Genomic DNA, 72089 nt, shown 5'->3' with positions numbered 1-72089 from the left:
ATTTTGATCTCAATGTGTTGTGACAAATTATGTATCATTGGATGGTTTCCATGGAGTCTGGCAGATCTAATGATATCAAAACCTGTATGTATCAATTTTCAGCAACTGTATTGAGGTTTTCATGGTGGGAAGCAGTGTTATAATTGGGGTTAGAATGTAGCCTTAGGTTAAGGATAAGTCCAGCCTCATGTGCCACGAATTAATGTATTACCGAAGATGCACTTTAGTTGAGGAAGTGGCGATTCAGCTGAATATCAGGCTACTTTGAAGTGTATGAAAGGAAAGTGTTTGATGGCAATGTGTGTGTATGTATGTGCATGTGTGCATGCATGTGTGTCTGTGTCTCTGTCAGTGTCTGTGTCTGTGTCTGTGTCTGTGTTTGTGTCTGTGTTTGTGTTTGCGCCTGATTTTCTGCAATGTCTGTGTTTAAGATTTTTTCTGATATTATCATTGTGGGAAAGTTGCCAGAAATCAACATGTCTACAAATTGTATAAAACCAACCATTTTTTTTTTTCAACTTTCACGTAATGATGTTTGTGATGGTTTTTCTGGATCAGTGGTGATGGGTGTTTACTAATGTAATGTATTCCACAGTAATATGTTAAATTCAATGTGAGGATTTTGACCAGGTGATCTCTTATGGACTGTAGAACCATGCCAGCTCTTTACACCTCTGATGTTTTCCCTGAAAGTATTACTTTTGTTAGATAAACAAGATAGAATGTTACAACATGAATAACATTGGGTGAAGATCGAACTGTTCTTTTGTATTCATTTTCATGCCTCCGCCAACGAAGTGGCCGCAGGCATCTGATCCATCTGATCCAGCACCTTACAATGCAGCACATCTATATGAAGGTCTTGGTTTCACTTTATTCAGACTTCGGGAATTTGTGATGATGCATGCAAAGGAAACAAGCCAAATAGCTCTATCACACACACACACACACACACACACACACACACACGCACAAATCCAACTCAATAAATTGTTGATGGTTTTGCAAGCTCTGTTTGATCGCCAACTGTATGTTTTCCATCTGAAGAGGGCTGCATACCTCTACAGAGTTCATAATAACAAGCATTGAGTCATTGAACTGTACATGTCTTTCAAGTATTGTTCAATGGTGTGATCTTTCTCCATTGGCTGGTTCAATCAAGTAGCATACTGTACATATGAATGTATGCCATTTATACATGCATAAAATTTACTATATATGAATGACTGCAGATGTGACACTGTAACAGAATGGCTGATCACATTTATATATGAAGGGTTTGTTTGCAAAAACCGATAAGTCCATTTTTGAAGATTTTGAAATACGGTATCTGTCATAAAGTACAAAATGATACCTTTTAAAGGTAGGGGATACCTTTTACAGACCTCCCAAAATGCAGCAAAACATTGAATATGAACCTCAGGGGACTTGTTTAGGCCACTGCTGAGAAATTTGGAAGTCAACAGTTATCTACAATTTGAATAATGCACAAAACTCAACTACTCAGTAGTTCTGTGTGTCAGCCACACTTAAGCATTTTTGTTGCAGTCTTCTGTATTTTTTTATCTATAAACACAAATCTAAAAGTATAAGAGCTGATGTAATAACATATAGAGTGTGTGGCGAGAATGTATATAGAAATGTTTGTAAGTTTTGATGAACTTTCTTCACAAAATATACATGATGGACGCACATGCAGTGCATGGGTCTGCAAAGGTAGCCTAATAATGTACTGGAATTTACGGTGAGCCCCGAAAAAAATTCAATTCAAAATCTAACGGTCAATAAAAATGCACTAAATGTTACCTTCCACTTTCAACACTCTATGGGAGTTTCTAAAATGATACTCTCTTCAACATACCACTGTATTTATACAACTCTTCATTTAAGGCATGCAAATGGGATTCCCTACCTTTAAATGATATATTGGTCACTACATATAAAGGTATATTTTTGAAGTTATGGTCAAAAGAAGCAATAATTTTCTTATTATTCTCTTTATTTTTCTTGACCTTTAATCGCAAATATCTCCATTTGGCAAATATGGACTTATCGGTTTTTGCACACAAACTCTTCGTATTCATATATAATAATATATATTCACATACATTGCATATATTCATATAATCATATATTCATATATTCATATAATCATATATTCATATAATCATATAATCATATATTCATATAGTCCTATATGTAGTATGGACCTGTTGATCATTTGTGATTATTTGTAATTATTTGTAATTATACAGTTACAGACAAGCCTGATTTCACATAGACCATGTACAAAGTACAGCCGGGCCAAAGGCGGGGCCTAAGGCCGGACCCAAGGCCACGGCCCTTAGCCCGGAACCAGGGGCCCAGAGCCCAAGTGGGCCCAGGCCCAGGGGCCTGTCGCAATTTATACAGCGACTGGGCTGTGTATACGTGTAGTTAGTGTACAGCTAGTGTATTTACATATGTGTATGCACAGCCCTGTACAGTGTATTTACATATGCACAGCCCTGTACTGTGTATTTACATAATTATGCACAGCCCTGTCACATCATTATCAGAGCAAGTCAAGACTGGTACTCTTTGTGGTCTCAGTCTGGTGGCCCCTGGCATCCTGTACCCTGCCTTGGGCTTGCACTTAGGCTCCTGGCTTCGGCCCAGCCTTGGGCCCCTGGGCCACTGGGCCCGGGCCCACTTGGGCTATGGGCCCCTGGGCCTGGGCCCACTTGGGCACTGGGCCCCTGGTTCCGGGCTAAGGCCCGTGGCCTTGGGTCCGGCCTTAGGCCCCGCCTTTGGCCCGGCTGTACTTTGTACATGGTCTATGGGAAATCAGGCTTGTCTGTAACTGTATAATTATGAATAATTACAAATAATCACAAATGATCAACAGGTCCATACTACATATAGGATTATATGAATATATGAATATATGATTACATGAATATATGAATATATGAATATATGAATACATACATAAATACACTGTACACTAGCTATACACAGCCCTGTACCTGAGCAGCCCACAACACAGAGCAAACACAAAGCAAATTTTACGATTGCATTTAGTTTTGATACTTGACATTTTTTTGTCACCTCAAACGCATCAAAGACAATCTTTATTAATGAGACTTCATACCGTACCTGCTTTCCTGGGGTTATTTGTGGGAATTCTGCGATCTGGGTACTATTCGCAAATCTAACAACATGTGAAAATATCAACTCCTGATCATGTAACGTGCATGTGTACATTTCTGTGTTCACTGCTGTATTCCATGAACATGAATTCAGCAACTACTGTTATATCCTGTAATATGAGCTGCCAGGACAAAACTCACATACGCTCTGATTCTGTATAGCAATCACTTTCAAAGCAATGTATTGATACATTTCTGCAAGCTAAAAACGGGTTCACCCATGTGAACGGGTACAGAAACTGAAGCCTAGGTGGTGGGTTAAGCAGAATTGCTGCTGTCCTTGCAGTCCCACTCATATGTTTTCATGTTAGTCTAATGCTAGTTTGTGGCAATAAGAGAGTATGCCAAGCAGTTTGCCAAGCAGGGATTCAGCTGGATGTCGAAAGTGATTAGCCATTCTGATACTTGAATTTAACAGTACCATTTAACAATTCCATACCACCTAAAACCCCAACCCTATCAAATTCTTTAGAATTTCTGCTATCAAAACAATGATTGGATAATCTGCAGACAAAGTAGATTTTTTCTGTCACAAATCTGCTGTTACTGTGTTACCTCCGCAAAGGGGGAAGGTTATGTTTTCGTGACCGTTGGTTTGTTTGTTTGTTTGTTTGTTTGTTAGGTAGTTAGTTAGTTTGTCTGAGTGCAAAATAACTCAAAAAGTAGGTAACGAATTTGGATGAAACTTGCAGGAAAGGTTAAGATTGATACAAGTAACAGATGATCACATTTTGGTAGTGATCTAAGAATTTTGGAGGAATTTATGAAGGATTTTTGATACTTTGGCAGGTAGGGTCAATGAACTTAGGAGTTCAGGCTGCGCGTATTTGAGGTTTGCATGCGCGCACTAAAGTGCGTGCTCTAGTTTCTGCTAGGGCGAGGCGCGCCGTGCAGCTGAGGGTTTATGACGTAACAAAGGCTTCTATATTGGGAAATTGGGCGACTTTCAGCACACAATGCTATAAGTATGTATGGGTGGAAATCACTTCTATGGAAGAACAAGATCAGTGGTGGAAATGAGCTGCATGCTTGGCAGAGGTCTGCGCTCTCAGAGTGCTTCTGTAGTTTTGAATGTCTTCCTCTGTGAAAAATGTGAAATCAATGAAAGGAAAAAATATGGTACCTGGTAAATATTAATAGCTGTGCACATTATTCACACATGTACTATACAATGTATGACAGTAGCATATAAATATTCACTCACAAAAAAAAAAAACACTGATACATGTAAAGGAGTTAAAGAATCAGCAGACATAGTTTTACAAGATGTATTGCAGAGTTCAGTTAGTATTAGTATTAGTAGTAGTAGTAGTAGTAGAAGAAGTAGCAATGATAATAATAATGATAATAGTGGCTACTTGTATAGCGCACAGGTCCGCTTTTTAGTGCTCATGGCGCTTCATAAATGAAAAGATAGATATAACACATGTTCAAACATGACAACAGGGAAGAAAATGGCAAACAACAATAAACACATACCAGATAAAGAATACAATTGCTCCGAACATTATAGACTGCAATTATAGTCCTCAGTGTGAGAGGAATAGGTAAAGTTTTGAAGTTTTGGATTTGAATGTTTCTGTAGATGACAATAATAGCTGTACACACAGAGAAAATGTTCCATTTAAAGAGGAACGCAGTCATACAAAGTGTATGTATTTCACATTTTTCAGTATTTTCAATCTTTCATATCCATATGCAATGGGCATAATGGACTCATTTGCATATCATGCTATCATGGGGTGTGAAAGTATGCTGAGTGTTGACATATAGGTCATCCACTCATTGTATCCCCCGAACAGAGTTCGGAGGATACTATGGATTTGGCCTCGTTGCGCCACGTCCGCCGCAGAGATTTCTTGTGAGCACTCTACTGGCTGCAGTTCTTCTTAGATCATCTTCAAATTTGGCATGAAGGTGTGTTATGGTAAAACGAAGACGCCTATTGTTTTTGGTGATGGTGCCCTTGCTTGTTCCGTCTTTATACATGAAAAAGTAAATTTAACAGGGTCTGTTTGTGTGTGCGACGCTGGCCTTGCTTCGTGACCAATTTTTTTTTTTGCCTCCGCCAACGAAGTGGCCGGAGGCATTATGTTTTCGGGTCGTCCGTCCGTCCGTACGTACATCAGTCCCATTTTGTTTTTGTCGATATCTCAAGAGCCGTGTGGTGGTTTTACATCAAACTTGGTATGAGGGTATATCCTGGGGGGATAACACTTTATTTGGATTTTAGGGTCACGGGGTCGAAGGTCGAGGTCAAAGGTCACAGGTTATTTTGTGAAAAAAGTTGAAAATTCATGTTTTTCTCCATATCTCGCAAATGTTTCAAGGTATCTTCATGGAACTTAGTATGTATGCTTGTTCCAATGGGCAGTGATTATCTAGGGAAGTTGGGGGTCATGGTTCAAAGGTCGGGGTCAAAGGTCAAGGTCAACTCCTCAAAATATCACTACTTTGCTTATATTTATGCAATGCCTGAAGGTTTTTTTTTTTTTTTAACATGATGTATGCATGTATTACCCGATATATATTCTGTGGGAAGTTTCTTGCCAAAAGGTCAAAGGTCAAAAGGTCAAAGGTCAAGTGAAAGTGTTGAATTACACTTTTTCCTCCATATCTCAAAAGTAACTCAAGGTATCATCATGAAACATACATATTTATGCATGTTCAACCTAACAGTGATTCTCTTTGGAACTGTGAGGTCAAAGGTCAAAGGCCAGGTTTAGATAATGCTATTTTCCCATTTGATACTGAAATTATACTTTTTCTCAATACCTTGAAAACTACTCAATGCATAAACTTATAAAAGGGTCAAAAGTCAAGTAAAAATCATCAGTTCCCCAAATACCTGCACTCTGACATTTTTAATCATTCATCCAATTGAACCTAGTTCTAGGAAAGTGAACATTCAGCACATTTGTGGCAAACCTGTCATTTTAATATTTTGGCAATTACAGTTGAACCTCTCGTATCCGGACAAGTCGGGACCGGGGCTCATCCGGATAAGGGATTTGGCCGGATACGGGAGACTCAATGCTTTTTTATGTACATATACATACACATGTACTGATGTAGCCCATTGTAGTACCACATGTAGTAATGTGTATACTGCAACCTTTTCATTGTTACATTTGGGGATGTTTCGGGATGTTGAAATGTCTGAAGGTAAGCAATTTGGAAGGAAATTTGATGCAATGTATGTTAATCATATTGGAAGTAAAAAAATCACGGCGAGATTGCGTCCAGATAATAGAGAGATCCGGATAAAGGGAGGCCGGATAATAGAGGTTCAACTGTATGTGAAACTGTCATCACACATTGTCAAGACATTGTACTATACACCTATTAGGAGAACCATGCATTATGGCGGAGGCATATCAGTCGCCGTAGCGATATATCTAGTTTTTTTCTTGCAGACTGGCACATAATATGTTGGGGTGCTTTCTTTGCCAATTGGCACAAATGTCTGGATACTAATTGTCTGTGAATACAGTTGTACAGATTTCCTAATTCCTACATGTATAATGTCAGTGCAACACCTGATTGTCTTGTTAGTATTACAAGTGGGCCAAGTTTTGATGGTTTAATGCTGATAGGATTAAGAAACCCTCGAGGGCCTGGGCACACAAAGGATTGAACATACCATTCAGTTTTGCATTATACCTTCTGTTCCTGATTAACAAATTACCCTACAACGACATAAATAAGCACTGAATTGATCAGTGTGTTAGTCATAGACATGACAAAAGACCTCCTGATCACCAGACAGGTGTCTAATCCACTAGACCACCGAGATTCTGCCTGACAGCCAGTGCTAGTTCTAATCCTTACAGTATGTAACAGTACTGCGTAAACATTCAAATTGATGAAATCAATTTTTATGGTGATGTAGGGCAATTTGTCAATTAGTTGCAATAAAAACAGGATGACACAAGAATTTCATCAACCTTCTGCTGTTCCCATACAAGGATGTCAAAACAAAAATCTGTTTGTTGTAGCAGTGGTAAGCAAATGATTTTTTTTTTTTTTAAAAAACAAGACCATTGAGGTTCTTTAAGCCAATTTCTCATTTTATACTGCCACTTGTCCTCTGTAGGTTACTTACAAGAGCACTTATAAACCAAGTTATTTTTTTAAGCATATTCAGTCATATTACACCACAAGTTGCAGGATGTTGGAAGAGGTGAAGTAATGTTAACTACAGAAAGTGGATAAATCACTATTAAAAAGAATTAAGTCAATATGATAACAATGAACAACAGGGAAAAACAGCCACACCTTTACAATGTGGAACAACTTTTATATCAGTACTAAGTAATTTGGAATAATCAATGCAATATATTGTCATATTATCACATCTGTAATATGAAAATTTTGTGCAGAGAAACAAAAACCCATCCTAAAGTGGAGATAGCATTGTTAAAACTGGTATAAAGGGTCTATCTGACTGAGGGAGATGTTGCAGCAACTGAAAAAAAAAAAATGGTGTACGCTGGCGCTAAGAAGGGTACTCCAAGGCAATATTCAAGATGCATCCAAAGAAAGTGACAACTTGTTAGCTTGGCAGTCACAGAGTCCTGGCCACAGCAGTCATGATGACTACTCCAAAATGTCTACTTGGTTGTGGAGATGTATTTCCCAGACGCCTCCACATTGGTGGTAGGTCTCCATGGATCTCAGCAAGGTTGCGGAGACATCTCAGAATCATCTCAAAATTAGTTTCTGCCACGTGGCTGCAATCAGAAATTCCATAAGGGGGGGGGGGTGGGGCGCAAAAAATAATTCTGGTTTCACTTCCAGGTTTGATCAGCTGACAAGCAGAAAAAAAGGCTCCTGTGCAATTTTTCCTGCCACTTCCGGGTTTCATCGACTGACAAGCAAAAAAGAAAAAAAGGCTTACAGCGCAATTTCCTGGTACCACTATAATAAAATAGAATTAAAGGGGGTGCATGCGCCCCCTTCCATTTTTTCTTTTTATTTCTTTTATTGTAAGAAAATTAAAGGGAGACTTGCGCTTGGTCTTCCTCAGATCCGCCACTGACAACTGATAGAGATACCTCCAAGACTAACAGAAATGTCTCTGACAAAATCAAACATTCTTCCAGGAGATCCATCTAGTCTCGAGGAGACATTATGGAGATGTTGCAAAGACATCTCCACAACCGAGTCGCCACCATGGTCGCCACGTAGTCTCCAGGCCAATGAAATACCCACTTAAAGACAGGGATGAAATGAACATGCTAATGTTTTCAGTGCCTGCATGAAAGTCACATGTACCATGATGATAAGAACACTACGGCAGTCTATATCTTTTGCACATGGTTGTTTCTCATGTGTTGTCTACAAAGCAGGATGAGTGGCTTTTCCAGTCAGAAAATTAAAAGAATGCTTTCCAAAAGGGGTAGGACTGCAAAAGACATTTGAATTATGTGTGTTCCATCAATTTGCAAGGAAGAAAAAAAGTTCACACATACTATGACACTGCTTATGTGTTAAAACCAGAAGTTGCAATCTTTTAGCATGCACTTTGAATTCTCCCATTTGAGATAAGAACAGTGCACATATGTCAAATCGTTTTATATTCCTGGCTATTTCATACACAGATTTTTACACAGCTCAAGCCATTTTGCTAATTTTAATGTAACCTTTGGAATGCATTATTTTTTTTTACATGCACAAATACTTGTCATGGTCTAAGATAGAGCATGTAGAACATTAACACAGGCTGGTGCATGATTTGAACATTGTGATGTCATGGTATTGAACATTTTTTCGTTCACTTCCCTAGGGTTTATTAAAGGCATCATACTTGGTCTTTTGTTTTTCTTAAATGTTCTGGATTTACTAAGTTTTTCCCTTGGTTACCTTTACTTTATAAATCTTTTTTTCATTTCTTACTTTCTTTGAAATGCTCTTAAGACCTAATGCCGTGTTTCTTTTGGGTATTTTTACCTAACATAGACCCTTTTAGGATTACCTAACCCAAGAACTCCAAGAAATTATTTTGGTGTGGTTTTGTGCAAAATCTTTTTATCAGATTTTTAAAAATCTATTCTGTTGATGTTTCATAGTGTAGAATAAGGAAAGCTCTCGTCTAAGCATTTGTTATTCATATATAATTGTTTATTTCCATTGCATACTCTCCAGAAGCCTCAAAATTAATATTAAAAGTGATACCTGATCCTTGTAATGGCAGCACGTTTTGTGAGATTTACAAGATTGAATTGGATTGGCAAATCTTTGTAACTTTTTTTTTGCTGACTTTGAGAATTTTTGTCTCATGCTATGCAGGAAGCCTTTTAAGTCCAGTCTAGGAATATCTTAAGAAGATATTGTTGAATTTGTCATTTGCTTCGTTTTTTGCCAAAGTAGAGAAGTAATCTAAGGAAATAAAGGTTTCCTGGAAAAGGCTATTTACAGAGTTCTCCTGACTAAAATAATAACACTCCAGGCCATACTGTAATGAGGTTATTACTACAGCAAATTGCAATGATTGGAGATACAATGGCAGCAAGCAGAAATTGGTTTTCTTGAAGATTGTTGGTTTCTTACAATCATTTTCTTGGGCATTTACTCACATTATCAGTTGCTGATGTAAATTTCTGGAGCAATTATTCTCTGGTGTTGTTGATAAATGCTGGTTCAATTAGGTTTGACCTAGTTTGTACAGCTGAAAATGAGAAACACAGGGAAAGTATTCAAAATTTTCTACAGGAATGACTCTACTCCAATGGAAATTGTGAAAAATCAGTGTGTTTTACATACACACTGTGCATGTTTTTGTACTGTGCTATGCATCATTTTTTTGGAAGTAGAATCCCCAAACTGAATCTATAGTCCCTGATACTCTTCCACCCTTCTTAAACAAAAGTTAATTATATTGTATTGTAAGTCAAATTTAATGTACTGTAAGCAAAGCAAGTAGTGATGCATTGTGTGACATTTGATAATAGTTTCTAGATTCAGAGCCTCCAAGAGTGCTGGTTCCACCTGCCACTCTACCTTACACCTGGTCCTTCCATCCATTAGCCATGACCGATGTACCCATGAGTGCTCAAGATGTACAACCATTGTAGGGATGACAGGTGACTCGTAGGAGTGTGTGAGAGAGGACCAGTCCATTTATCTCACTGCACCTGATCGCATCAATTATCAGGCAGTGTCCGTGGCAATTTACCGTGACCATGCCTGGGCACCATTTCATGAAAGTTGTCAGCCCTGACAAGTTGTCACTCTTTGACCATTACCATGGTAACAGTAATTAGTGAGCAGTGCTTCTCAGCCAATCAAAACCAAGGATTTTACTGAAATTGTCAGAGACTGACAACTTTCATGAAATAGTGCCCAGATTTCAGGATGGAATACGGATGGATAGATCGAATAGATTAACAAAAATTATACCGATGGATGGATTGGGAGAGAGGAAGAATTGAAGAGTTTGTTTGCAAAAACCGATAAGTCCATATTTGTCAAATGGAGATATTTGCGATTAAAGGTCAAGAAAAATAAAGAGAATAATAAGAAAATTTTTGCTTCTTTTGACCATAACTTCAAAAATATACCTTTATATGTAGTGACCAATATATCATTTAAAAGGTATTATTTTGTACTTTATGACAGAGACCGTACTTCCAAATCTTCAAAAATGGACTTATCGGTTTTTGCAAACAAACTCTTCCAATTGGAAAAGAGAGAGATATAGAGTGGGGCACAGATATATTCATGTCTTTACACAACATTTGCTCCTGCGACAATTGCTCCAGTCTTATTTTCTCCAATTGTAAGGACTTAAGGTAGCCTTTGTGACAGGGTGTTAGGTTTTGTTTGATATCAGGATTAGGGTTAGAGTCAGGGTTATGTTTGTGGATAGAATTTATGTTTGGCTTACGTGTGCAGATATTTCATGGGAGCAATTGTTGCAGGAGCAAATGTCATGGAACCATGCATAAAGGAGGGGGGGGGGGTAAGAAAAAAGTTTAGAATGTAGGAAAGAGGCAAAGCTATTAATACAGGAGAGAGAGATGTGAGATGTAAAAAATTATCTAGACGAACTAAGAAGATGGAAAGATAGAAAGAGAGATGGAGGGAATAGGATTGATATAAGAATGGATACATGCATCCAGTAGCAGCGCTGATGACACCAGAGAGACTTTTTCCCTGCTCACCAGGATTGCCAGTAGCACCTATATCACACATTCATTCCAGTGTAATTAAAGCCAGCCTTTCCCATCAATGTATCAAAGTGGAGTAAAAGCAGCGATTTGCTGATGTCTAGTCTTGCCCTCAGACCCAATGTGATCATTTTCTTTTTCTCATATTCATATAAGCCAGTTCGGAGTTAGCTCATGGGCACATTGGTCCGAATGACCTTTCTTTTTTTCTCAGTCGGTTAGGGGCACTTCACTCATTTTCAGAGCAACATAATGCATAAGCTTTACATAACAATTTATGGGATTCATTAGTTTTAAAATTCATCAAATTTAAAAACTACAAATGTAACATGCCTGTTGGTACGAATGACCTATTTTTCTGCTCAAACAAAGAACGAACTTGCGTACAGACCAGATGACCAGAACAATCCGTCAAATAACACTTCTGAAAGCATCCATTTTATCATTTTGCATTGTACGTATGATTAACAGTCTCTTTCCATTGATAATGCCAAATACCAATGAATACCACTTTTGCTGTCAGGTGAATGTGTTGGCAAGCAGCATTTATAAGGATCACATGAATAATCATTACATCACATATGCTTACCCCAGTGAATTTAAAAACTAACATGCCTGTTGGTCCAAATGACCTTTTTTCTGCTCATGCACAAAGTGGAACTGCGAACTGGCTTATTCAGATATCAAAAACATTTACAGTCCTGTTATATCAGAGAGTTTCCCTTTCTGTGAATCTGGAAGATTTGGAAGATGAAATCAACAGGGAAGGGGTAGCATTAAGAATGGGAGACAAATGCTAATTTCTGTAATGTTTAATATATATCTATATCATATTGAGTGGGATGGTATACATTGCAAGCATTAAACACACACACACACACACACACACACACACACCTACCTGCAGAGTCCAAGGTTCTAAATGAGATATGCGGAATATAATTTATTATTCACATTCCTGGCTCGTAATTAGTTAAAGTTCACCCTCATTTTGTTTCATCTCATTAGCCTTCATTTTAGTCACATTTCTGGGCAAGAACTCTTTGCGTGTTTTATATTTGTGTCTTTGGTAGAGATGACAGTCCTATTTCTTTGTAAATATAAGACATATACTTCATCATTTTAGGTCAGTGGCCTAGCAGACTGTTTTATTTTTGCAATTAATGGAATTTCAACTCATTTGCTAAATGCAGAGCTCTAGCGTTTGCCTTCTGTATCAGACTAAATTAGCTCACCCTTCGCCTCTAGCCGAATTTGTTGTCGGCCTTCTTTCAAGCTGCTGCGTGGTTGTATCTGCAAATGAAAGAGCAGACTTCGTTAAATTTAGATGTCTTACTTTGAATAAATTTGATTATGGTGACAAAATTCAGATCATGCTTGGCTTTAAGAAAATGACTTGATCATATTCTATTCTCATTCTACAAGGAAAATATGGAGCTTCTCTCCATGGAAATATTTGAGCCAACTTCAGCTGACATAATTCACCTTAAAACTACTGATAAACTGGATTTTCATTTCGTATATTTGTTAAATACAAGGGTTATGAGTGGTACACTTTGTGTTTTCTCTTCGGTCTTTTCTTTCTTCAAACTTTCTTTCGTACTTTGATTCTGTTGACCTTTTTACAAGGGCAATTCCCTTCAGTATTTGGTTTTTGTACTTCCAAAAGAAGATATATTACTTTTGTATCATTTCATTATCATCCCCTTCCCAGACTGATTTAGCTCTTTTTTTTCCTTTTGTTTCCTTCTTTCTTCTATCATTTTTTTTTCAAACTGTAGATTTAATACTTTGAATAAGGTATGCAAATTCACACCCAATCACGCAATGGGAGTCATGTAATAAGGGTTGAAAACATAGACTACAGTGAAATTAGTAATCCTCATGTCCATGTAAGATATATTGTGCCCATCCTGACGGGATGTGTGATTAAATTAGTGCACTCTAGGCTTCTCTTGGTTCATCATAATTGAAATGCGCCACAAATTATGAGCTCTGGAATGAAAGGTGTTGTGGATGGGTGTCGACCTGTAGCTAGATCATTGCTGCTTTTTTTCCTTTCCCTCTTCCTTTTGTGCGTGTATGTGTGTGGTTATTGAACAAAACGTCAACTGCGGCAATTGCGGCCGCTTGGTTGCATTCGATCAATCAGCATTTTGAAGGTGAAACACAAATGCGATGGAAGAGGAGCCGATAATAATAAGTGAGGAAATGTCGCACCTCTGGCCGAGATGAATGATTATAGGGTGCTACAGATATCAAATTTATTGCGGTGATGAAACGGAGCATTTTTGCTCATATTGCAGGGATACAAGAGGATACAGAGCACTACCTGAGCACACCTTCATGCCAGTCTGCCATTAACCCATTGAGGACTGGCTAATTTTGCTACAACACGCATATCCCATAGACACCTGCCCAAGTATGCCTGGGACTTGTCTCCAATGGGTTAAATAATGCAGTTATCACACAAATACACACACACAAATACACACACAAGTCTTGTACACCTTAGCATACCATATATATCTACATTCATGGTTGTAAACATACATAATATGTACCTGAATTCCTACATATAGACAAGCATATACTATATACAGTACATACAAACATACAGACATGCATATATCTGTGTACGTGCCATTGTTATGAAGAGACATCTAAATATGTCTGCTGCTGCAAATGTCTACTTAAGTTCTGACCAGCAATTTTCTGATGTTGGTTTTTATTTTCTAATCTTTGTATAGATAAGGAGACTTCTCACATTTGGCTTATGGTCATCATAATTTTCATTCCAAACATCATGACCTCACTACCTATGGCACACAGACTGAAAACAGCATATCTCTATTTACATTTGTTTGATCTACTTTGCCCAAGAACTCATGTTTCCATCTTTTTTGGATTCTTTAACTCACTTTTCAATTTCCAATGTTTCAAAAATTATCAGTGCACACATAAGTTTGCAGTTTTATTAAATAAAGAATGAGGACCTTGAGAAGTTATTTATTTGGCACTGCAGACTGTCAACTCTACATTTTCCATTATTCCATGAGTTCAACTACTTAGATTAATTTTTTAGACTTTGTCAACCGAAGGCATATGTTTCTGTAGTGGGACATGTAGATCTACCTTTACATTGTACCTGTGTTGCCTGTGTGTATGTTGCCTGAGTGTGTGTGGGTGTTTGTATTTGTGTATCTGTATTGTATTTGCTCATCTATATTTGTATATATGTGTGTTTGTGTGTGTATGTGTGTTTGTGTGTGCCTTTTGTGTGTGTGTCATATCTTCAGTAGATCTAAACACATCTGAGGCATTTTTGGGTGATAGATAAGACACAACCATGCTTTCAAACACGTTTAGAGATGCTGATTTGAAACGCCATTCAAAGGGCAATTTGAAATGCATTTGAGGCCATGATTGTCTTTCTGCGAGTAGATAAACACAATGCTGTTTTGAAACACTTTTACATTTTTGGACCGAAAAGTCAACTTCCAGTATAGGCTACATGCTGTCCGTAACAAAAAAGTGCATGCCTCAGTTGACCTCTACTTTCCAAGTTAACAGCACAAAGCAGCTCCACAGTGACAGTATCTGAATTGCAATTATATGATGTTTAGATAAACATGGCACTCTGAGAACAATTCAAACCATGTTCGTGAATGCCGTTTGAAATGCGTTTTGAAACATGATTTTCTTTCTCGAGTTAGATAAGCGCGGGCTAAGTTTCACTCACCTAGAGATGGGGATGTAGAGCTACACCAAAGCTTGTATGGGTTTAGGATGGGTTGAGGATGGGAAGAGTGAGATTAAATCAACCCACAACCTAGATCTTCCCTGCATTCAGGTTAACAGAACTATTCTTTGTCGAAGTGATTGCCCTGCTGAGATGCCATCCTCTGCTGCTAGTGATGGTATTGACTTTTTCTTCATCTTTCTTCTCTTTTTTTTTTCTTACAGTTTTATGGGAGAGAAACAAGCTGTTGGAGTCTCAAAATGAAAGACTGTACCTCGGTTTAAGAGGAGTGCTGATATAAGCATTTTACTCTCTTCTGTTTAACTGTTGCGTGGCCATTATGTAACATTAAATCTAGCTCATGACTGTTTTATAAAAGAAAACCTCATTGCTATGGACTTACACTGACATAAAAAGCAAGAGATTATTATCAAAGCAGAGGGGTAAAAGTTGAAGTGTGAGTTTCTTCACTTTGTTTCCCTCTATATAAATGAAATTTGTGAGATCACAACTACTGATCTATTTCGTTTTGTTTCGTTTTAAAAAAACACAGGAACCAGCGGGAATGGAACCTGTCATCTGTACTGCAACATGTTTGTTAACCCATTGAGAACAGGCTAATTTTGCTATAAACACACATTTCCCATAGACACCTGCCCTCAACGGGTTGAAAATGTAGATCAGTAATTGTAATCTCAGAAAGTTTTATTTGTACAGACGAAGATAGAAAACTCACAGCCCATATACGGATATTGCGTGGGACAGAGTTAGATTTACAGATTGAATGCTACCATTCTAATGGAATTTGAAGGACCCGGATTTGTGCATTTGAGCAAAATATGCAAACTTGGCATGCCACCGACTGAGACGGGTGTGCAAACACGGCACATAAAGAAACAACTAAATTTCCCTCAAATTTTCCCCACAAGAACTTGGTGTATGAAGGCTATGAGGATTTTAGAATAGAAGAACTTGACATTTGTTTGCTTAATTGGAAAAGACCTTTGTTGTTTATTAACAAAGTGCATATTTTGGTAGGCGTATTAAGCAGGCTTACTGATATAGCTCTCCAAGGTCGTAATGCGAGATGTCATCAGTCAACAGAGCATACACTATTTGGCATGATGTATAGATGGATTCTGTCAGATTATTTGTATGTTACAGTCGGTTGTTGTAAGATACACAGAGTTCCTTTGTTTAGTAATGGGAGAACTCCATCCATATAGGACAAGATGATGTCAGTGACCAGCTGTCAAACATGTGACCAAATATTCCCTTGTGTCTTATACCAATGCTTAGAAACTCTTCCATTGGCATACTCTCTGCAGCTAAGACCCTTGAATGGGGTGCCAGATTCACTGTTATTGTTTAACCCTTTCACAACTGAAGATTCTGTACATAATGGCCAAAGGTTCCCTGAAAGGTACAGCAATACTGCTCTCATTTTAAAGGACAAGTTCACCTTCATAAACATAAGGATTGAGAGAATGTAGCAATATTAGTAGAACACATCATTGAAAGTTTGAGGAAAATCGGACAATCCGTTTAAAAGTTATGAATTTTTGAAATTTTTGTGCCGTCACCGCTGGATGAGAAGACTACTGCAGTGTATGATGTCACATGCGTACAACAATATAAGGAAAATATAAAGAGAATTTCACAAAATTACATCTTTTGAAAAAAGTACACATTCCCTTGACTCGTTACTGACGTATGTTATGGGTAATATTATTCCCATTACCTTTAGAAAGAGGCAAGTTCAAGTGCTCTTTTATTATGCAAAAAAAGTGAAAATATGTTGAATTTTCTTTACATTTTCTTTATACTGTTGTACGCATATGACTCATAAGCTATAGTAGTCTCCTCATCCAGCGGTTCCAACACAAAAATTTAAAAAATTCATAACTTTTGCATCGATTGTCCAATTTTCCTCAAACTTTCACTGATGTGTTCTACCAATATTGCTGCATTCTCTCAATCCTTATGTTTATGAAGGTGAACTTGTCCTTTAATAACTTTCTAAATGATGTAGAACAGCTCACTCCATGTTTATTTTTGTCTATTATAAGTTATGTTCATTTGAAAGCCTATTAAGACTTTACCAAGAGAATAGTGTGTCACAGAAGTAATTCTGATATACTTTTGTTGACCTTTGATCTCTTTGAAATTACATATATGAAAAAATGGTAAAGCATAAAACTTTTTTTTTTTTAAATAGATGGGCAGATTTGAGTGTTTTGGGGAGTAATAAGACAGGCGGTTCAAGGCAGTTCAGTTGCTAATGGGTAAAGGAGAACAGAAGTATGACCCAGTAAAAGGTCCCATCTTTCTTTTGTTATGTATTTACAGACATATTTTGCACACATACATACATTCCTAATTCTTTGGCTTGGTTGGCATAGTAGACACAATTGTAATATTACCTCCTTTTTAGAAAAAACAAATATATCATCCTGGAGATGAATTACAGTGAGAAAGGCCTAGAACTGTATGAGACAGAGTTGCAGAATGATATTTCTAGGTAGTTTGTGATGATAGCTGCAATTGAAACAGTGCTGATCAGACCTGGCTCTGTGTTGTCATGGCAACAGTCTAGCTAATCAAAGCATATCCTATGGACTTAAAACTGGAATGGGGGAGGAGTACTGTCAATGTTTCATTGACATGAATCAGCATAAAGTGAGGGAGAGCAAATTAGGAATACAGGCTCTGTCAAAGTTGAGAATAAAGGGCAGTATGAAAGGAATTGTACAGTTTTGGTTGAGACCTACCTTCAGCTGATTTCTAAATTGTTTTGTGAGATAATGAGAAACTTTTTATGAAATATGAAAGAGCATGTAATTTTAAGAGGAATTCAGCATTTATTTGATGAACATTGGTTTTGAAATGGCCAAGATATCCAAAGAAGAGCGGTCCTAATAAAAGGTGGGATCCAGCTTTCATTATTATTATTTGTTTTTGGGTGCCTCAGCCACACCAAAACCGATTTTCATCAAATGAACTTTGAATTCTTCCTAGAATGGTATCCTCTGTACTATTTCATAAGTGGTTTCCTGGTATCCCGAAAAAAGTTAAAAGTCAAATTCTCATCTCCACCAATGCTAAACTATCCCTTTAAATATACTTGCCTCAAATGGTGAAGTTTTCATTGCTCTACCATGCAGTTACTGAAAAAGAATATCTCAGTGTGAGGTTAAAGGGTATTTGTATCAACTTCTATTTCTACTTAGATATAAACAATGATGAGATAAAGGAAGGAGTTTTGTTAATTTCTGTCTTCGTATGCTAGATACATTTATACATAGTAAAGTGAGAATTATGGTGACTTGACCAAAAAGTAAGGATTTGATGTTTATTCTAAACTAATGAAAGCACACTTTACTGCCATCCCTCTGTGTCATGTGATATTCATACTTCAGCAAGAAGCAGAATTGGCAACATATCATTATGTTCTTCACGTAAGAATATATTTGTTCAAACAAATGTTAAACAGTACTACATAATAGAGCATCTACATTGTTACTGCAAGGAGTGGAATAGTTTTAAAAAAGAAAAGAAAAAAAAAACCTTCAGAGTACCATAGAAGAAGCTCTACTTCAGGCTAAGCATAATTCTGAATGTGTTCTCAGTGCTCATTGAATAGCCATTTTGATATACAACAGGTGATGACTCTTTCTGGAGATATAAAATGGAATTTTCTGACCTCAAGTTGAGACACGCTATTTCATGGAATCTTTAAAGTGCTCAACTAGCATTTCAAACCCTTCAGAATGTGGAACATGCAGTGTGTTTTCCCGCTTTCTTCTCCAGTGGCCACTATCTATGTATTGTCGCCATGGTAACACTTTGTCGGGTCTATTGACTTATGCTGACCATACTGTGCTTTAGCTTGTCAATGCGTATCCAGCAGTGGACATGATTCATCTGTTTTGTGGAGTTGGCTAAATAAAGGAAACAAATCTGTAGAAAGTCTCCCACATCTTGGTATTGTTCTCTCTGACCAGATTCCAATGTGAGACCTCTCATGTACACTTTCTCCCCAGCCCGGCAAAATTCAAGCCGAGATCATTCATTGTCCAAAGAATGATGTAGCCATAAACTGTGCCGGTGGACAGCCATCCACCCCAATGCAAACAGCAGGCTCCCTTTCCTCTACCTTTAATACCCCCCTCCTCCTCCACAATAGTTGTCGGTGTTGAATCTCAGCCCCTCAAAATAAAACAACCATTGCTCTTTCGTGCTGACGACGATGTGGAATTGAAGGTAAATATTTCATTGCCGCAGCGATCACTTTCCAATTACTCTGTCCCACTCACTCAGGGAATGCATGGAGTACAAATTGAGCAAGAAAGAGACCGAGAGAAAACAGATAGAGATAGAGAGAGAGAGAAACATATAGAGACTGAGAAGAGAGAATAACAGATAACCCCTTTCTGATTGGTAAAGAACTCATTTATTGCCTGCTTAGGAAGCAGCTTCCATGCTAATTGAGTGATGAAGTTTTAAGTCTTCAGACAAGCTTGAATCATGTTTATCACAAACTAGTTCAACTGCTCAGGCACTATGAGCTGAACTTGCCACTAGCCTTTTCAATCAGCATTCAGTAATCTATCCAAACTTGATACTAGTATACCGGTAGTTGTAGATAAGCAAGCCCTCTGGGGTATAGCAATGTCCCCAAGTCTAATCAAAAAGCAATCCTGACACAATAGGAATTAGGGGGAATAGATGATCGAAATTTACTGACAGATAGTTTCCAGACATTTGAAGATTTTTATCGCAAAAGGAGCTAACTCTATTCTTGCTAAGTTGAGATATTTGTGATTAAAGCTGCTAAAAAACAAAGAAAATAATGAGAAAATACAGGATATTTTAATCATACCTTCTAGAATATTCCTTGTTATGTCCCAAGTGAGGTATTAATGGAAAGGTTTGATCTTGCCCTATCTGATGATGGACTTAATTTGAAATGTTTTAAAATGGCACTTAGCTCATTTTGCAATAAAACCTTTCACTTGTTCCAATCAGTAAAGAAGGCACTCCAGTGTAAGTTGCTGATTGCCAAACAAGGCACAGCATGAAGGTGTAAAAAAGATCATGGGAACCATCTCCACCAAGCCTACTTCATCACAGGGTTTCAACATCTACTCAAGATCTAATGCCCCGTATGTCACCATCCAGCGATACCATTCAGGCGATGAACTGGGAAATAAGGTATTGGAAGAGAGCCGGCTTAAAAGGACAAATCTGTCTTGACTCTCTGTATTGACTTGGCTACTCTATCCATCAGGATTTGGCTTTCATGGCAAAATTCTTCTCCCGTTGATGATACACTGTACATGCTTGTGCTCAATTGTACTATAAGTTTAGGCAAGCAATTGTCTCTCTATAACAGAGGAGTGCATTAATAACAGCACATGTTGGTATTATTCATACTTATATGATTATTCCTAAAGGTAATAAAGACATAATTTGGTAAGGGGGGCAAAGGGAACCCATCTAGACCATGGGATGACATGGGAAAATCAGCCTAATTTTTAGTTTCATGGTCCATATTTTGACCAGCATATGTCTCTCTTTTATTTCCTGTCTTATGTTTGTTTGTTTTTTGTTGTTGGTTTTGTTGGTTGTTGTTGTTTTTCTCCCAGAATAAAGATGGTTATTTTCATCCGGAAGTTATATATCTAAGTATTGGCATGATGCTGGTGAGGTGTTGCACATACAGAATACTGCAATGGTACAGGTTCAATTCTTATCGTGTTAAAGGGTATGTACAGTTCTGGTCAAGGTGGGGATTTAGCTTTTAATGTTTTGCGAGATATTCAGAAACCACTCTATGAGATGTCAAAGAGCATGCAATTCTAAGGGGTATCAAAAGTTTTTTTTTTTTTTTATGAAACTCGGTTTTCAAATGGCTGAGATATCCAAAAACAAGGTGAAACAAAGAGATCCTAATAAAAGGCGTGACGTGTTGCCTTTTATTACTATCACTTTTTTTGGATAACTTAGCCATTTGAAAACCAATTTTCATCAAATAAACATAGAATCCTTCTTGAAATTACATGCTCTTTCATATATCATAAGAGGTTTCTCATTGTCTCACTCAGGAATGTTCAAAACATGAATCTCTACATCAACCAGTACTGTCTAGTCCCTTTAAACCTTACATGCTGCCTACTCTTTACATGACTCAACCCACATAGCAGGCAAGTTGAAATTCATACACCTACCCAAAGGAGGGAACACGACACAGCTAGCAGATCTAGTTCCCCACCAAAAAGCAAGAGCAAAGTACCTCGGCAGCTTGCAGTTGGAAGTTTGACATGGATGACAAACTTTTTTTCCCCCTCGTTGTAGGATTTCAGGTTGAAATTTCCATCATATCTGATTTCCACTTTACCACCAGCACCACTACTTTTAGTAGACAAGGGGTAGGTTCTGCAGCGCTCTCCCCCTGCCCCCCCCCCCCACACACACTTGGACTCAAGCATGGTATAAAGTGACTATCAAAACATTCTGCACCCATTACTGTAGCTCTTCCATTGTCATGTTTGTCTGTATGTCTGTCTTCTCTTTCTCTTTTCTACTTCTTAAAGGGATGGGATAGTATTGGTTGAGATGAGGATTGAGATTTTGATTTTTTTTTATGCGAGCTACTTAGAAACCACTTATGGAATGTTACAGAGCATACAATAAGAAGAACTCAAAATTTATTTGATGAAAATCTGTTTTGAAATAGCTGAGATATCAAAAAACAAAGCAAAACAAAGCAGTCCTAATAAAAGGTGGGTCCCACCTTTTATTAGGACTGCTTTGTTCTTGATATCTCATCCATTAAAAAAAAAAAAACCTGTTTTCACAACAACAAAAAAAACTTTTGATCCCCCTTAGCATTGTACATGTTCTTTCATATTTCAGGAGAGGTTTCTCATTATCTTACACACACAAAAAAAGTTGGATACCTGAAGCCCCATCTCAACCAAAACTATACCATCCCTTTAAACCTATCATATATTTCTGTGTGTCTGTTTGTCATTGCTTTTCTTCTTATTCTTCTTTCAACTTGTCCTATCTGTCTGTTTCTCTTCTTCTGTATCTTCTTCTTCTCTCTCTCTCCTCTTTGGACCTGAAATTGTCTGTCTGTTTGTCAATCTCTCATATTCAAGGTCTGCATGATTTACACAGCTGATGTTGGGACCATTTCCTACTTGCGAGTAGAAGCTCCAGCTCACTATAGCTTTGAACTCCAAAACATCAAACTCTGGAAAAAGGCAATGGACTTTTTGATAGCAGCAAGAGTGGAGACATTAGCTTGAGAAGCATAAGGACTTTAGTGCTGTGAGGAGTCCTTGGCATCAGCACCCTTTTTCTTCCCAACTTATTCTTCGGGCAATGCACTTTATGTCTTCTTTTCATGTAGTCTCTGGTAGCTCACATTCTGTTCCGTTTCATCCTTTTTTATCAAAATGATAGATCAAGTTGCAGTGTCTAAAGGAAAAATGTCAGAGTTAGTAGATAGGCCCTATAGATATTCAATAGTCTACACATGTGATAATTTAGGTAAACATAGAAGTTGTTTGAATAACTTAAAGGTAGGGGATACCTTTTACAGACCTCCCAAAATGCATAACTTAAAGGTAGGGGATACCTTTTACAGACCTCCCAAAATGCAACAAAACATTAAATATTAACCTCAGGGGACTTGTTTAGGCCACTGCTGAGAAATTTGGAAGTCAACAGTTATCTACAATTTGAATAATGCACAAAACTCAACTACTCAGTAGTTTTGTGTGTCAGCCACACTTAAGCCTTTTTGTTGCAGTCTTCTGTATTTTTTATCTATAAACACAAATCTAAAAGTATTGAGCTGATGTAATAACATATAGAGTGCGTGGCAAGAATGTATATAGAAATGTTTGTAAGTTTTGATGAACTTTCTTCACAAAATATACATGATGGACACACATGCAGTGCATTGGTGTGCAAAGGTAGCCTAGTAATGTACTGGAATTTACAGTGAGCCCCGGAAAAAAAAAAAATTCAATTCAAAATCTAACAGTCAATAAAAATGTACTAAATGTTACCTTCCACTTTCAATACTTTTTTGGAGTTTCTAAAATGATACTCTCTTCAACATACCACTGTATTTATACAACTCTTCATTTGAGGCATGCATCTCCCACCATTTAAAATTTTCTTGCTATGTATCCCGAAGGCTGTACTAAGAAACGTGTTGTGCTGATGCAATTCAAAAGGATAATGAGTTGTTTAGGAGTACAAATTGTATTTTTAATTCAAAATTATGAGGTGAAGTGCCTGCCCCATCCAGAATTGGGTAGGTAGATTGTTACCACGTGTAGTACATGATGATTGAAATATGTAAATCCTCATAGATCAGCTTATTTACTCATTTTTTCTCTATCTCACAGTCTGTTAGATACAAGACACAAACTATCTGTGAAATTCTAGCTACATGAACATGAATTTGTCAATGCTGGAGAGTTGATACGCGCTTGATTTTTTTTTTCTTTTTCATGCTTGACAAATACTGATATTATTCTATTTTCATTTCTTCTTCCTTCTTCCATTTTACTGAATCTATTATTTCTTTCTTGTGTGAATACCTTGGAAAATCTCCACTGGACAACATCATGTTCCACATTGCACTGGAAAAGGAGATTTAAACCAGAAATTGGAGCCCGAATTCACAAATGACATTCAAATTAAATTCATGGTCACATTAGTTAATATACCAAACAAGCATGAAATAGAAGCGCGTACATATGTCCATATCAGTTGGCCTTCACTATTCTAAACCTGTTGGTATAATGCAATGTTTTCATACATCTATGCAAGTCAAGTTTTGTATAATCCATGAATTCCAGCCAGTGTTGTATGTCTAACTTTAGATTTTGCATTCTTTACGTTACATTACATTTTCTCAAGCCTTCAACAAATCAAATCATGTGTTATCACAGAAATTGTTACCTCTACTATAACCCATTGAAGACTAGTCCACAGTATTCTTGGGCTTGGGTAAATGGGAAATGCATGTTGTAGGAAAATTAGTCAATCTTCAATGGGTTAACTTGGAATGACCTTTTCTCTCCCGTGCAGTCAGGCTTTGAATTAATTCCTAACCTTCTATCTGTGTATATGTGTGTCTATGAATATGTACTGTTTATTTTTGCATGGCATGTGCTACCCTTTAGTATGGCGCAGCTGCTGTTGCAAGGCCATAAAAAAATCATGGTATCAACAGTCCGTGGGTGGGCTTATTCCTGTCAGTGATTAATGTAATACATGTTGCATTGAAAGTAATTAACGATGAGATTCTATGGTAAAGTGCAATACCCTAGTTCTCTCCACACATCATATGGCATTGGAGCTGAACAATGTTCATTGGTTGCTGTCTTATTTTGAGTAATTTTTTTTCACTTCTTTTATCCTCACCCTTTTGTGTATCTAAAGCTAAATTATGGTTTCAGGGGCACTTTAAAGGCATTTCAGTGGTGCCATTTCATAAGTGCTCAGTTTGCAGTTCAGCATTTCATCTGATGACTTCTGCTACATACATGCTTAACCCGTTGAGGACGAGTCCCGAGTATACTTGGCCAAGCGTCTATGGGAAATGACCGTTGTAGCAAAATCAGCCCGTTCTAAACGGATTAACTTTTTCTGTGCTGTATTTGGTTTTTGGTCCATTCATGGGATTGTTGCTATCCAAGACAGATATTGTTTAACCCATCATATCCCGGAAACCTAATTTCTGTTGATGTTGGTTTTTGTTTTTTTTTGGCAAAATGTTTTTATTTTTTATTATAGTGATTTTATTCCTGCAGGATCCTTGTTTTTGTAGTGTAAGTATACTAATACAGATCGATTAATGCATTAAAAAAAATAAAGCATCCTATGTATTGCCTACAAGAAAACAGCATGAATCCTATATCAATGGGATAAGATTTGGCAGGCGGTTCTAGCCCCAATGTAGGATTTTCACAATTTGGCAAACAAGAGTGAATCATTTTGGACCCCTGCGACAGCGATGCATTGCCATGGTAGCATTCCATTTTCTGCTCTTTGCTGAGAAAGGACGTTCAACTAGAGGTATTGGCCAGCTGCTGAATACAAACAACCTAGAGAGCTAATCCTGTTTAAACACCATTCCCCCCCCCCCCCCAAAAAAAAAAAGGAGGAAAGAATCAAAAGTGAATGCTCCTGAATCCAGAGCCAGTGGTTCTTGGTATTAAAGGGATGGTATAGTTTTGGATGAGATGGGGCTTCAGGTTTCCAGCTTTTTCGTGAGATAATGAAAAAATTCCTGTGAAACTGACATAATTTTATGAAGAAGTTAATTTGATGAAAATTGATGTTGAAATGGCTGAGATATCCATAAACAAAGAGGTTTAAAAAATGGTAGGACCCACCTTTTATTAGGGCACTTTTTTTTTTTTTTACTTTGTTTTGGATACCTCAGCCATTTCAAAACTGATTTTCATCAAATAAACTTTGAATTCATTTGATAATTGTATGCTCATTAATATTTCATAAGTAGTTTCTAATTATGTTGCAGAAAGTTTAAGACTGAATACCCATCTCAACTAAAACTTTACCATCCCTTCAACCCTTTGAAGTTCATAGGTCCAAACACCAATGGCCCTATGTAGGCAGTGAGGTTGCCTGTAGCAGTGATGGAGGTTTAAATAGTTCAGGATTCAGGTAAGAAGAAGTGTGACCAGCACAAAATCCATGGAGTTTTCAGATTCTCTGTGGGGATTTGGTTTGTTGTCACAATCTTTTATTTAGCCTGTGGGGGAAAAAAGGAATCTGAAAAAGGCCTGAAAAACATGATATAGTCAATAATATGATAGTTATGGTTTCATTTGGCCTTAGTTGTGAAGGAGTTCCTAGTAAAATACCTCTAGAGAGAAAAAAAATCTTTGTAATTTGTAGTCATAAAGTTCCTCTAAAGATAAACAACAATGGACCAAGAAATGACTAAAAACCACCAAAATACAGATGCATTATCTTAAATTCTCTCTCAAACACACACACATACACAGTTCCACTTGCGAGTTGCAAGTATAGCATGAGAGTGAGGACAAATTTCCAATCCTGAACTTCAACCAATATTTACCAATCACCAATATGAGATTCTATGCATAAATGCATGGGGAACCTCCAGTTCCTATAATGTCCATGCCAGGCAGTCTGTGTTAGCATCTCTCAATTACTCAGTGCCAGCTCATCTCTCGGCGTGTGTGCGATCACGTGGCTTGAGCCTGATACCGGACAATGAATGCTACGAAAACATGCGGACGTGAGGTGAGCCGCTCGCCTGACATGCCTGGCCCTAATCGACACGGACGGTGCGCGTAATTGTTTGCAATACAAACTCAGAGGTACTCCCTGTCACTCAGTGGCATATAAACAGTGGCTGTCCAGTGTTTCCATGACGACTAAACCCTTTGTTCCTTTCTTTCAGCTTATTCTGGCAGTGGACTACAAGAACGACATTGCCTGAAGTCAGCCCAAGAATACTGTTTCTAGGTTCTGTATAGAAAAACATGAATTTTGTACTTTAATTTGTTTTTATGACATACTTAATACTGTCAGAACATTTCCATACACTTTGAGCTCTTGTATCAAAGCATTTACATATAATTGTTTTAAACGATCAATTTATCATTAATATACAAGATGTTTTTGAAATGCCATATACGCCATGTGGAATAGTACCCCAGTGTAGACCCAGGCAATCAACTTATTAGAAAAAAAAAAATAAAACTTTAAAGTCAATAAAACTTAAAATTTCAGAATAGTAACTTGACTGAAAATAGCAAAGTTTTATTGATGTCAGAATGATACAATGCATTAATGAATGATTAGGAAATCTGTGCCACTTGAAAGATTATTCTTTACAACTTTCCTAAGAACATTTCTATTCATGACTATAATCTTATATGTACAGAAGTGGTCTAGAAGTCTAGGATTTCAGAGAATTTGGCAAACAGCAGAGCTAAATACAAAATCATATCATTGCCAGCACAATTTCTGTACATCTTTACAAATATGTGAAAAGAAAACAATCATGACAACATCATGCCTCCAAGAAAAATAAAAAATGAGTACCACCCCCCCCCCAAAAAAAAATAAATAAAACAACAACAGTTAAATGGCTTAATGTGAAGACAAATTGTTGTCAAGTTAGTCCATCATGATAGCTCAGGTGCTAAAGCTGTCAATGAGGATGTACTGTATGACACATTCTCTACTGACTGTTTGGGTCGCCATGGAGATGGAACATTAGGAAGTCAGACCATGCCTCGCTGTCTCACATCTCAACAAATATTGATTCTAGAGAAATGGTGATACGGATGGTAACCATCATGCACACCAGTCTGTACATGTACACAGAGGCAGTTGCGGGGAACTGAACGTGACTGGAATAGGCATGATCCATGCAAGATGTTTCAGTTGGTGTCCACCCTCTGTTGAAAGGAAAGACTTTGCCCATCTTCAGAACATTTGAAGTGCAATTCCACACAATATTCAAATTGATATGTGATAAGAAATTAAAACATTCATGCAAACAGACATCTATTGTAATCTAAGACAAGAATCATTTATTTCATTGTGTATAGCATTATGTAGTTGTTACTGTAATAAGGAGATAAAATATTGTTGTAATTGTTATCACATGCACTTCCTGTTCCTCCGTTTCTAGCATCAGCTGTTCCTATGTAGTACAGCTGGTTGATCCTGAGATCCAGTTCATACCCAAGTGTAAATGAATTGACATGATGACCCTAGCATACAGTCACAAAAACAAGAACAGTCAAATTTACTAAATTTTCATATATTTGATAAATCTAAAATGTAAATATAATATGTGTATGTTTTGGATTAAAACAGATTTTTGGTATTTGTTCGAATAGTCAGTATACAATTGGGCATAATATGCTGCCAACCCTAATACCAAGAAAGAAGGAGTACCATTTCGCACTGGCCTGACATTCACTCCACTTCCGTGCTTTATTAGAACTTGATTAGTCTTTCAGCAAAGCCACAGCAGGAGACTATCAGTGTCTAAATGTGTTTGTCCACATCAGAGCCTTCCATTGAGGTGTTATAAAAGAGTGTGTATCTTAAGGAGAAGAGTAGGAAAGACTGATAGAGAATAAAGGGGAGCTATATAAAAAAAGTGAGAGAAAGAAAGGAGAGGGAGAGGGAGAGAGATATAGGACGAGAGTGAGGAGGAGATATATAGAAATATATATATAGAGAGAGTGTGTGTGTGTGAGAGAGAGAGATAGCAAGAGTGATAAAGAGATATATATAAAAAGAGTAATATATATACTATATATATATATATATATATATAACTCATTCTTATTGGCGAAATAATGCATTACTAGTTTATTTCTTGATTCTTCGCTAAATATATATATATATATATATATAAATATATATATATTTAGAAAAAAGTAGAGATATACAGGTATAGAAAATGAGTGAAGAAGAGATAAATAGAAAAAGAGTGAGAGGAGTATATGAAAAAAAAAGAGAGAGAGAGAGATATAGGGGAGAGAGAGAGATGGAGAAAATGAGTGAAGAAGAGATATATAGAAAAAGGTTATGGAGAGATACAGCAAAAGAGTGATGGAGGGATATTTAGGAAGAGAACAGGAGAATGATAAAGAAAGAGAGTTGAGAGAGAAAAGTGTGTAATCAATGTCAGTGAAGGTTTGCAAGTCTGCAAATAGTTCACTTACCACTCTTGCTGAGTACACAGAATTTTGTCCATTCAGGAGATGGTGAAATTCTCACTGTGGGGCTGGAATAAAAGCCTAGGTGATGTCTCTGAGAAGGCGCATCCTGTGTTTATCCAAGGATGATGATGATAGGGGAGGGGGAGGAGGAGGGGTGGGGGGGCTGGTTGATTAGGTGGACGAAACTTGTGTGATGAATGGCGAGTAAATTATATGAATTTTTTATGCTGTTTGGAGAGTCGGCAAGGGTTGAACGTGCATGTGTGTGTGTGTGTGTGTGTGTGTGCGTGTTGTGTGTGGACTTTGGTAATTAAAATTCAGCCCAAGTGGACACTTGACATTAATGGATAGCATCCTCATTTGTTATCTGGCCGGTCTTCTGACAAATAGGGTGAACAACTGCGGAGCGGGTGCTCTTCTTTGGATATAGACAGCCAATGGCTTGACTCAGCATGAACACACACACACACACACTGTGCACATACTTATTCATACATCTATTTGTGTGTATATATGAAGAGTTTGTTTGCAAAAACCGATAAGTCCATTTTTGAAAATTTTGAAGTACGGTCTTTTTCATAAAGTACAAAATAATACCTTTTACATGACATATTGGTCACTACATATAAAGGTATACTTTTGAAGTTATGGTCAAAAGAAAGAAAAATTTTCTTATTATTTTCTTTATTTTTCTTGACCTTTAATCGCCAATATCTCCATTTGGCAAATATGGACTTATCGGTTTTTGCAAACAAACTCTTCATATATTATATATATGCAATACATAGAAATATGAAAAAAAAATATATATATGATACATATATGTGCAACTATGTTGAAAAAAAGGAGAGATTTTCCAGAAGCACCAAAAAGTTTTGCAACGTTTATACATTTTTTTTTTTTTTTTTGGGGGGGGGGGTATAATTATAAAAAGGATGGGTTTTTTTTTTCTGTATATAATTATGGCCATTCTGTTTGTATCTAAAGTTTGTGTAGTGCCATAAAAAATGAAGCAACACAAGTCAACCACGTGCTTGATATGAGCAAGATACTTATATCATATTGGATGGCTATGAATGGGATACCAGGGAATATTGCACGAGTTAGGGCCAATATTGCACGAATCGAAGATGAGTGCAATATTGGCCCTAACGAGTCATGTCTTCCTTAGGCCTATTTCTTCCAGGATTTATGTCATTTTAGTTTATTTATTTATTTATTTTTTTTTTTTTGGTGGATTTCCTCTTTAACCGGTAGGAAGACAAGTTCCGAGTATACTAGGGCAGTTGTCTATGGGAAATGTGATATAATATGAAATGTTTAAAGATATCACATTCTTTCTTTCTTCCTAAACCTCCTCCCATTCTAACCAAGTTGGTTGTGTCTTGTTCTCACCACAGGTAGATGTAGCAGACTGTGAACTTCAGGCACAAGAGGGCGACACACTACTTCTTTCCTACAATGTAAGTCCTGCTCTCATAGACCTGTCCACCAGCATGCAGTGATAAGAAGAGTTTTATTGCGAACAATTTGACTCCATTCTTGTCGAGGTATTTGCAGTTCACACAAATAAAAAACAGTGAGAAAATATGAGATACTTTTTATTCATAACTTTAACCCGTTGAGGACGAGTCCCGAGTATACTCGGGCAGGTGTCTATGGGAAATGCGTGTTGTAGCAAAATCAAACCGTCCTCAACGGATTAAGAGTATTGTTTTGTCACAAGTGAGGTATCACAGGAATTATTTCATCTTTCTCAATGTGATGATGGACTTCATTTAAAATGTTTTAAAATGGTGCTTAGCCCATTATGACATCAAAATCTTTGTGTTTAACATAATACCATGGGAGCATCAAAAAGAAAAGAGCAAATCTCTATTTTCTGAATTTGTAGTTGCATTCCCCTAACTAAAAACTATCATATGAAATAATTATGATTTTGTTTTAGATATTCAGATACCCAGAGTATGAGGAAGAGTATGAAAAATTGACCACCATGAGATGCACACATACAGGTTTGGCATACCACAAGAATGTAAGTTTAAAAAAATAGAATGTAAACTGGCGTGACCACAACACAACAGTCTCTTCTTTGGGTTGACCTCTTGAAGGACACTGGTATTGGTCTTTCTAGCAGTCCAGGGGATCTTTAGCCTACCATTTTCCGCCAGCACCACATTTCAAACACATTTATCTCATCACAATTTAACTTTGATGTGAATTTTGTCCTGTTTTTTTTTTTCAATCAGTGCACATTTGATAATGGAGTATTACTTAGTGTCACTGCTTCTTACTAACACAAGTTCCTTTGACTCAATTTTTCTCTTTCTTTTTTTTTTCCATCAGGGCACATTTGAGAATGGAGAGTCATTTAATGCCACGACTCCAGGCATCCCTGTGAACCTTACCCTAGGAACACTCATCCAGGGATTGAACTCAGGCCTATCTGGTGCCTGCGTTGGGTGAGGGCAGTTCCCTTTCCCCCTCCCCCCTCCCTCCCCTCCCATTTTCCCCTCCCCCTTCTCCTCCCCCCCTCTCCCTCCCCTCCCATATCCCCCTTCCCCCTCCCCCTTCCCCCTCCCCCGGTTCTTGGTACGTTTGCCTGCGATGTGCACTCTTGATGATCGAATTCCAAACAGAATTCATCTTGTTCCTGCCCTTCACCTCTAGTCCTGTAGTATACAATAATGTGCCTGCAATGCCAAACAGCATGCATCATATTTATTCTGAGTACCTCTAGCCATGCACTACAGAGATGTATTTGCAAATAAATGATCTATCAGTATTTTTGCCATTCAAACCTTCATGGTTATTATCAAAACAATGTAAGAAAAAAATTTCTGCATTCAATTCATTTTTGATAATATTATTCACATTGAAGTTTAAATTCAGTCTAATTATCTTACTTTTTAAGGGTTGTATGTTCTAAGCTCTAAAAGAGTAGAGATTATTTCTTTTCTTTTGTTTTTTTCTCATTAAACATTATATCCTACAGAAGCAATTTCCTTGTTTTGTGTATCTTTTAAATTTGATTTTACTATTCATTGTTGGTGTCTCATAAGATAAAGTACAAAAATCATTTTAAACTGCGGCCTTTCCGTGATCATGTATAATTATTTGCTTTGCTGGGCAGGCATAGTATATTCATATGCCATTTGAGTGTAATTGCTGACTTTACAAATGATTCCTGAATTAGCTGCACTTTGTGCAAATTCAAATTCCAACTTTTCTTTCAAATTGGCAGTAATTTACCTTATAAATGACTTTTTGATTTCTTGCAGATTTTCTCAATTTTAATGGTTCCATGAAATCTTTTTCCAATATTAGAAAAGCATTGAAAGTTATGGTAACCAGTTTAACAATACATAATCATCTCTAAAGGAATAGATTTCCAACACAGCTCCCTCTTTCTCTCCTCAAACATTCCAGGCAAACAAGGAAAATTTTCATTCCACACCAACTTGGTTACGATGACGACGCTGATGCTGGAACCAATGGAAATGCCATCCCACCTGATACTGACGTCATCTTCCTCGTCAAGGTGATCAACATCTTCCCTTTCGAAACAGAGGTTATAACCAACGTGTATGAGAACACTACAGACTTCGCCCTTATAGATGGGTCAGACAATTTGCTAGAGAATGATAGAAGTAACGAAGGTGACAATAATGACAGCAAGAGGCCTTTACGGAACCATCCTCACGCCGTACCGCATCACTCCAGACCATTCTGGTGGTATCTCCAGTTCCTCGCCATTCCCGTCCTCATCATCCTCCTGGTCGTCGATGCCTACTATCTCTACAAGATCTACTTCCCACACGGCCGTGTCAAGTTCTACAAAGTCAGGGACCACGAACCAAATGACATCGTCAGCACGTTGTGAAGTTCCCCAATGTTGGGCAAGGAGTGTACTGTAAAACATGATTAATATTCGCAGCATGACATTTTTCCATATTGGAGCCAATGGCATTTTCGGTGGCATGAAATTTTCACGAATTGCCAGTAGCATTCAATGCATACAGTGTAGGCAAGAACTTTCGCTCACATTTTTAATTTTGCAAATCTTCGCTCGCAAAATTCGCAAAATTAATATGGATGCAAAAATTCCTCATTTTACAGTATAAGAAATCATTCTTAGACATTACAGACACCCCTTTCACTTCCCATCAAATGGCACTCTAGTGTTGTTGAGACAACTTTTCTTTCTTCTTTAGTTATTGGCAAAATAATTGATTTCAAAAGTATTGACCTGTAAACTCTTTACGTGCCACACACGCCCGACTGAGCCAAGTTGGCATATCTAGCTCAAATGCACAATCGTGCCAAAACCGATCAATAATCACCAAATACTGCCGCAATAAAAGTTTCACTCGCGATGCCATTTCACACACATGCTGCTTGCACGCCTGGTGATTGAATAGTGGTGTTCCATAGGAGTTTTTCAAGTAAATTTTTAAATCGCAGTTGTGTCTACGAAAGTCATGCCTCCAGAACAGGACAATACCATAGCTGATGGCCGTTGCAAGAAAAAAATTCACACCTTTGTCATAAAAATTTACATATGTCAAAGCTTACAATATTTTCTCAACAACTTCACTCATTGCATGTCTAGTATCAACGTTTGTATAAAATGTTCCATGGCTTTCAAAAACAATATATATTATAAAAGCTTTCATAGACTACTGTCTCAGAATAATGTTGCACACAGATGGCTTACACCATGGCACATTAAGAGTTTAAAAAATTAGAAGGAAGAGACAAGTTGGAGAAGAGAAGTGGCCCCACAATTTACAGGTTTATCTGGATAAGGAGATTCTTAAAAGAGAAGAAATAACATCAATTTAGCTAGCTGGACTCTAACTTTGACAATGATACATAGGATAACTGTTACACAGTTCATTCGGTTACAGCTCGTCATTCCGAAGGTTCGTTATTCTGAAGGCTCTTTATTCCTAAGATTCGTTATTCCGAAGGTTCATTGTTTCCAATTTCATTTTCGGATTAACCGATCTTCGGAATAATGAACCTTCGGAATAACGCCACAAATTTTTGGATTAATGAACCCCTTTTCATTTTCGGATTAACGAACCTCTAGGTATAGGGAATTTGCGTGTTTCGGAGTAATGACTCGGAACAACGAACCTTCGGAATAGCAAACCTTCGGAATAATGAGCAGCACCCGTTCATTCAGAGGAAGCTATTTTATAGCCCACCAATGTACTGCTCTTGCTTTCTCTTTCTCCAGGAATGTGTGTGTGTTTGTGTGTGTATGTATGTTTATATATTTATGTCACACCTTGTGTGTCTGAACTACAAGATGTGTGAACTTGTGTGAATGGAACTAATTTGGATTGAGAGTGTTGCTCACTGTAGTAATATATCTTTGTGATTTTGTATTTTGATTGTGATACTGTTGAGATACATTTGATTTAATTGAATTGCCACACAGGGACCTGTCTAGATGATTGTATTCTCCTGGATTCTTGAAATTTATTTGACGCAAGTTTGTTTGTTTATCTTCAATTTGTACTGTAGATGGAAGAAACATTGATTTTTCTCAAATCAGTATAATGCTTTCAATACTCTGATGTTAAAATAATGTAAATTGTACTACCTTAGATGATTATGTCTTGTAGATAAAGGGATAATGTACATACACTTGAGGACTTGTAAATGTTAGTTAGAAGTATTTGTATATAGTGCTAGTCTTGGAAATGCTGTTCAAAATATTTGCTGTGATTTTTCACCTTGAACATATAGGAGATACTCAGAATATCATGATTGCTGAAAGTAGAGTTTAAGTTTAGTAACCCTGTAGATACAAGTGGAGAGTTATTATTATTTTGATGTATATGATGTGCCATTTTGGGTGTTCACAAGTTATCGTAAAAAATTATTGTGTTTTATAAGATATGATGTAGTTTATCATTGGATGACTGAACTAGGTATGCCAAATGCAATCCTGTAAAGTCTTTCTTAATCCCTTCCATACTGAATTCTGAAATCCACATAGACTTAACACACAGCTCACCAGGTTCCTAAAGTGAATGGGTTAAACTGTGAGTACTCCATGCTAATCTAAAGCACCGCAGGGTAATTCAGGACTTGAGGGGGTAGTCCAAAATGGTAGAAAATGTTAGAATTATTGGAAGAAAAAGAAGGAAAGATTTTTCCTTTCTCCCTGGGCATTTCCTCTGAAGTTTTGCTGTCAAGTTTCAGATTGAAATGTGCTCATAAGTCAGCTTGAAATGCTAACAATTTATGTAAGATATAGCAAGGCAATATTCTTCATTATATTTCCCCTATATTGTGATTGCTGCACGTTGATTGGCTGAAAGGTATTTGCCTATTACGAAACAGAAAATATATTCCTGTTAGTCAGATGACCTTTTGTGCAGTCAGACAGCTGATAGTAATTTAGCTGTGAATTAAGTTTTATTTTTCAGCAGGTGCCACAAGACATACCAATATTTCTCGCCAACTTAAGTGTTGGCATGGCAACAGATAACTTGCCCCACCCAGTGCAAGATTTTGTACTGCCTATGCAATGACATGTGGACCATTAAAATGTTCTGTTTAAACACTCACAACAGCCCTACCCAGTGTAAACTTCTGGCTGTGTAAAGCCCACTCGAGTGAGCTATACATAGATATAGGCCATACAAATGCGAACACCTTAAACATACTTTGTGAGTGGTGCAAAAATAAATAATTGGCTTCAAATTACAGATGAGACAAATTTTCAATTCTTGCATGATCTTGATGTGAATGCCATCTTCTTCAGATTTAAATACTTCATAGGAGAGCCACATTCATAAATCATTAAAAAAATGATTTTATAGAATAGTGCCAATCATGCAATATTTGCAGAATGTATAATGCCCATAGAAGCTTGGTTATGTGTCAAAAACTATGTATGCCGTGGGACTTAGTCCTGAATGGTACAAAGCTATATCATATCATTGAAAATTCAAGTTGAAGGTATGCATTATTCTCAAAAATCTTTGACTATTCCATAAAGCAGATTTCTTTTCTTATCAAGAGCTTGCAGACAGAATGTTCTAACCGCAAGGTTTGAAATATTCTTTCAGGGAGCTGATGAGCTCCTCTGCCAGCATTTCACACTGAAACAGGATTGTGTATATTCCTTTGCCAGTCATGGTTTACATACATGCGATTGGTTTCCAATGCAGTCATTATGCATCAAAGTAAAATTTTTGTACATAGATGTGTCTGATGAAAAAAACCTATCATATAATACAATGATTACATCACATTTCCCATGGTTAACCATTTCTACTGATTGTATGTTTGTTGAGCATTTTTTGAATATGTTACAAGAACATTATGAACGGTCATTATGAAGATTGTTATTATTCCATTGTTGTTTTCAGCACATAAATCATTCAAAGAGTTGTGGTGTGTAACCCTAACGCCATCCTCATAATATGACTCACAAAGATAATATAAACCACAATAGAAGTAACTCTGCAAGTAACAAAAAAGTCAGAAATGATATAAGCTATACCTCTTGTCTAGATTGCAACACTGGAAAAAAAAAAGTTTGAGATTTTGACTCTTTCAAGATTTCATTAAACATATTTAAATTAACCCATTTTGTATGCAGCCTACACCAAAATTTCTAGTTATCAATATAGAACTTTAACACCAAATTTCTCAACTCCACCATTTCTGTGCTAGGATTTCAATTTTGATATAACTGGAACACAAAGTATCGCATTCTCACGAATAGAACAGAAAAAAGGTGTGAATATTAAAATCAAGAATTCAGTCTGACTTTGTGGTATTTCTCAGTGACAGGTTACATAAAAGCTGCAACAGACTTTGCATAAATGAAACTTGACGACTTTAGAAATGATTATAGTGAGTATTGATTTACTTTCAGTGTTTATTTGATCTTGATTAACATGAGATACTACCTGCGTAATACAAAATAGAAATATTCATGAATACAATTTTGTTATGTTAGGAACATTGTGTAGTGGATGTGAATTTATTATGAATGGGTTCAGTACTGTTGTGCCTATGTAAGTGTAGATATATTATGCTGAATAGTTTATGTATACAGTGTGCACATATTATTCAGTGAATTTGAAGAATTTAGAAAGGAGCCGCAAATGATACCATGATACCATAATAATGTGTTTTTGGAACTCATAGATTAAAGTTTTGGTTTGAAAATGAGTGAGCCAAAAAGGGAACACCGTTTACCGTACTCCTCCCCTCACACACACATACACACACACTCCAATTGCAATGTAATTAAATTGATGTTTGACAGAGTTGATTACAATATTGGTGACAATTTCATGTGTACTCCCAAACGATGTATTTTCATCTTTTATTGGTGGAGGGGTGAACGTTTCATAACATTATATTGATAAGACATGAACTTCACACTCCCTTTATTATTGGAGGGCCTACGGGATGTGAGTAAACACAGATTTTGTACTCGTGTACATGGAAGCAAGCATGAACTGGCACTTCAAAGAAAGTGAAAAACATAATTTTGCACATTCAGGATATGTAGGGTTAGATTCAGGGTTGCTCTGCAGTATACAGATATCCATATTTGTCTTGCTTTGTTATGCTTTTATTCCATGAAGTAACTACGGCTTAATAGTTATTACGTTAGTTATTACGGGGAATCAGATGAATTTTGTAAAATGATTTTGAGTGAAAATGGATGCAGATGTAGTCATAATCATATTCCAAACATTTCGATTTTCCTCTTGCGACCATTATCTTTCAAATAGCTGCAATGCTGTTTGCCTTCTCCTGTTTTGTTCATATTATAAGTGATGAATCAAACCTTCACTACTTCATCATTATAGTTTCTAAAAATGAAATGCGTTTTTATTTACAGGCAATGATGAGTTATCATAGTACATAAATAGTGTTATTTCAAGCAGTTGTAAAGTGCATAATGTGATTTTTATTTGTAATAATTCAAGAACTTGAAATTTCTAGGGTAGGCAAGTGTTTGTGAATGGGTTCATTATACTCCAGACATGGAAATCATCATGTGAATTTTATCATTAGTATTTTAGCCATGAAATCATCTCTTTCAAATGAAGGCTTTACATTAGTTTTCTTTTATTTTTCACTCGGCCCTTCCTCCTTCATCCATGATTGTTTGTGTCGGGGTTTTCCACTCCCCGTGCGATAGTTGTAATTCTTTACGGACTTACTGTCATCTTGGCATTTTAATCGTAAGAAAGTAAATAATTATCATAAAGTTACCTCCACTGCTACTGCAAATATGACTAACCACTCATGATCACGATTAAGGAACACCTTTGCATAGCCTAATAAAGTTTAGGATTATCTTCCACCCGCACATTCTGATTACCCTCCTGGTTTTTATTAGGTAAAGTTATGTATTTCATATTTGATGTGAGTACATAACTGAGTTGTTGGTGGAATATGTAGACCACTTACATATCAACGGTAGTAAATCAAAGCTAACCAACCATCAACATGCATTACCCAATTTTTATTGAGTGCAGACCACACTCTCAACATAGAGAAATTATTTTATGGATTGTTTTGTAGCGACTTGATTTCATAGTATAGACATTATTATTATTATAATTATTATCGAGGTAACATTGTTTGATGGCTGGTATTTTTCACACTTCAGTCTTTGTAATAAAATGCATAATATGCAATCTGAAATCCTTTTATTTCTGATCATGTGATGATGTTCCGTCATTGATACAGCTAATATGTATGTATGCCTGTATACATTTTGTTGTTATTTCCATCATGATTTTAATCATTATTAGAAGAAGATCACTTTGAAGATGGAGGAATGAGTCAGAGAGAGTTAGAACTACGAGGTGTTTTTTTTTTTCTGTGTGTGTGTGGGTTTTTTTTTTCGACATAATTTTCGGTCCACCAGTGTCAGTGTGTACATTGATAACACCATTAACACCATAACGACTTTAGGACAAAGATCGCACTCTATTCGCGCAGAGCGGTGTCATGGTGGTATAATGTTTACGTTCATGTTGATTTTATTTGCAAAAACATATCATCGTACACCGTACACACGTACAAGGTGACGAAGGCACACGGCGGGCCGAAAATGTTTGAAAGAAACCTTGTTGGAACATCAAATGTCGTGCTCATACTCAAACAAACTGGTATTGCATTTTAGGCCAGTAAAGAATGAGTTTATTCGACTCGAATTCGATTCGAATGTTAATACAAACTAATTCACTTAAATTCGACGTGAGAGACTTGGTTGTACGTTACTAAGTCACACTTTATGGGGAGCTAAACATGTCAATGTCTTATTCATTGTTATAGGTTTTTTGGGGGATTCAGGGTAGGGCATTGCCGAGTACGTATGTTGTTGGTTTTTTGTTTTTGTTTTGTTGTTGTTGTTGTTTTTTTTTTTTTTGGGGGGGGGGGGGTTGCTGTTGTTGTTGTTGTTGTTGTTGTTGTTGTTGTTGTTGTTGTTGTTGTTGTTGTTGGGGCAGACGGGCAAACGAGTGAGCATAGCGACCGAGCGTGGTGGAGAATTAAATATTAGTATCCCCATTCCCACACGAGGGATCTTTCAACATTCTTTTGGCATTCAACCATCAAGTTGACATTTCGAGTGATAGATTTGGAAAATCAAAGGAGAAAACAAAAAGCAAGATGATAGAGATATTACGTTGCTTATCTATTTGGAAACAAAACAAAACGCAAGATATTTATATTTTTTTCAAATTGCTGCATTTTATTCTCATTTGCTAATGAAAATATGAAAACTGTATTCGAGTTTAATGAGAAGGGTGGGGTTGACAGTTTCGGGGAGGGAGGGAGGGAGGAACTGTCCCCGCTTCCCGGGGGCGTTTGGTTCCGACCCCCCATCCTGGCAGTGGCACATGCATGATCCGAGGGGGGGGGGGGGGGGGGTTAAATGATGATACATAATACTTTGGGTTGACATGTGGGATCACTTCAGGTTTCCAACTTTTTGTGAGATAATGAGAAACCTCTGAAAGATCTTTCAATTCTAACAGGAATTCAAAGGTTAATGATGAAAATTAGTTTTGATATGGCTGAGATATCCAAAATAAGGAGGTCATAATAAAAGGTGGGATTTACCTTTTATTAGGACCACTTTTTGGATATCTCGGCTATTTCAAACCGATTTTCCCCAAATTAAACTTAACTCTAATATTTCATGATTATATGGTTTCTGATATAATTATGTAGACAAAAGTTAAAATTTTAATCCCCATCTCAACCATCCCTTGAAATGCTGCACTTTGCACTTTGTGTTTGAGAGTCCATTATATTCCTGTTTTCAAGGGGCTTTCCCTTTTATAACTATACAAAATCAGTTCCTTGTAAATATTGGTGATGGTACTATTTGCAGTGGAGGCAGGTTTAGACTTGTCACGTTATGTTCAATGACAATACTCCTAGCAGAGTATCAAAAGACTGGGGGCAGCGTGTTATACAATATTTTCACAGAAATGTTTGTGTTTGGCAATGTTAAAATACATACATGTATTAATATTCATTTCAGTCAAAGTTCCTCTTTTCAATAGTTAGAAGATGTTTATTATCTAAAATATCCAAAGAAATGTAATATAGGGAGGTGTGAGAGTTCACACCTCCCTGGATGATGAGCACCGAGCTGGTGTTTCCTTTCACTCGGGGACTGTTACCTAAGACATGGGGTGCAATATCCAATGACGCCCCTGACCAGCGTGGCACTGGGACGTATAACTTTCAGGGCAAAAAAGAAGTAGATCTGGATATGGGACTCCTTGTAAAACTGTTAAATCAAGTAAGAGTGCTAACTTATGTCCACGTATAAAAAGATGTACGTACCCGAACACACATACAAACGCGGAGGGCCTGTAATAAAATGATACATTTGCATACAGCTGTAAGTATACATAATATACTCATTCAACGTATATTCACATTACGTTATAAACGCATAAATGCATGTACATGTATGTAATTGGCCATAAGCATGCATTATAATCATAATCATACATTACATTCCATCACCACATTTACGCAGAATATAATTATGACAAATAGTACACATGCACGTAGTTCCATAACTTAAATCGTTATCTGAAAAAAACAACTTGTTAATTACCAATAATAAAAGGATAGTTAACATCTGTTGTATGATAAACATTAATCATCGTGATGCATGTATTTTTTTCTTTAAATTCGATGACTTTGCCCCCTTAGTATGGGTTTGTTAGAGGATTATTTTTGGCAGTCCATCGTCCAATCATCAGGAAACTCCTCACGTATATTTGGAGCTGTATGATCTATACATTTCCTTATACGCTTGAGGTCAAAAATAATTTTGACGACTAAAATGTAGGGTACTTTCATGATTTTTCCCGGTATATACATGCTCATTAAAAACGAAAAATTGTCATTCAAGATCTAAAATTGAAATTCAAAGATCTGGTGCACACTTTGGCTGAAATATTTGGACAATTTTTTTATTGAAAAAGCGAGAAAATTTTCCGCATCTCGAGAATTATCTGGGGGGTAAAATGATGTTTTGCTTCCCCTCCCCCACGATTATTTTCATGGGGGCGCAAAATGTTCCCATTGCCCCCACCCCCTCGATCAAAGCCCTCGTGAACATGAATTTCGTATTCCCAAATGGGAGAAGGTCGTGGAGAAAACAAAGAGTTTGTACTCCTGTACTACGTCCTGTAAACATGAAGCGATACTTAATGATAGGAGGCGAATAAACATGATTTTCCCATTCTTCTATTTGGAGTTCAATCCCTCATCTGTTGTATTTTCGTAATGATTGACTGGTCTTGTGCAGCGTATGTACATAAGCATGTGGAAGATTGCTGTGGAGTCTAAAGTAGGCTTATCTTTTTCTGCGGGTTGCTATCATGAAGTCAGTTCAACCAAGTAAACTATTGGAGAGACGTGATAATGTAAAGTAATCTTGGGTTAACAGAGATGTCCTTATTTCGTTCCACATAATTTGACTTTCCTTTTGCTTTTATTGTTTTTCAAAATGTTTATTCTTCTTCAACTTCATTTAGTATTGCTGCTTAAATTGAACCTATTACACTTTATCATGATGATAACTAAAATGGGTTACGTTTTCCTGCAAAACAAAGGCAGCGCCGAACCATATAGCAAACATAGTGCATAAGAAGTCAAGATCAGTTTCCTAAGTTTCTTAAAACTTCAATGATGTGTGTGTGTGTGTGTGTTTGTCTGTTTACTTAAATTGCTACACTCGCCGAATCCACATCATGTCTGAGGGTAAATGTCCCTTTAATGGTTCCTATTGTTGAAGGTATCCGACTAAAACCTTTGTTCACGCGATACTAAAAGACTATGTTATAATCAATATTGCTCAGTTTAATCAAATTAATGATTCTTCCGTCGAGATGTTTTCATTGCAACTGATTGACAAATTGCCCTACATCGACGTAAATAAGCACTGAATTGATCAGTGTTTTAGTAGTAGCCATGTTAAAAAAATCATGGGCGTACATACTCGAGCAGGATTCGAACCTACGACCTCCTGATCACCAGACAGGCGTCATCTCCACTAGACCACCGAGCTTTCGCCCGACAGCAAGTGTTGGTTCTAATCCTTATAGCATGCAGCGGGTACTGCTTTGTTATTCAAATTAATGATTCTTCCGTCGAGATGTTTTCATTGCAACTGATTGACAAATTGCCCTACATCGACGTAAATAAGCACTGAATTGATCAGTGTTTTAGTAGTAGCCATGTTAAAAAAATCATGGGCGTACATACTCGAGCAGGATTCGAACCTACGACCTCCTGATCACCGGACAGGCGTCATCTCCACTAGACCACCGAGCTTTCGCCCGACAGCAAGTGTTGGTTCTAATCCTTATAGCATGCAGCGGGTACTGCTTTGTTATTCAAATTAATGATTCTTCCGTCGAGATGTTTTCATTGCAACTGATTGACAAATTGCCCTACATCGACGTAAATAAGCACTGAATTGATCAGTGTTTTAGTAGTAGCCATGTTAAAAAAATCATGGGCGTACATACTCGAGCAGGATTCGAACCTACGACCTCCTGATCACCGGACAGGCGTCATCTCCACTAGACCACCGAGCTTTCGCCCGACAGCAAGTGTTGGTTCTAATCCTTATAGCATGCAGCGGGTACTGCTTTGTTATTCAAATTAATGATTCTTCCGTCGAGATGTTTTCATTGCAACTGATTGACAAATTGCCCTACATCGACGTAAATAAGCACTGAATTGATCAGTGTTTTAGTAGTAGCCATGTTAAAAAAATCATGGGCGTACATACTCGAGCAGGATTCGAACCTACGACCTCCTGATCACCGGACAGGCGTCATCTCCACTAGACCACCGAGCTTTCGCCCGACAGCAAGTGTTGGTTCTAATTCTTATAGCATGCAGCGGGTACTGCTTTGTTATTCAAATTAATGATTCTTCCGTCGAGATGTTTTCATTGCAACTGATTGACAAATTGCCCTACATCGACGTAAATAAGCACTGAATTGATCAGTGTTTTAGTAGTAGCCATGTTAAAAAATCATGGGCGTACATACTCGAGCAGGATTCGAACCTACGACCTCCTGATCACCAGACAGGCGTCATCTCCACTAGACCACCGAGCTTTCGCCCGACAGCAAGTGTTGGTTCTAATCCTTATAGCATGCAGCGGGTACTGCTTTGTTATTCAAATTAATGATTCTTCCGTCGAGATGTTTTCCGTCGAGATGTTTTCAGTTTAAGTTAAGACATCAAGTTCTAAAGCGTGTCACGAAACCGATGTGAAGATTTCCACCATTTTCTTCTCATGTCATGTAAACTTGTGATGACATAGTGATCATTGTGATAAGGATCGGTCGTTGCACTATCGGCAATGATCGGTAATCGGGCGGGGACTCTTGGAGACGCGCTATGGATATCTCTATCAAGAACCCACGGGAGCTCCATCTCTACCTCTCTGTATCCTGAGTCAGCATTACCAAGTCTAAAAGAACTCACTTGAAATGAAATTGTAAAAATGGCACATCAAGTAAAATACTACTATTGTTCTCCAAGACTCGGATCAACGATCTGCGATGAAGGAAAATCTCACAATTTTAGTGTGTCTGGCTGTTCTTACGCTTGTGTATGGACAAAGCGGGCAAAACGTGACAACAACTCGGAGGATTCGGTCCCGTGCTTCATGCAGCGTCAAATGTACCTATTTAGAGGCACACCGACAAGCAGACTGTGGGTACAGAAACCTGAGTAACGTACCCACTGAGTGTAATGCTGCTTCCTACCTCTCGTTACGTCACAATCACATCGAGAGAATTGAACCGGGAACCTTCGAGAGCTTTTCTGACCTCCAGGTTCTTATCTTGTCCAACAATAACATCCAGCAGGTAACAACCATTGCAGTTGTAGAGTAACCTAGTCAAGTTTATGCAGTGCAGCTCCACAGTAACAGTCGAACTTTGGAAAATTGGAATGTTTTGATTTGTGAAATTATCAAGGGGGGGGGGGTTGCGGCAAAAAATACTTGTCATAAGCCTATTTACTCGTGCATAACTCTCCAAGAAACGTTCGTTAAATCACTTAGAAAATGCCGTTTCACATCAAAGTCAGTGGCTAATATAACTCGACAAGGATGATGATTTCATCTTTCATTTCACTTAGAATTCAGCACGTTTTTTTATTTTTTTTTCAACTGTAGGCCCAACTCTGCTCACGCGGAGTAATTATCAAACGTATATAACATGCGTTACATCGGAGAAAGCATTTCCCCTGCTCTCATGATATTCCTCAGTTGCAACAAGATCGTCATAGAACTATGCACAAAATTTCAATTATAACATGATTGTGCTTGTACGTCTATTTTACATCCTATCAGAGAGAAAGAGCTTTACGGTAAGACGGCCCATGAACTTTGAAGGCTGTCATTCTTAACCTATAGGGGAATTTGGAAGTTGTTCCTATTTGGGCCGTTTTATCCAAAGCCTCAGGTAAGACGAGCCATGTGGGGGTGGCAAAAAAATGTGCACTAGGGCCGTTTTGCTCCAGCAATCAAGAAGTTTAGAAACTATGTGTATATATATGTATATATTATACATAATACAACCCACTCTCGGCTCCGGTGTAACCGAGGCTTTAATTATTATCCTTTTTTTTGTTTTGTTGTTGCTGTTTTGAAAACATCCTATACCTTTTATGAACATAGCCCTGCGAGCCTATGTTCAACCAAAGAGCACAAACGTAAATTGCACAACCAAATTTTATTTCGATGTCAATGTACCATGTATGCCTACATGTTCAACAAATGAGCATTGATGCCATTGATTTCATTGACGGAATTTGTGGTGCATGTTTCATTTTGTCCCTACCTATAGTTTCAAGAGGTCAGTAATTCCACATTCAGAATGTCGAGTATATAAATTCTCAGATTTCAATGTCCATCAGCATGGTGAAACTTTTCTAAACCTTGCTTTTTTCCCTTTTTGTCATTATGATAGGATACTGCGCATACACAATATAAATGTAGATCGATAATCAATCAATTCATTTCAATTCATTTATTTTTCATACTTCTCGTATATGAATATTACATCAGAAACAATAATACAGGTTATTTTTTACAAGTAAACAATGTGCAAAAGCAAATCATATACATAGTAATATCACATCAATTGTAATGATAACTGGTCGAAATCGAAATGGGGTTGAACAAAGAGAAGTATGATGGGACCTACAGCTGTACATGAAAGCTAGCTTGTTTGGCTGTAAGCCCCGAGTAATCAGTGTTTGTGAAAAAGAAATGGACAACGGATAGAAGATAACACCAGGCGAGTTAATGATATCAAATGAGAAAAGCGGGGTATGCCAATGTGATTAAAAAAAGAAGAAGAAGAAGAAAAAACTATACTAAAATGTGAACCATTATTGCTTCCGGAGTAGAGCATGATTTGCTTATAGAGCCTGCTTTGGTATACATAATACATTATAAACTGTTGTTGCATTAAAACTATCACAAGGTTATGTTCAGTAAAACACAAAAAGTAACATGTACACTGTACAGCTATCAAACCATTTGGTGCCTGCCGTCAAGCTCTGGGTAGAAAGTGAGAGAGTGGTAGAGGGAAGGAGGAAGAGAATGAGACGAAGTAGAGTGTGGACTCTAATGAAAGATCCCATAAACTGTACAGGAAACTACTTTGATCAGCATATTCGGTCTTTCTATACGAAATCCTACAGCAACATTGATATCTGCGTAGTTTCACGTGCATTGATAGGTCTTGCTCATTTTTTGTGTTGTGCTTATGTTTCTGCCTGTACTGCACGGTGTTATCCTTGTTGAACTGCAATATATTGTAACATTTGAATACTCATCACTTCTGCGTTGGTATTGACCCTTCAGCCCTCTTCCTTATTTCAAATCGTTTCCCTGTGGTCTTTAGTCTCTTCTATTATTCTTTCCACGCTTATCTATTTTTTTTCTTCGTGTTTGCTTGTGTGTGTGTGTGTGTTATCTGTTTTAAAGGCAAACTGCCCGACACGATTGTTCTGTAATCAGTTATTGTTCAAGAGGGGCCTGTATTTCACAGGCCCTAATACAGGCTCCTCATGAACAATGGTTTATTGCCACTTGGTCTATCATGATGGTCTACTTCCCGGTTCGTCTAACACCACTACGGCTAAATTTATTTGGTCTACTATCACTATTTAGTGCCTGTTTGGTCTAATCCTCACTTAGTCTAATGACCAGTTTTGATAATTATCATTTTTCTCTAATGACCAGATGGCCTAATTGTCACTTCGTCTACTTGGATTTTGTCCCACTTCGTCTGATATCAGTTGGTCTATTGTCATTTTGCATACATTCCATTTAGTCAGTATCTATCATTTTGGTCTATGGACATTTCAGCTATTTACTGCTTGGTCAGCTGCCCTATTAGTTTATGATTTATTAGGCGTAATAGGTACTTAGTCTACTCCCATTTCGTCTAATTTCCAGTCAGCCCACTTGTTAATTTGTCCAATTAGCATTTCGTCTAAACACCGTTTCGGCGAATCACCTTTAAGTCTAATTTCTTTTGATATATTTTCCAATATGGCTTATATACTCTTGCTACGTCGACAATATGCAAATAATTCATATAGCCGACTTGGCTGTCATTGAAGTACCTTTCTTGTGTGGTGTGGTGTTGTTTCATCAGTCTTATTTCTGCATTCAGCGCCGGAGATTTGGCTCATACATTAGATTAAGGTGCCCGTGTGCCCAGTTTGAGGAAGGTTTTAACGCAATTGATTTTAATAATTCTTAACATTTTAAAAAGGCATTCGTTCTTAGGACATCAAAGTTTAGTTTCATAAAATCAGTAGATGCTAATAACATGGTGGCCAGAAGTTGTCACTCTGTGCATTCTTTTCACTTTCTCGCTGTTTAGCTGAAGAGCGAAGTCCACTGCAAAATCATGTTGACGTCAATATCAGATAAAAAATTCTCGTCACCAGTGTTGTGACATGATTAGATTATGTTCACTTTACCAATTGCATGCGTTATGACGAGGTAGAAAGCATGATTACTCAAGGAGGTAGGATCTACTTGGTGCAATGTTCACTCCGGGGGTGGGGGTGGCGTACACATTCCAGACCTCCCTTGTTCATTTAATTATCACAGATATGAAGAATGAATGTCCCATCAGGGAGGTGGAAAGAAAGTCGAGGCCCTGTCACACCTTTCCGGGTAAGCTACGCGGGCCTGTTGCGAGTAGGGATTTTCCAGCACGCAGGAAAATTTTCTGCGGGCGGACAAGGATGTTGGCGAGTTCCGTACTTGCGTCTTCCCTTCTAGACGCGTGCTACTTACCTGCTACTTGCGTGTATTCCGTGTGACCTGCGTGAGAGCTTACGAGAAACCGATCCGTTTTCAGTTAAGAGCGACATACGGGGGCTGAGAAGAACCTGCGTTACAGCTGCGAAGTACCCTCGTATGAGTTGACTGCTGGGTGCTGCCGCTAAGGGCCTCCTACTGGCGTTCTAAGTGTACCTCTGCGGGCAAACCCCGCGACTCACCAGGAACAAGTTTTGAGCATGCTCAAGGCCTTGTCACACCGTGTCTTGGAAAGCATTGCGAGTTGATTGACGGGATTTTTTAGATTTTTTTATTTATCTATTTTTTTTTTTTTTTTGGCTACCCGGACCTCCCAACAGTTGGCCCGCACCTAACAGTACATAGCGCGTATCTCGTTCGCAGTTACCCGGAGGTGCGCACGCAAGTCCGGTTTACAAGCAGCCAAGTTTTGAGCATGACCAAAACTTTTCCGGTTGAATCGAGGGGATTGCCCGCAGAGGTCCATGCAGAACACCAGTAGGAGGCCCGTAGCTGCCGCAAGTCACAGGCAGTTGACCCGCTTGAAGTACGTAAGTTGCCCGTGGATCTATGCTCTTGAGCCGGAAGCGCGTGTCATCTGCATGACTCTCTGTGGGACAATTGCCATATCAAATTCCTTCAGAGGAATTCCTTCAACCAGTTGTCAGGCCTCCCTAGCCACCCATGCGCAGGTCAAACGGATGGGGGGCGTAAGTAGAACGTAAGTAGCACGGGTCCAGCAGGTAAGACGCATGCAAAACACGCCCAAATCCTTGTCCGCCTGCAAAAATTGTCCTGCGTGCTCGAAAATCCCCACACGCATCAAGCCCGCGTATCTTGCTCGGAAAGATGTGACAGGGCCAAAACTTGGCTGCGGGTAGAGAGGACTTGCGTGCGCAACTCCGGGTAACTACCGGTGAGATACGTGCTAGGTACTGTCATGTGCGGGTAGTAAAAATTGTTCTTCGCAACTCGCACGCAAGGCTTGCCCGGAAAGGTGTGACACGGCTTCTTCAACCTCCTCGGTGGATGTATGTCTTACATGTATTCTAAAGTTGTGCAGCAATCATGCAGAGCAAAATAGGCCTGTGAAAATAAACTTATAATCAGCTACATTTTAGATTATATATAGATAATCATTTTCCTGTGATTTGCACTCCGCACGTTGATCTCAAGAAGACCCTTATTATTGGAAAAACGCAATCGCAAGAATTCTGAAAGCCGAGGGTAAACGTTAAATATCATTGAATAAGTATCTGTTATCAATATAATCTATATAGTATAAATGATCCCCTATGAAAACATGTAAATATGTACACATAAAAATTCTTCTGTGAATATTGTAAATACGTTATATTATAATCTACAGTATATACCACTGAAAGGACTGGCCTCGACTAGCCTGCACGCTATTGCCAATTCTTTTTTGCCAAACTATATATTTCAACTATTCATTGTTGTGACTTTGTTGACGATGTTTGTTTGTTTGTTGTTGTTGCTGTTGTTTGTCGTTTGTTGTTTGTTTGTTGTTGTTGTTGTTTTGCAATTATATTTTTTTCTCTATGAGGGGACTGCATTCTACAAGCTCTGCTTTTTAGCAGTCCCCTCCATTTCCAGCAATATTGTTTATGCATTTATCACAGTGACGTAACAGTTATTTGTATCTCTGTTGATAATTTACCTGTATCTCTTTTACAATGTTATTCTGTTAATCGCATTGTGGTACTGATTTCATGACGTCTGTGTATATGAGCGTTTCTTTGTATTTCTTATTATTTGTTTGTTGGAAGTGATATAAATAAACTTGAACTTGAACTTGTTTGGTAAATAAATTTCATGTCATTTCAAAAATTCGCATAGTTGGCCAACGTGAACATTGGACTAAGCGTACATTAGACTTAGTGGTATTTAGACCAATTGGGCATTATACTATTCAAAGTGGTAATTAGACCAACTGGTTAGTAGAATAATTAAGGAGCCCAACTGGTCATTAGACTAACCGATAAATTGCTGAAGTGGATATAGCCTAACGGTGTGGAGACCAAGTGCGAATTATACGAAATAGTAATTAGAGTTGGTATTTGACGAATTGGAATTAGACAAATCGATTATTAGACGAACAGGTGATTAAACCATGTGGTATGTAGTGCTAGAGATAAGCTAAATGTGCTAAATGGCTAAATGGCAATTGGACTAAATGGTTATAGAAGAACAAATTGGTTGTTGACGAAACAGGATTACACCATGTCGGTTCAGACTAAATTAGACGAACTGGGAGTAGACCAAGTGATAGATCACCCCTCCATTTAAAACAACTTGATTTCGGTACAGTCACACAAGCAGATAATGACAAGTCACAGGTTAGGCCAACCATAATTCCGTCCACAGTAATTCCCTTATTACAATGTATTGATTTTGCATGCTATGTTAATACTTAAAGGGATCGTACAGTTTTGGTTGAGACCTAATTTCAGGTTTCTAACATTTTTGGTGAGATAATGAGAAACCTCTAATATGAAATATGAAAGAGCATGTAATTCTATGAGGAATTCAACGTTTATTTGATGAAAATTGGTTTTGAAATGGTTGAGATATCCAGAAAAAGAGCGATTCTGATAAAGTGTGAGACCCACACTTTATTACGATCGCTTTGTTTTACTTTGTTTTTGGATGTTTCAGTCATTTCAAACCCGATTTTCATCAAATAAACTTTGAATTCCTCTTAAAATGGTATGCTCTGTACTATATCATAAGTGTTTTCTTGGTATCTCGCAAAAAGTTAAAAGCCCAATTCTCATCTCCACCAATACAGTACCATCTATTTAAGGTGGGTTTTTTTTTTAATTGTATCATTGTTAGAAATGAAAATGAAAGAAATAAGAGTTATGAACTCTTGGTCTTTTTTTTTCTGAACAGATAGAAGCGAACACTTTCCGCGGTGCAGCGAAATTGAGGCTGGTAGAACTCCCTTTCAACAATATCAATTTGATCCATCGCTTCGCATTGAAAGGTGCTGGTGTACACCTTCAAAGAATCTACCTGAGTAGGAACAAAATCAACCAGATCCATGAGGGAACTTTCCAGTGGGCACCTAGGATGCACTCCATTGATCTATACAATAATAGTTTAAGAAATTTAAGCTCTGGCGTTTTCACCAATCTCAGGAGTCTACAGCATCTATTTCTTGGTATGAACAAACTGTCATCACTGCCAAGCAATATATTCCGAGACCTTCGGTCACTTACATACTTGGACTTGTCTGACAATTTCTTCCAGTTTTTCGACAGCAAACTTTTTGCCAACATGCAGAACTTGCGAACTGCCGATTTCACAGGTAACCAACTAGTATCCATGGGTAGCGCTCTACATCTCCCGAAAATCACAGAATTGTATTTGCGCAATAACAACCTCTCTGGCCTTAGACAACTAGCAGTTGGCAACTTATGGAGATTTGAAATTCTTTTTCTAGAAGGAAATCCTTGGTCTTGTGATTGCGAATTGGAACCACTACGCCTCTGGTACCTGGACATATCCTCGCATGAAGATAGATATATGTACGTCGATAAACCCGTTTGCAGCGAACCAGAAGAGCTGTCTGGCTTGGAGATAGGATCCGTGAACGAATCGTTCTGTGTTTACCCATTAACTACATTTAACATTAAACCATTGCGGACAACCACAACACATTCGACTGAAACGGATTCAGCGGATAACAGAATACTCGATAGTGCTTGCACGCGGCAAATGCCTCCCATTCGAGATTGGAAAGTCATTCGCATCGCGACAGGAGAATTAATCGTAGCTGTATTACTAGTGCTAATAATAGTATGTTTCCTTTACCATAACTAGAACAAGGGAACAAGAAGTAATAACTTGTCGCCTGTTGTAATGACTCGAACGCAAAGTCATGGCAGAAAAAAAAGAAAAGAATCGCAAAAAAGTCACAAACATAATCAATTTGAGGCAATCACCAAGAAAAAGAGGATAAAATGAAATCTCTGAAATCTGTGACTGAGACCAAGTTTAACACTGAATCAGATTTTTACAGCAAGTCGTGGAAACACCTCCTATCCCAAAACCTCTTTCCAAAGTGGCTTTAGATCATCTATCATCAGCAGTCTGTCATCCAAACTGAAATACAGCAGATGACGGAGGATAAGAACGAAATATGGAGGTTTTTTTGTTTTGTTTTGGGTTTTTTTTTTACTCATATGAAATAATGGTTAGACATTGAACACAAAAGTGAGGAGAGTAAAGATAATGATTCTGACACCTTTAAAGATATCTTTCTTTAACACGCTTGCCGGTAGTGGCTTTGAATGTTGGGAATCACAATCTTCTTTTCCACGTACACGCCAAGTAGTAACGCTCTTTTCTTTTGATGTTATTATGTACTAGGGGAAAAATACAGTACGCTTTTAGCATCCTCCTTCAAAGAAAAAATGATCATGGGTACAAAATATCGAATTTTTAGAGAGTTCCAAACATTTCACTCAGATATTTGAAGTTTGCTGTAAAATGATTAATTTATTCAAACTGTTATCCTCAGCTACATTTTTAGCTGTATCCCCCATACATGACTAAGAAACTTTATTCCCTTTTTAAAATTTAAGTTTCAATTTGTTTCTGCAAATTTTTCTCTTGAGGATGAAATGTACAATCAAACATACAACTATAACATAAAGTCTGGTTGAATCGGATTTTAAAGAAAAATCAAATCTTATAACCAATTCAATAAATTATCTAGACACAAAATACATCAAACTGTTACATTTTCTATTCCATGTCATGTTCCACGTTGCAGGGGCCGTCACAATAAACACACGTAATGATGTTTGGTGAAAGGATGACGGCCTTTTCTTCATGTTCTAAGGTGACTTACCTACTAAAGAAGGGGAAGGAGTAAGTGAGAGGATGAGGGACCACGAATAGCCTGGTTTGACTTTACAAAAAGAAGAAAGAAATGTTCGATATAATGAATCGATATACCCATGCAGTTCTGTTATAATTGTCCATAATATACTGTATTTTATACCTTTAAACTGAATTTGATTGACTAAAAAATCAAAATATTTCTTATTAACTTCCATTATCTTTTAAAAGGTTTTAAACAGATGTGAAATGCTTCAGATAGTTATGGAGATCATTTCATACATTAGGTCCACAGTTCCTTACAGATTTGTGACTCCACATGGTGTACAGAATCATGAACGACCTTGTTGCAATCCATCCAGATACATTCTTTACAATTAACTCATCTAAAACCAGGAAAAATCAGGATATCTGCTTCCAAACATACCGCCTTAGGGGCAACATCGACAAATTTTCATTTGCCCAGAGATCCATACCTGATTGGAACAAACTTCCAAGTTCTGTAGTCGGTGCAGTCTCACCTGAACAGTTCAAGGAACTCTTAATGACCCACCTTCAAATCACACCTTGTGATTAAGCCCACACCCCTCCTCTTATTGTGCACACAAGTCATATTCATCCTCGTGATACACTGCATTATATAGCCCTTTGAAGATTAAAGAAGAGGAAGAAGAAGAAGAAGAAGAAGAAGACGAACTCAGATATAAATAGTTTAGCTATAGTGAAGTGTACGATTAGTTTTATTTTATTTTGTTTTATTTATTTTTTTTTATTTTACAGATGTTGAGGTTTATCATCGGCCAATCCCAGACCGGCATTTATAAACGTTGATGTGTGTACATGTACCTTGAGTATGCAAAAGAGCTCTGGTCGTGTTAATATTCAAATCGGGTAGATCTTTTGCAAAACAATATCATCTCGTACTTCAGAATTAACTTTAAAAAAATATGCTTGTATTACATCTCTTAATCATTGATTTGCATTCAACAATTGATAGTTGTTTGCTTACTCCTAGCTACATTTTGTTACATTGGGAACCAACTAAAACTATAGGTGTAACTAACGGAATAACAGCAATCAGAGAAAAAGTAAACTTCAGAGACATTATAACAACCCTCATAACGATGAAAATGACTCAGATATCAATCCTTGGCATAGTTTGGATCTCAATTTATATATTCTGTAAATAACGTAATTGGTCAAACAAAGAAATCAGAAAAATGTGTCATGGTGATTATACTTCGTTCTTTCCTTTGATTTATCGACGCTTAGATCAGCTACCAGACTAAGAATTGTTTATTCAAAAAACGTTTTCATATGTTGTGATAAAAAGCTGAATGAAACCGGTCTTACGTTGATAAATTGTCTTGAATAATACAAAGATATATTGGTGACTCGTGGACAGTTACTGAGAAATTTAGTTTTGTACTACAGTATAGGCAGCCATCTCAAACTGCATCAACTGTGAAATCTTCACAACAAAGCAGCACATGTAATAATGAATAAAGCTTTTGATACTCCTGACTGTTGATAACTTTAAATTGCCAGTGAATGATCGTGAAATAACACCTTTGGATTCAATCCGTATAAGAATGATGTTAAATGCATGCACAAGATGGCTCCTATTTACGTATTTAGAAGGGATAGTTGAAAAAGCCGATTTTCAACCGTTTGACGATAAAACGTGTGGTTTAAATAGTGCAATCTCAAACGGGATGTTACAGATGCAACCCTGTGTCATCTTTTTATGCGGAAAATAGGCTTGACTTCGCAATACGTAGAACTGCCAAGTCATTTCAGTCTTTGAAAAGGCTAATCATGTAGTCAGTACGTGTCACCTGTTTCGATGTATCTACTACTGATTCATTACATTTGTAAGCTATTGGCACAGATGATTTATTGCCCTTTTCTATTCACAGATAACAAGGAAGCTTGGCTTACATTATACATATACTATATGAAATCAAATTTGATAGTTATGCCTTATTGGCATGTATGTTTCTGTGTATGGTCTTTACAGCAAAACCAAATTATTCCGATGGACGGGTTGCTCTGTCTTTATAAGCAGAAATAAATGCATATACATGAATCAAAGTTCACCCATTCAGTTATTGAAATTACTTATGAGACTTGCAGCTTGGATACTTACAACTTTCTATAAGATTCTGTTCCATTAATGCATGATTATTTTTATGCGATTAGCATTTTCATTTGTTTATGTTTATCTAAAGTGCATTTTATAAGGTTGGATTTACTCAATGGAGTACTTGGAAATGAGAAAACATTTACTGCTCTCCACATCTACCGATGCATTTGAGCCCGATAACGGCACTTAAATACATTTATACATAATTATTCCGTAGGCCTATATGAATTACAGTTATAAGATACAAGTAGGCCTACAGTATGTGTGTAATGATGACCTCCGGAATTCTGCCAACTGAACGAGTTTGTTTTTATCAGGCATTGCTTAAAAGTTTGAAAATTTTGATATCAATACGAGCATGGTTTCATTTTAAACATTTGAGAAACATTATGACAGTTGCTTCAACCATGGTCACAGGATCGGGACAACCCAGATGCTGCCATGCTAAACGACAAAGTCAATTCAAAGGTTGAATGCACTTTATGTACAGGTTCCCTTAATATGACACTAATAAAAAAAATAAAAAAAGAATTGAAAAAATGATGGAGAACTATGTGAGATTTTAAAGGCTTCCCATCCCATTGCAAAAAAAAGCTCATCAAAAATTAGCAACCGAGGTAAATGTGCCGTCATGCAGTTGGACAGTTTGAAAAACAAAAACAAAACAGACCTAACAAAATATTTTGGAGACCCTTCTGTTTAAGTTCCCTAAGCTGTTTGTATTTGTTTTGTTTTGTACTAAAAACTATGTGTCGATATACTGTCTGTCATTAATGACTTGTACACAATCATATCTGACGTAACGGAATTAAGCAGAAATAAATCGAATCAAATCGAATCGAATCAAATCAAATAAATGAAATAAAATGCATTTTATTTCATTTCAAAAACCAATCATGAACAACAGATTTGTCATGTTAATACACTTTTAAAGAGCGTTTTATCCCGATTCGTGTTTTGGTACCATATTTGTGTGGCATGTGCCTACGCATGGATAAGGAAGAGGCATACGGTAATTCACCTGCAACGAATTTGCACATATTTATACTGTAATGTCTAAGCTTCAGGTACACAGATATGTCTTGTGAATCAAATCGAATCAAATCAAATCAAATCAAATCAAATCAAATCAAATACATTCTATTTCATTTTAAAAACCAATCATGAACAACAGATTTGTCTTGTTAATACACTTTTAAAGAGCGTTTTATCCCGATTCGTGTTTTGGTACCATATTTGTGTGGCATGTGCCTACGCATGGATAAGGAAGAGGCATATGGTAATTCACCTGCAACGAATTTGCACATATTTATACGGTAATGTCTAAGCTTCAGGTACACCTTTGACCTTTGAAAAGATAATACATAGAGTTTGCGTTCATAGTCTAAAGTTACAAAACAAAATTAAAAAAAAAAAACTTTACAATTACATTCTGCTGTGTGTACGTATTGCTTATAGATGACTTCGGCCAAAGTTCGGTATCATCGTGTACTCATTTTTTTTTTCAGTCTTTGCAATATATTGTAATCAGAGAGGCAGTTACAGCCATACTTCGCAGTCCCGTATGCAGCCAAGATAATGAAATTCTGTGAGATTTCAGCCATTCCATTAGAGGAATTCCTTCACTGAGTTGTCAGCCCCCACGTGACTGGTACAAAGGTCACACAGTATACTCGCAAGTATAACGCGTCCCGCAAGTAAGACACATGCGCTGACTCGCACAAATCCTTTTCCGCCTCAGGAATGTCCGGTATGCTAGAAAATCCCCACACGTAACAAGCCCGAGTAGCTTGCCCGGAAAGGTGTGACAGGGCCTAAACACGGTTGCGGGTAAAAAAAAAAAATATGCGTGCGCACCTCCGGGCGACTACTTTTGAGATACATGCTAGGTACTGTCATGTGCGGATCATCTACGGGGACCTCCGGGTAGTCAAAATTGTTCTTTGCAAGTCGCACGCAAGGCTGGTGTGACGCGGCCTTAGAGACTGACCGATATGCAGTCTGCGTGTACAGACAGCTGAGTGAGGTACCCACTGAGTGTAATGCTGCTTCCTACCTCTCGTTACGTCACAATCAGATCGAGAGAATCGAACCGGGAACCTTCGAGAGCTTTTCAGAACTTGAGGACCTCATCCTATCTAACAACAGAATCAGACGGGTAAAGACATTGTGCAGTTACTCGAATCTATTAAGAACTGTGAGTCTAATCAATAGATCGTTCTGAGTTTGTTCAGTTTTTTTTTTTTTTCATAGGGATACCTTTAGTGTATTCAAATTCTCTGCATGCTTTGTTCATAAAAGATTGCCTTTACAATGAATGAATGCTAAAGTTGTCATCGATAGACTCTAATGTTTAAGGTACTGCTAGTATTTGCTATTTTGAATTGACAGATATTTCTAATCTCCAAGCCAACGGTTTATCAATGCATCGTAATAATTGCTTTATTCTGGATGTTCTTTTTTCTGAACAGTTAGAGGCTGACACTTTCCGTGGCGCTACGAAATTGAGGTCCATTCAGCTTCTATTCAACAATCTTACTTCCATCGATCGTTCCGCTCTGAATGGCACGGGGGCTCATCTCCAGAGCATCTACCTAAGCAGAAACAAGATCAGCTACATCATTGAGGGAACTTTCCAGTTGGTACCGAAGATAGAAACCATTGATCTCTACAACAATTGCTTGGAATATCTGAGTCCTGGTGTCTTCAACCTCACCGTTCTACAGCGTCTCTCTCTCTCTCTCTCTCTCTCTCTCTCGGTAAGAACAAATTGGAAATACTGCCAAGCGATATATTCCGAGACCTCAGGTCACTTACATACCTAGATTTATCAGACAATTCCCTCAAATCTATTGACAGCCAACTTTTGGCCAACTTGGTAAGTTTGCGAACTGCCAATTTGTCTGGCAACCAGCTAGTGTCAATAAGTGGCGCTCTACAGCTTCCCAAAATCATGACCTTGGACTTGCGCAGAAACAACCTGACTAGCCTTGGGGGAAATCTTACAGTCGAGTCCCTTATGAGTTTTGAGCTTCTATATCTAGAAGACAACCCTTGGGTCTGTGGCTGTGAAATGGAACCATATCGCCTGTGGTACATGGAACAGTCATCTTCGAGTGAAGCAAGTACAGCATACGACAAACGTTGCTGAACTTTACACCCGACACCTTTCAGTTTCACAACGGTTCCTGCCTGGAAAACATCGGCCCTGTTGTCATACGTGTTTTCACTACGTCCCGTAGTGTTTGCAGATGTTTCATGTTTGGGCGTTTTCCTTTCAGAATAGATAAAGTAATCGGAAATGTCTAAAATAAATTGACATTAATTACAAAAGAACATTTTCAGCCATGTCCGCTTGTTCCAAGACGTGAGGTCAAAAAGGAGAGTCGATTCCTTAAATACATTAGCAAAACGGAACATAAAAAAGTAAATGAATATACCAATGTATACTAGGGGCTGGGCGGTTCTTGCCCCCAAAGAACAATAGGGCAACTCCCCCCCCCCCCCCCCATGAGGCATGAGAGGTTGATAAGGCAATGACACAAACACATACATTTTAGAATGATATGACTTTCGCATGTCGTCATGACGTCTTTGTAAGTACCATCTTTCTCCCGAGTTTCTCTTGTTACCCGACTGTCTGTCACTCTCTTCATGGTAAGTCTCTCTTATGCTCTCTCCCCGTCTCTCTCCCTCTCTCTCTCTCTCTCCCTCTCTCTCTTTCTCCCTCTCTCTCTTTCTCTCTCGCTCTCTCTCTCTCTATATATATAGGTCTATTATGCACTCAGCAAAGAGGAAAGTAAACACTTTTTCAAGCTTATATATCTCATAGAATATTTGGCTAAAAGTTAATGTACTACAATGCCATATAAAAGGTAATCTAATTGGCTATCAACGTGGTAGGTAAATAAAAAAGTAAACTTTACGTATGAGCGGACACCATAGTTTTTCTCTTCAAAGGCACAAGATAAAAATTGCAAAAAAGTTGTCATTCATACGTGCTCTTCATAATTGCTTTTCTTTGTAACATGCAAAAAGACAAATCAAACACAATAAAAAACATGAATTAATTTGCAAAACAAAAGCTATGTCCTCTATAAAATCTTTGGAGCCCAAAAAAATTAATAAAGGTTAAAATAATGGAGGAAAATGAAAAGAAATGAGAGAAGAAGCAGTATAAACAAAAGTGGTAGGAATTTATATTGATTTCTCATAGAAAAAGTGTAAATGATACTTGATTCTTGAATTTGTCTCATGAATATTCTTAAATTACTAAATTAAAAGAATGAAGTAAAGATATTCATATTCATTCAATCATGTTTGTGCCCTTATTCCCTATGGCAATTAAAGTTTAAGTTGACAGAAATTTTTCCACCTTTTGGTTTCCCACTTGGATTTTGTTTGACGTTATAAAGAGATAAAGAGAACGAAAACGTATTTTTTGTTATTTCATTACTGTTACTCATTATATCAAACTGGTCTTTTGCTTTCATTGTTATCTTGAAGGGCATTTCCAAAAGAAAGACAACATGTCACTTTTTGCAATTTTTACTTTTTTTTTTTTTGCTTTGGAAGAGAAAAACAAATGTGTTCACTCATACGGAACGTTTCCTTTATATTGACGTACTAGTTTGATAGCCAATCAAATTACCTTTAATATATGGCGTATAATACATTTATTTTCATCAAAGTCTTCTAAGAAAACATATGAAATCGAAAAAGTGTTTACTTCCTTTTTAGCGGCGTGTATACATATACATTTTTATATTGTTATAATACACTGGTAAACATTGCAGCATGTAGTCATTGCAATGACATTATGCATAAATTATGCCTATTTCCCTTGTCATGTTTATAATACTAATAATAATAATACAGGGTACTTATAATGCGCCAGTTCCACATAGTTAACGTGCTCAAGGCGCAGTAGAAGAAGTAAGTCATGAAATACAAAAATCCTTACACAAACATGCACATGAAAATGAATGACACAATAATGATAATGAAAAAATATACATCATAATATACAATTCTACTGGAAAATGGTCATGAACAAATGAGTCTTGAGGGCAACTTTAAAGGAGTCAACATTCGAAATGTGACGGATAGCTTGAGGCAACTGATTCCACAGGTAAGGTCCAGCATGTGCAAACGACCGATCCCCCCATGATTTCTTCGTTTTTGGAACAGCAAGCAATCTACAATCGGATGACCTTAAACATCTGGAAGGATTATAAAATGTCAGTAAATTAACATTGTACTCTGGGGCAGATCCATGTATGCAATGAAAAACAAATAGTAATAGTTTAAATACAATGCGAGATTCAACAGGTAACCAATGCAATGAGGACAAAACAGGGGTAATGTGAGTATTTCTCCTGGTAAGGGTAACAATGCGGGCTGCTGAATTTTGCAATTTTTGTAACCGTGAAAGTTGAGATTGTGGTAGCTGAAATAGGAGTGCATTACCAAAGTCAAGTTGGGATGATATAAGAGCATGAACTATTTTTTCTGTGGCTGAACGAGTTAAATACTTGCGAATAATGCCCAAATTGCGTAACTGATATCTCACGGATTTACAGACAGCAGAGATCTGAACAGACATGGACATTGTAGAACCAAATAATACTCCAAGATTTCTACATGATTTAGATGGAGCAATAACCACATCATTGTCAACCGTTAAAGAAGGAAGACTAACCTTGTCAAGTAGAACCTTGGAACCAATAAATAACAACTCTGACTTTTCCTGATTTAACTTCAATGAATGCGAGCTCATCCACTTTTTGATATCATGGATGCAAGCCTCAAGTTTCTGAATGATGTCAACGACATTGGTTTGGGTAGGTAGAAATGATGTATATATCTGGATATCATCAGCATAAAAATGATAGTTAAAAGAGTGACAATGTAAAATCTCTTTCAAACCAGTCAGATAAATCGAGAAAAGCGTTGGGCCCCCGACAGATCCTTGTGGGACACCACAGTCTAATGGAGCAGGATCAGATTTTGCATTATTAACGCAAACAACCTGAAACCTTTCAGATAAGTATGACTTGAACCACTCAAGAGCTTTACCATCAACACCTAATGACTTCAAAGTATTCACCAGAATCGTATGATGAACAGAATCAAATGCTGATGATAAATCAAGCAGTAAGAGAACAGTAATCTTTCCATCATCCATATCTCTCAAAATATCATTGGATAAGTTAACTAGTAAGGTCTCAACACTATGATGCGGCCGATATGCTGACTGAAGGTTATCTAAGAGATTATTCTCCAGCAGATAGTCTGATAATCGTGAAAAGACAACACGCTCAAGAATCTTGGACAAAAATGGAAGGTTCGATACAGGCCGGTAATGCTGCAGAGCCTCAGGATCAAGGGATGGCTTCTTTAACAAAGGGTGAATGTAAGCCAACTTCAATGAGACTGGGACTGATGCCTGCTGAAGACTCAAATTAACAATGCTGGCTATTATAGGTGCAAAAACTGTAGCACACTCTTTCACTAAGATGGTAGGAATCGGATCTAACTCGCAGGACTTTGGTGATATGTTGCGCAGAAGTTTCTCAATCTCAGCTGGAGTGGTAGATTCAAATGATAACAAAGATGCACTTGTTTGCAAGGGTGGTTGAGGGGTGACATCTGCATGAAATTTGCTACACATGTTACTAATCTTTGACTTGAAGAACTGGATGAAGAACTGTGCCAAGGATTGAGCATTCACATGAGCTGGAAGGGGTGATGACTTCTTACGATTCAGGAGACGATTAGCCACACTAAATAGACGCTTCGAATCCGATCCGCAGTTTTCAATGAGACTAACATAGTAGTTACGCTTGGCCTTGCGAACAAGAGAATGAACAATCTGTCTCTGATGGGAGTACAGCTGCCGATCTATCTCCAGTTTGCCTTTGGTACGCCATTTCCGTTCAGCTTTTCGACAGCTACGCTTAGCAAGGATGATCTCATGAGTATACCATGGACTTGTGGACTGATCCCTCCTGATGCACATCTTAGCAGGTGCGACAGTGTCGAGAATGGTGCCTAGATGTGAGTTATAATTGTCAACAGCACTGCACACATCCAAGTCAGATGAAGACAACTTAAAGGCATTGCAAACATCAGCAGCAAATGCAATCCTATCTATCGATCTGATATTTCGAACCACCTTGTATCTCCTAGTCTGGCGAGGTTTATCAAGATGGAGGTTGCAAGTAATGGCAGAATGATCAGATATGCCAGGTATGACTTGAACATTGGAATGAAATTCACACTCGGACGAGCGAAACAGTAATACATCGAGAATATGTCCCTTCTCATGGGTAGGGACATCTATAACCTGGATGAGACCGTGGCTAGAGAGCAATTCATTGAATTTCTTAGTGTTGGAAGAAGCCAAATTGTTTGTCCCGTTCTCCCAGGGTTTTCCTCTTCAACGTATGCCTACAATTCACACTGATATCCAACCAACCGCATTGAATCATTCAAATTATGGAATGCAATCATGTAGTCGCTCTCCTGTATGGGGATTTCCCAGTGCGTCGTATTTGATTGGTTAATTGGCATTCTGTGACTCGTGATCACCTATAAACCGCGCGGATATTGACTGGCGCGCGCTATATGGAGCCTTCTTACTGTGCTTGCAAAACTACACTTCTTCATGCGTGATTGGGTTTGAAATGCTTTCTCAAATGCCTGTCTCAGAGTGAGTAAATGAGTCAAAATACCGTCTTCTACTATCAGGTAATGCTTGGCTTACCCAGAAAATCGGCAATGGAGAGAAATCTCGTGGTTACTTGTTTGGTTGCTTTAGCATTAGTATTAGACCAGGGAGGGAAATGCATGCCGACGCAGAGAAATCAGACCGGAGCTTCGTGCGACGCCAAATGTACCTATTTGGAGGTATACCGACAAGCAGACTGTGAGGACAGACAGCTGAGTGAGGTACCCACGGAGTGTAATGCTGCTTCTTACCTCTCGTTACATAACAATCGCATCGAGAAAATCGAACCGGGAACCTTCGAGGGCTTTCCTGAACTTCAGATTCTCATCCTGTCCAATAACAGAATCAGACAGGTAAGACAACGCATATCAATAAGTTCATATATTGCTCGTAAGAGACAACCATACATGTAGGCCTACTAGTATATCCCCTAACAACTCCACACCTGTGGTTTATTTATGGAAGTATAACATTGTTTTTCGATTTTGGAAATAGTGCAGCAGCTATCCATCCCCTTCCCTTTTTTTCTAAGGTAAAATATTAATTCCGCATTTCATCTATAGCTTAAATGAAAAGTGTTGAATTAAATCAAATGGTATAGGATTGATAGATAGCTATCTCCTAGGCAAAATAATTATCAGAGACGTCGTAAGATCACGACCAACAATCTTATTAATTTGCAAAATCGTTTAAAAGATATTGATTGGTTTTTTGTATACAACAATACCGATCTTGATTTGTGTTATGATTATTTTATGAAAACTATCACTTCCAAAATTGATGAACATATTCCGTTTTGTACAAGGAAAAGTAGTTCAAGAGAACTCCAAGACTCCCGTGGAGAACCCAATCACTTTTAAGATCGATTAATAGAAAGAATAATTTGTTTTATAAATACAGGAGTAACCCTACGGATAAAAATAGACAAAAATATGTGACTTATAAAAACACGCTTACTAATTTATTGCGTTTACAAAAGAGAAAATTCTATGTCAATCAGATAATGAAATATAAAAATGATATTAAGAATACTTGGAAAACAATAAAAGATATTATGAATACATCTAATGATGTATCTAATATTTCAGAAGTACGATGGGGTAATACCTCAAGCAATGTACCTGCTGGCATGGCCGAAATTTTTAATGATTTTTTTGCATCGATTGGGAAAAATTTATCACAAAGTATCCCTTCATCTAATAAAGTGTTTTATGATTTCTTAGATATACCTAATCCTAAAACTATATCTTTGGACCCTACGTATAATGAAGAAGTTATTGATATCATTCATAATTTGAAAGAAGGGAAAAGCCCAGGTTGTGATGGAATCGATAATTATTTGCTGAAAAATATAATTCTTCAAATAATAGATCCTTTAGTATATATTATTAATTTATCACTTATTACTGGGCTTGTACCAAATCAGATGAAGACTGCCAAAGTTATACCTATATATAAGAAAGGGGAGAAGAATGATGTCAATAATTACAGACCAATATCGTTATTAACTTCAATTTCTAAAATTTTGGAAAGAATAGTATATATCCGAACTGTAAAATTTTTTAATATGAGTAATATATTTACGAATTTTCAATTTGGATTCAGAGAAAATCACAACACCACCCACGCTTTACTTACCTTTGTGGAAAAGATTACACATGCACTTGATACATTTTCGCATACAATAGGCATCTTTCTGGACTTTTCCAAGGCTTTTGATACGATTATACTTCTCTCTAAGTTATCCCATTATGGCCATATTCGCGGAAAAGCCTTGCAATGGTTTACGAGTTATTTATCTGACAGATATCAATATGTACATATGAACAGTTTTGATTCTTCTATGAAAAAAATAGAATGTGGTGTTCCGCAAGGAAGTTTGTTAGGCCCACTGTTATTTATAGTTTATATTAATGATTTTTATAGATCTTCAGATAAACTCTCTTTCATATTATTCGCCGATGATTCCAATCTATTTTATTCCCACCCTGACCCTAATACTTTAATTAGTACAGTGAATTATGAATTGAAGAATGTCTCACAATGGATATATTATGCTAATAAATTGTCACTGAATATTGAGAAGACAAAGTATATGTTTTTCAGTAATTCTTTAGATAGATTACCAGGTAATTAGGTGATCCGAGTATCCTCTCGGATCACCTTCTGTATTTGTACGGATTCTTTGTTGGTTCTTCTTATTTCTGGACAAAAGTTGTGTATCTACTTACTCAAAAAGTTCTCAGAGTATCAATTTCAAACTCATACCATATATGTATCATGTCCCAAAGACGACAAATTTTATGTATCACTGTGATCAGTCGACCGTGACGTCACTATGACGTCATTATATGAAAACACATTTTCATTCATATCTCATTAATGGAATGGAATTTTTCAATGAAATTTACGTCACATACATTTCAAATTATGCGCATTTTACTCATATTCTCAAAATTCATATTTTCTCTTAAAACGTGCGCGTACGCGCGCGTTAAAATATTTGTATGTTCAAATCGAGCTCAAATTTTTTTTGCACACGTTTCAGACCATTTGGAGCATTTTTTGAAAAATTGAAAAAATTGGACGGACGCGTACGCGCGCGCACATATTCGCACGTATAGCTCATACGCAATAGAAATTTCCCGTTTCTTTACACTTATCGGATGCGTAAAATGTCAAGGAATATTTCTACCAAGTTTCAAGTCGATCCGACTCAATATGACGTCATACGGGCCCGTCAAAGTTGAAATTCCGCGCGCGCGTCAATGGCGATATACAGTGCAACAATGCAAAAAAAACGCCAATTTTGAATCCGATTTTACTCGTCAGGATGGACGGTGACCCCCCATTTTCTTTACATATTCTGAAAGCTGATGAGATGTACATGTCATTTCATGGGTTGGCGTTGCTGAAGAAATGATTAAAAGATATCAAATTTCTTTATAAATTTTAAAAAGTAAATTTTCAAAATGACGTCATCAAATTTCAAGTTCACTCAAGCGTATCTCACTTATTCTTTTGTTGATTTTCGTCCAAATTTCAATATAATGTAGCTTATTAAATGGTCTTTCAGTCATATGTAAACAACATTTTGATTGGATGACGGCATCACCTCGTAAAAAGGGATTAAAAGTAACATTGTCAAATTTGACCAGTTTACGTGTTATCTCTATGGGAGTGCAGTTTTTCTGGAAATGAAAACTGTCATGACTATCTTTATCGAGCACTAGCTCACTTATGCTTCGGTGAATTTCTCCCATATTTTAGTATGTTGTAGCTGAGACTTTGGGCTATCGTAAGTGTACCCTTCGTTTTTTCATACGTTGTCGGCATCACGTCCAAAAACTTGGTTGAAATTAAAGCTTATCTTCGATGTATTGAAATATTTCTTCCTTTCTGCAACTTTCTTTGCAATAACTCAAGAAAAATATACCCTATCACTACCATGTTTTGCACATGTTTAGTTCATGTCACGTCCATTATTTCATAAAATAACAACTACTTGATCACACACCATCTTGGGTATGTAAATTAGGGTCAAAGGTCATACATGTTTCATCCTGTATCTTAGTGAATACATGTCCTATCTCTCCCATATTTTGCACACGTAAAGACCATGTTACAAGGATCATTTCACAAAATAACCATTTTTGGCTCAGATGCCATCTTGTCTGTGCAAAGTGGGGTCAAAGGTCATATGTACTTCTTCCTGTATCTTCGTTATGACGTGTTATCTCTATGGCAGGGAATTTTTCTAGATGTGAAAATTGACATGATTGTCTTTATTGACGACTAGCTCACTTACCCTTCGGTGAATTTCTTCCAGATTTTGGTATGTTGTAGCCAATTTAATACTCTTTAAGTTTTGTACAACCAAAATTTTAATCGGATGATGTCTTCACCTCGTGAAAATGGATATAATGTAACCTTGTCAAATTTAACCAGTTTACGTGTTATATCTATGGGAGGGAATTTTTCTGGAAATGAAAATTGACATGACGGTCTTTATATAGCACTAGCTCACTTACCCTTCTGTAAATTTCTCCCAGATTTTAATATGTTGTAGCTGAGACTTTGGGCTATCGTCAAAAATTCTCCATTTTTTCATACGACGCCGAGATCACGTCAAAAAACTTGGTTGACATCAAACTTATCTTCGATGCATTGAGATATTTCTTTCTCTCTGCAACTTTCTTTGCAATAACTCAAGAAAAACAGCCCCTATCATCCCCATATTTTGCACATGTTTAGTTCATGTCACGTACATTATTTCATAAAATAACAACTACTTGATCACGTTAAAAAACTTGGTTGAAATTAAAGCTTAACTTCGATGTATTGAGATTTTCTTTCTTTCTGGAACTTTCTTTGCAATAACTCAAGAAAAACAGCCCCTATCACCCCCATATTTTGCACATGTTTAGTTCATGTCACGTACATTATTTCATAAACCAACAACTACTTGATCGGACACCGTCTTGGGTATGTAAATTAGGGTCAAAGGTCATAAATGTTTCATCCTGTATCTTGGTTAATACATGTCCTATCTTTCCCATATTTTGCACACGCAAAGACCATTTTACAAGGATCATTTCACAAAATCACCACTTTTTGCTCAGATACCATCTTGGGTGTGGAAAGTGGGGTCAAAGGTCAAATATACTTCATTCTGTATCTTCGTTAGTGTATACGGAATTCGGTACCAAAGATGGCAGGTCTGACTCCCTTTTCTAAATGAGAATCCAAACATCACACGGCAAATATCCCCTAAACGCAGATGAAACATTTATGGCCATGCCTATTGGGATCAGGATTTGAATCGTTGATTTCCAAATAGATCGGATCACCTAATTTGTCAGTGTTGACAAATTCCAAGTCTAGTGTTATATTTGACACTACTCCCCTAGAAGAGGTTTCGTCTATTAAATTCTTAGGTGTTTGTGTTGATAATAAGTTATCATGGAGATGTCACATAAACAATATTTGTAATGTAATTGCACGTAACATAGGCATAATGAATAGATTGAAATATTATCTTCCTTCTTCGGCTTTGATTACGCTTTATTCAAGTTTGGTATTGCCGTACTTGAATTACGGAATTCTTGCCTGGGGGAATACATATTCGACATTGCTAGATAAACTTTTTCTTCTGCAAAAGATGGCGCTCAGAATTGTTTTTAACCTTCATATCCGTGCACATACTGACAAGCTGTTCCTTGAACACAAAATTCTGAAAATAAAAGAGTTGTATTTGTTTCAACTTGGTCAATTTATGTTTAATTAGGTGATCCGAGTATCCTCTCGGATCACCTTCTGTATCTGTACGGATTCTTTGTTCTTCTTCTTCTTCTTTCTTTATTTCTGGACAAAAGTTGTGTATCTACGTACTCAGAAAGTACTCAGAGTATCAACTTCAAACTCATATCATATATGTATCATGTCCCAAAGACGACAAATTTTATAAAATCATAGTGATCAGTCGACCGTGACGTCACTATGACGTCATTATATGAAAACACATTCTCATTCATATCTCATTAATGGAATGGAATTTTTCAATGAAATTTACGTCACATATATTTCAAGTTATGCGAATTCTACTCATATTCTCAAAATTCATATTTTCTTTTAAAACGTGCGCGTACGCGCGCGTTGAAATATTTGTATGCTCAAATCGAGCTCAAATTTTTTTTGCACACGTTTCAGACCATTTGGAGCATTTTTTGAAAAATTGAAAAAAATGGACGGACGCGTACGCGCGCGCGCATATACGCACGCACAGCTCATACGCAATAGAAATTTCCCGTTTTTTCATACTTGTCGGATGCCTGAAATGTCAAGGAATATTTCTACCAAGTTTCAAGTCAATCCGACTCAATATGACGTCACACGGGCCCGTCAAAGTTGAAATTCCGCGCGCGCGTCAATGGCGATATACAGTGCAACAATGCCAAAAAACAGCCAATTTTGAATCCGATTTTACTCATCAGGATGGACGGTGACCACCCATTTTCTTTACATATTCTGAAAGCTGATGAGTTGTACATGTCATTTCATGGGTTGGCGATCCTGGAAAAACGATTAAAAGATATCAAATTTCTTAATAAAGTAAAAAAAGTAAATTTTCAAAATGACGTCATCAAATTTTAAGTTCACTCAAGCGTATCACACTTATTCTTTTGTTGATTTTCGTCCAAATTTCAATATGTTGTAGCTTATTAAATGTTCTTTCAGTCATATAATAACAACATTTTGATTGGATGACGGCATCACCTCGTAAAAAGGGATTAAAAGTAACCTTGTCAAATTTGACCAGTTTACGTGTAATCTCTATGGGAGTGCAATTTTTATGGAAATGAAAATTGACATGACTATTTTTATCGAGCACTAGCTCACTTATGCTTCGGTGAATTTCTCTAAGATTTTAATATGTTGTAGCTGAGACTTTGGGCTATCGTAAGTGTGTCCTTCAATTTTTCATACTGTCCCGGGATCACGTCCAAAAACTTGGTTGAAATCAAAGCCTATCTTCGATGTATTTTCATATTTCTTTCTTTTTCAAACTTTCTTTGCAATAACTCAAGAAAAACATACTCTATCACCACCATATTTTGCACAAGTTTAGTTCATGTCACGTACATTATTTCATAAAATAACAACTACTTCATCAGACGCCGTCTTGGGTATGTAAATTAGGGTCAAAGGTCATAAATTTTTCATCCTGTATCTTAGTGAATACATGTTCTATCTTCCCCATATTTTGCACACGTAAAGACCGTGTTACAAGGATAATTTCACAAAATAACCACTTTTTGCTCAGATGCTATCTTATCTGTGCAGATCGGGGTCAAAGGTCATAATGTACTTCTTTCTTTATCTTCGTTATGACGTGTTATCTCTATGGGAGGGAATTTTTCTAGATGTGAAAATTGACATGATTGTCTTTATCGAGCACTAGCTCACTTACCCTTCGGTGAATTTCTCCCAGATTTTAATATGTTGTAGCTGAGACTTTGCGCTATCGTACGGATTCCCTTTGTTTTTCATATGGTGTCGGGATCACGTCCAAAAACGTGGTTGAAATTAAGGGTTATCTTCGATGTATTTTCATATTTCTTTCTTTTTCCAATTTTCTTTGCAATAACTCAAGAAAAATAGCCCCTATCAACCCAATATTTTGCACATGTTTAGTTAATGTTACGTACATTATTTCATAAAATAACAACTACTTGATCAGACACCATCTTGGGTATGTAAATTAGGATCAAAGGTCATAAATGTTTCATCCTGTATCTTGGTGAATACATGTCTTATCTTTCCCATATTTTGCGCACGCAAAGACCATGTTACAAGAATCATTTCACAAAATAACCACTTTTTGCTCAAATGCCATCTTGGGGGTGCAAAGTGGGGTCAAAGGTCAAATATACTTCATTCTGCATCTTTCATAGTGTATACGGAATTCGGTACCCAAGATGGCAGGTCTGACTCCCTTTTCAAAATGAGAATCCAAACATCACACGACCAATGTCCCTAATCTCAGGTGAAAACTCGAATCATTGATTTAAAAAAAAAATCGGATCACCTAATTTGTCAGTCTTGACAAATTCCGAGTCTAGTTACAACTGCAACCATCTACCCAAAATATTTTATTCTTTATTTCACTGTAACAGCCACGTACATAATTATCCCACGAGACAATCTAAAGAATTTCATCTTCCCTTAGTGAGACCTGTACACACTCAAAATACATTTGTTTATACCGGACCCAGATTTTGGAATAGCTTAGATAATGATCTAAAAGAATCTGTGAAGTTAATTACATTTAAGTATAAACTATAAAAATATTTGTTTTCTAAATATACCAGTTAATTCTGTTCAATGAAAAAAGCCATCATGTTTCACTTTTCCTTGAGATTTTGTAGTGTGTCCACAGACCTTTTCCATCCCTCTCCTTTTCCCTCTCCTTTTCCTTCTCTATTCTTCCCTGCTCCTTTTTCCTCGTTCTTCGTTGTCCAGTATCTGTTTGAGTGCATTTCCTCAAGTTCTGTTATTTCTGTGTTTTGTGTTATTGTTGTTGTTGTCGTCGTTATGTTTGTTTGTTTGTTTTTTGTGGCCGATTGCATATCTTCCTTTCCGTTCAATTTTCCTGGCATACCTGGCCCCATAGTGTCTGTGCCACAAATGTTACATAGTTTATACGTTTGCATTCTAAAAATCCTAGTGTATTGTTCATAGTATCAGCATCGTTATATCAATGAGTAAAATGTACAATAGTATATAGAAGAATCTAAAATGAATATGTTTTATTGGTATAGCAAATTGGTGCTGTTTGTTGTTTTGTTCCAGTGTTCCACGTCTTACAAGCTTGGCTTTTTTAGTGGAACACTGTTTTCCATCATTGTGATCATTTACTATTTTTGTTGCCATGACAAAGTGCATTGTTTCTTTTTTACGACATCATTTGTGTATACACTTTATATTGTATTTAAAAAAAAAAAACTTTATCAGATGAGTGTAAGAGAAATGAAAAAAAAATGTATCACTTTGGATCATGTCAACTTTTTCCTTTTTTTTCTTTTTGATGATGGAAATAAATAAACTATTGAATTGAATTGAATTAAGGTGAGACAAATCATATTGCGTGATTGTAAGTTTCACTTGCTTCACAATGGTATCGGTTCAAATCATGTATAATCATTTTGCAAATTACCAGGCGATTCTACGTCTTGTTCCATTCGGTAGACCAAATTATGATAGGCTAAACATTGCTTGTAACTTTACAACATCAAACCCATGCATGTAACATGAAGAAAAAAAATCACTGCTTGGTTATTACTTAACCATTGTAGTTTGATGAGAAGGGTTGAGACACTACTTCGTGACTGAAAAGAAAAAAAAAACGAGCACTTACATCACAATTGCTTCACAATGGTATCGGTTCAAACCATGTATGATTATTATGCAAATTACAAGGCGATTCTACGCCTTACAATTGCTCTATTCATTGTATGTACACCAAATAATAATTATAAACATTACATTGCCTGTAACTCTACTACAACAAACCCATAGCACACACACACACACACACACACAAAATCATTGCTTGGCTATTACTAAACTGAAATGAGCTTAACAATTATAGCTTGATGCAAAGGATACGAAGTACTTCTTTGTGATTGATAAGATTGCTATTATTCAAGTGGCTGCACATTTTCAAGCGGTCAAAGGGTAAGATAGATCAGTACTTAATGATGAGAAAACTAGCTAAAACAAATCACGAAGAGCAGAACTAAGTCGTTCAGTACTTTAGACGATTGCAAACGTTACAATCGTGCTTTCTTATCCTTCGTTAACCCTCTGCGTGTTAGATTAACTCCCCGTCCATATGTGTAATTTGTGCACATTTGACTAATTGGCACAGAAAGAGTAAAAGTTAAAAAAAAAGGAAAAGAAAGGAACTTGGCATAGTCATATGCAAGAGTCTGATTCGAATTCCAGAGGAAAGCGTTTGTGCTGGCTGTGAAATAGAATTAAGAGTCACCTTGCATTATTGCATCATAATTCGAAT

At 37.2% G+C, this 72089-nt stretch overlaps 1 protein-coding gene and 2 non-coding genes across 3 annotated transcripts; 1 reads left to right on the top strand and 2 right to left on the bottom strand.

The window, feature by feature from the left end:
• The first annotated feature begins 20201 nt into the window (after window positions 1-20201).
• On the top strand, window positions 20202-32759 carry LOC140239845 (uncharacterized). The gene is made up of 4 exons (XM_072319668.1): window positions 20202-20318; window positions 30277-30339; window positions 31223-31338; window positions 32306-32759. Exons 1-4 carry the CDS (start codon window positions 20202-20204, stop codon window positions 32757-32759), a joined length of 750 nt encoding a protein of 249 aa, XP_072175769.1.
• A 9644-nt stretch (window positions 32760-42403) lies between these two features.
• On the bottom strand, window positions 42404-42476 carry Trnat-ggu (transfer RNA threonine (anticodon GGU)). The gene has a single exon. It is a non-coding gene; the product is annotated as a tRNA-Thr (tRNA).
• Window positions 42477-43466: 990 nt separating this feature from the next.
• Window positions 43467-43539, bottom strand: Trnat-ggu (transfer RNA threonine (anticodon GGU)). Its single transcript has one exon. It is a non-coding gene; the product is annotated as a tRNA-Thr (tRNA).
• Window positions 43540-72089: the final 28550 nt, after the last annotated feature.

The sequence above is a fragment of the Diadema setosum genome, chromosome 16, assembly GCF_964275005.1.
Source record: "Diadema setosum chromosome 16, eeDiaSeto1, whole genome shotgun sequence".
NCBI lineage: Eukaryota > Metazoa > Echinodermata > Echinoidea > Diadematoida > Diadematidae > Diadema > Diadema setosum.
The sequence above is the reverse complement of the archived record's forward strand: the minus strand, read 5'-3'. Positions and strand labels throughout refer to the sequence as shown.

What these genes read in the sequence shown, in the direction of transcription:
- LOC140239845 (XM_072319668.1), top strand. Translation starts at nt 20,202, where the DNA reads ATGGGAACCATCTCCACCAAGCCTACTTCATCACAGGGTTTCAACATC. An exon ending in GCGATGAACTGGGAAATAAG is followed by an intron (nt 20,319 to 30,276) that starts GTATTGGAAGAG and finishes TTCTCACCACAG; the next exon opens with GTAGATGTAGCAGACTGTGA. An exon ending in CTATCTGGTGCCTGCGTTGG is followed by an intron (nt 31,339 to 32,305) that starts GTGAGGGCAGTT and finishes CAAACATTCCAG; the next exon opens with GCAAACAAGGAAAATTTTCA.